The sequence below is a fragment of the Seriola dumerili genome, unplaced genomic scaffold, assembly GCF_002260705.1.
Source record: "Seriola dumerili isolate Sdu_G_001 unplaced genomic scaffold, Sdu_1.0 BDQW01000110.1, whole genome shotgun sequence".
NCBI lineage: Eukaryota > Metazoa > Chordata > Actinopteri > Carangiformes > Carangidae > Seriola > Seriola dumerili.
Window position 1 is genome coordinate 7,410,366 of NW_019174365.1, and position 72,089 is coordinate 7,482,454.

The 72,089-nt window shown below is 39.2% G+C and overlaps 4 protein-coding genes across 5 annotated transcripts in view; 3 read left to right on the forward strand and 1 right to left on the reverse strand.

Moving 5' to 3' along the window:
- Positions 1-2,993, forward strand: part of LOC111223485 (leucine-rich repeat and immunoglobulin-like domain-containing nogo receptor-interacting protein 1) — a 5,272-nt gene extending 2,279 nt beyond the window's left edge. For both annotated transcript variants that reach the window (XM_022747650.1, XM_022747649.1), the window contains 2 exons: positions 439-516; positions 698-2,993. In XM_022747650.1, coding sequence (XP_022603371.1) covers positions 710-2,539 — 1,830 coding nt within the window. In that variant the 5' untranslated portion in view covers positions 439-516; positions 698-709 and the 3' untranslated portion in view covers positions 2,540-2,993. The remainder of the gene's footprint in view (positions 1-438; positions 517-697) is intronic.
- Positions 2,994-3,874: 881 nt separating this feature from the next.
- Positions 3,875-9,090, forward strand: vps72 (vacuolar protein sorting 72 homolog). Its single transcript, XM_022747338.1, has 6 exons — positions 3,875-4,280; positions 6,059-6,211; positions 6,756-6,876; positions 7,103-7,279; positions 7,640-7,784; positions 8,173-9,090. Exons 1-6 carry the CDS (start codon positions 4,164-4,166, stop codon positions 8,561-8,563), a joined length of 1,104 nt encoding a protein of 367 aa, XP_022603059.1. The 5' UTR covers positions 3,875-4,163; the 3' UTR covers positions 8,564-9,090.
- Positions 9,091-15,767: 6,677 nt separating this feature from the next.
- LOC111223115 (ras/Rap GTPase-activating protein SynGAP-like) lies at positions 15,768-50,646 on the forward strand. Its single transcript, XM_022747142.1, has 21 exons — positions 15,768-16,416; positions 19,134-19,301; positions 26,654-26,742; positions 27,045-27,166; positions 31,128-31,281; positions 31,801-31,899; positions 32,081-32,320; positions 32,411-32,746; positions 32,941-33,085; positions 34,229-34,373; positions 34,880-35,116; positions 35,684-35,885; positions 36,792-36,982; positions 38,717-38,921; positions 40,066-40,644; positions 44,106-44,350; positions 44,426-44,630; positions 44,837-44,998; positions 46,431-46,642; positions 48,679-48,751; positions 50,608-50,646. Exons 2-21 carry the CDS (start codon positions 19,151-19,153, stop codon positions 50,644-50,646), a joined length of 3,831 nt encoding a protein of 1,276 aa, XP_022602863.1. The 5' UTR covers positions 15,768-16,416; positions 19,134-19,150.
- Positions 50,647-57,968: 7,322 nt separating this feature from the next.
- On the reverse strand, positions 57,969-59,180 carry LOC111222962 (relaxin-3 receptor 1-like). Its single transcript, XM_022746900.1, has one exon. The coding sequence runs from the start codon at positions 59,178-59,180 to the stop codon at positions 57,969-57,971; it is 1,212 nt and encodes a 403-aa protein (XP_022602621.1).
- Between the last annotated feature and the right edge of the window lie 12,909 nt (positions 59,181-72,089).

Here is a 72,089-nt window from a genome sequence, read left to right on the forward strand (position 1 = left end):
AGGTCAACAGTGGTTTAAAAGTGACGTTTTGAGGTTTATAGTGCTCAAATCAGAGCCAGCTTACTTAAGTCCTAAGAACTCTTGCGACACAGTCTCACAAACCAGCAACGAAACCAAACTCTCCACTGAAAACGTTGTAGCTCACTTACACTGCTTAAACTTGCCCCCTTCCTGCCTGCAAGTAGTTGGTTTGTTGAAATTTAGTCATGATGTTTGTACTATTGAGGTGCCAGCAACATTATTTTGTGCAATCATTGCAAAAAAAAAGAAAAAAAAGAATGAACCTGAGCATGGGGGTACCTCTGTAGGTTCTCATTGAGGATTACTGGAGCACTGAAATCAACATGAGTACAAACTGAATTCACAGACATTCAAAGTCTGACAAACATGAGCAACATTTGACGACTTCCTTTGCTTTCTGTCTTAATTTTTCTTCAGTATTTGTAAGTCTATGAAGACAGGACCCTCCATCAGCAGCTGTCTGGTTATGAAAAGATACTTCCTGTTAGCCAAGAGGTAAGAAATTCTTTTGTTTTTAAATTTAGACAATTATTTTAATTTTAAAAGAATGGATTAATGCAATAGGCCACATCTTAACACTGTCAGCTTTGTTGTATTTGTATGTTGCAGTTAGGTTATGTTCCCCCAGTTTCTCATTCTTCTCATGGCTTCCTCTCTCTCGCTCGCACACATGCAGGCAGGCCACCAGATGTTTGAGGGAATTGCCGTCCACAAACGGCTGTGCTGGGGAGTTTTCTACCTGCTGGCCACAGGAGTGGCATTAACATCTGAAACGCGCCAGCCGTGTCCACAGTCCTGCCGCTGTAACACCGAGCTGCTGGAGGTGAATTGCTCTTATGGCCAACTCAGCACAGTGCCCAACGATCTCTCACAAGATGCTAAACTGCTAAACTTAACTCATAACAACATAAAAACACTGGTGCATCAGCATTTCCAAACTTTAACACAACTTTTAGACTTGGATTTAAGTGACAACCTTCTGGCAGTGGTTGAACTGGAAGCCTTTCACGGCTTGCAAAGTCTGCTAACTCTGCGTCTTGCCCGCAATCACTTGAAGATTATTCCTGTGGGAGCATTTGCTGGATTACCGAACCTGCAGTTACTGGACATAAGCAGCAATGAGATCCTTGTTTTCCTAGATTTTACTTTCCATGACTTGGCAGCCCTGCAGTATATTAAAGCAGCAGATAATGACTTAGTTTTCATCTCTAATCAAGCTTTCACCGGACTAACCAGTCTACAGGAGCTGCACCTTGATGGCTGCAACCTCACTGCGGTGCCAACAGAGGCGCTCACACAGCTCAGCGTACTCAGAAGCCTTCATTTTCGCCGACTGGGCCTCACCACACTGCCAAACTATTCTTTCCATCATCTAGTGCGCCTCAAGGAACTTGTCATTTCTCATTGCTCCTGGCTGGAGACACTGTCGGGAAACAGCCTCTTTGGCCTAAATCTTACATCCCTCACCATTAGACACTGCAACCTCAGTGCTATCCCCTACATTCCTTTGCATCATCTTGTATATCTTGTATTCCTTGACCTTTCCTTCAATCCAATCACTTACATTCAGGGGAACCTGCTTGGAGACTTGCTCCGGCTCCAAGAGCTCCATCTGGTTGGGGGATCATTGTTACGCATTGGAATCGGGGCATTCAGGGGCTTAACACATTTCAAATTGCTGAATGTATCTAGAAACCTTCTCACCACACTCGAGGTGGGTGCTTTTCAGTCAGTTGACACCCTGAAAACTCTGGGACTTGATAGCAACCCACTGGCATGCGACTGCCGTTTGCTGTGGGTGGTGCGAAGACACCTGTACCTGGACTTTGGTGGAAAGTCACCGACTTGCACTACCTCAGTCCATCTGCAGGGCTGGAATTTTCTTGATTTCTCTGAAGTTGAGATACCAGGCCTGCTCACCTGTCACCAGCCTCGAATTCTGAACCGCAAACCTCAGGATGTGAAAGTAGATCAGGGACACACAGTAGTGTTTTACTGCAATGCAGAAGGTGACCCTCTGCCATCTGTAAGCTGGCTAAACCCACAGCTAAGACCTTTATCAGCTATTGGTAGAATACGGGCTCTCTCTAATGGCTCATTGGAAGTTCGTTATGCTCAGCCTCAAGATAGTGGCACTTATATCTGTGTGGCATCTAATGCAGCAGGAAATGACAGCCTGCCTGTCAGCCTTCATGTCCGGGCCTTTCCATCATCTTCTAAAAACCCGTTTCGTCTTAAAGGTTGGTTTGCCTTTCCGTCTGCCTCTCCAGGTGTAAATGGAAATCAGAAACTCCCATTTGATGTCAAGACGTTACTAATAGCAGCGACCATTGGGTTTCTTTCATTTTTCAGCTCTGTGAGCATATGTTTTATTTTCATGCTCTTTTGGAGTAAGAGCAAAGGGCAAATAAAACACACAGCTACGATTGCATATGTGCCACGAGGTGCCATGTCGAGTAGTAATGGAGGCACAGGCAACTATATGGAGACTAGCAGGTTCACCATGAAACTTATATGAGCCAATAAGTGAAATGTCTTTTTTCAAGTTAAACAAAACTGGTAAAACTACAGTTTTTAAGCTGTAAAATATGAAACCATCTGGCATTAAAACCCCTAATTTCTAGACAGAATTGAAAAATTACAATTAGAATTGAATTTTAGTGGCATGTTAACTTGTGCGTAGCAGACGCTGACAATTAATATGTTTATTTAAATGTGAGCATTTTGGCTAACATCTCTGTAGCAAACTCAAAAAGACATATATATATATGTATATAAGATATATAGAATGTCATTTCTATTCAAGTTAATTTGATATATTTATATTTTTTGCCAGTATTGTGATATTGTCACATTTACTGTACTGTTCTTTAATGGATGTGTGTTATGTAACTTTGTTGTTTTTGTTTTTTTATTCCCCAATAAATCACTTCATATGATTTCTTTCAAAAAGCAGCATAAAATAAAATGGTTGTGCTTTCAAAAATGTCATTTTGTAGATTTTGGTGTCCTTATTCAGTGACTCAGTGAGTCCAAAATTACACAAAAAAACATCAGCTGCAGAAAGCATTGTGTCTGCTTTGTGAATGTTTTCACAGAGCAGATTTTTAAAGTAATTTTTCACATGACACTAGAAAATCACATAACACTGAATTATACACTATAGCCAATGAAGAGCCACAAGGGGTAGAGAAATAGCTTTAGTTTTAATCTGTCCATGTCTAAACTACCATGTAGGCCTACCCTAATCTTTGCAGACACATTTGAATTACAAATCTTCAAATGAGCTGATACCTCCATCACATGAGTGGAGCCTTTTACTGTGTAAAGTTAACAATTACCATGAAATGATAGGTCTTGAAAAGCAATCCAATGCACTGAGCACACAAAGATCAGTTTGTACATTTGTGACGTAAATTTTCGTTGTACGGAGCCTCTGTAAGCTTCGCTGAGAAAAAAGATCTGAGCCTAGGGATGGTCGTTGAAATAAGACAATGAACAAAAAATCTAACGTTCATCAAAACTGCCAGAAGGAGGTTCAGCCAAATCATTCTGTTGCCATGGAAATACATTCGCTCTTAGTGTAAGGTACCAACTCTACCGGTTTCCATGACAACAGTATCGAACGATTCAGCAGTTAAGGTGTTAATGTTAAATGAAATAATATAATTATTTCTATAATTATTAATATAACTTGATGCAATATCAAGTTAAACAGCATGCAGAATTCTTCGCAGACTGTATGCTTTATCGAGTCAAATCCATAGACTGTATATAGAAAGGTCAAATCGTACAAATACTAAGTTAAGAGCAATATTATTTTGAACGTAGCTTTTTACCGTAACTCGGAAGTACATCATTTACCCCGGATGTGTTGGTTAGCTACAAAAAAGGCAGTGGCTACTATCGGCTAGCGTTAGTGGTGTACTTATCTCATGTTACAAAGAACTTTATTGGCATATTAGTGTGAATTTAAACCGTATTCACAACTTAAATAAAATATGGGTACAAGCATATAAATGAGTAAGCACAGCGAGTAACGGCGAAGTAAAAGAAGTCCGGTAGTCTATAGCTGTTAGCACAACACTAGCTTTCAGATAGATACCCAAACGTAAATTAGCGTTGTTTAGAAATTAACAGCCATGAGTCTGGCAGTCGGTCGGGAACCCAGAAAGACTGCGGGAAACCGCATGTCTAAACTCCTGGATGCTGAAGAAGAGGATGAGTTCTACAAGACCACTTATGGAGGCTTCAACGATGTGAGTGATGAAATTGATGGACATGGAGTCAGCTAGCATTAGCTCCCAGCTAGCTTGTAATAGTCGATTTTGCAGGCTTTTCATAATTTCGCGAACGGGTTGTTGTATTGGAAGATATTAGGCTGCCTGCAACTGAGTACAATAAATCCAGAATTATTATTATTTCTTTTTATCTTCTTATTAATCATTCAAAAAATTGAATGGCGTAACGTTCATTGACCAAAGCCCATCACAAGTTTTGAGAGGGTTAAGTGATGCCTGTCCCTAGTCTGACAACAAGCCAAAAAGCTCAAATTATTTTTATCTGACGAAGTAGAGAATAACCCAGTAGCAGAAGTAGTGAAGTGTTATCAAATATGGACGTATGGAATTGTTTTATGTAGGTAGACTAATCGATTATTAACAATAACAAGAAGAGACATTAAATTAGCCTTACAGGTCAGTACTGTATGTTTAATGCATAGGAAGTAAGAGGGTTATTTTAAACTAGGTTACGCACTTAATGCCCGGGGAGAGTGAGAGGTGCAAGGACTTGTTTTTGAATAGTTACTCTAAGTATTATTAACGTTCATGGCTCGGACAAAGTTTTAGAAACATCTCTCAGTATAACAAATTACATGAGTCTTTAGTGTAAGTTGATGTATGTCTCAAAGACATGACACTTTGACTGTTCATACCATAATTTCTGCAATTAATGTCACAGCTGATATTTCTGTGTCAGAAGAACAATTTTTGTTATGATTTTTCATTTTCAAAAAGTGCTTCTCAGACTGCAGGATTTTGACAGTGAGACAAATATCCATTAGCTTTGGTTTCTCTGGTCTGTGAGTACAGCTTTTCAAGTGTGTTCAAAGCCAAAGTAAGTGGAAATATATACAGTACATACAATGCCCATCTTTACAGCTAACAAATCTGTGAAGAGAGTGCCAGTCTTTTTAGCATCAGACCCTAAAAGAGTAGAAAGTCTACAGTGCAAAGGGTTCAATCTATATTGTTTGTCAGAACATTATGCTATTTTTTGATTTTCAAGCAACTTAATTTAAGGCTTGCATTTTAAGATGATCCACATTTTACAGTCTAGCTTATTTTCTTCAAACAGCTGCTGGGTCAAGGGTCATCTTGTGTAGGGGGATTTGGCAGAAGATCCTCTGGCAGTTCTGACGTTGTCTCAGCTGAGGTTGACAAGAGTAACTGGATGAAAAAAAAAAATCACAAACAAATCCTGAAATGCTTCAGTCATTTCTGCTGTCACTTTGATAAAACACTGTGACCATGCCTTTTCACATAGCACATTGAGCACTGTCAGTTGTCTCATGCTGATCTGAAAACTCATATACTAATCAATGCGAGGAGTCTCTTATAGCTGAAAACCGCTGCTAATTGGCTTTTGGCTTAAAAGGATCCAGGTTTGTGTTGTAGGTCTGGAAGTGAGTGAATGGGTGAGTGTGAGTAGCCTGAGTATCTGAATCAAAACTAAACCTGCTTGTTGTATGGGGAAGATTCTTCTTCCCCATATTCCTAGATTAACAGTCCCTTTCTCAGCAGACATGTACATTATACAACTTAACTTATCTACATTATACTAGTGTGATTTATTTAACTTGTATTAACTTGGTAAAAATGTCTGAATACAATATATATAAAACCTCAAGTGAAAGTTGGTTTTGTCAACTGACTGTAGGGTCTATTTTCAAGGTTGTTTCATTAGCAGGTAGTCTCCATTAATCATATTTCATAAATATTAGGCTTCATTAGTGTGCCTTTTTGTTTCCTTTCAGGAATCAGGAGATGATGAGTATCATGGTGAACATTCAGACACAGAAGACGAGGTGGACAGCGACTTTGACATCGATGAGGGAGACGAGCCAGACAGCGACCAGGAGGAGGATGCACCTCGGCGGAAAAGTCGAGTTGTCACTAAAGCTTATAAGGTAGCAACAGTCATTTCAGCAGCTGTCAGACTCTGAATCAGATCTCAGAATTAATAAGTGAATCATCTTCATGAGTCTGTATTCATACCCAAGAGACCTTTTTAAATGACATTGCAGCATAAAACGCTGTGACATGAGAGCATTTTTTTGTTTATTACATGAACATGAAAACTGTTTGTTTTTCCTCTAAAACCAAATTTACTTGCATTTAGCTTCCAGCTTATTTTTTCTCAGCGTCATCCTGTGAAATATTTTTCTCAGCATGTGTACTTTTCAGCCCTGCTATTCAGACACGCATGAACCTCGTGAAGCTGCTTTTTACTGTGGATGCTGTGTAGCCACTGCAGCTTGGTTGCCAAATGCAATTCTCTTAACAGTAGCAAAGGGAGCAGAAAGATAATTGATTTAGCTCTGCCTCCATATTATAGTATTAGATTGCATTATAGTCACAAGCAGTTCTGCAAGTTGCTGTTGGGAAAGTTTGGACATATTTTGCTCATATACATTTATGAAATAGATGGCTTTTGTCTTTATTGAATCCAAGGAACCCATAAAAGTGGCAAAACCCAAACCGAAAAGACCCTCTGAGGAACAGAAGAAGACTGAGAAAACTAAAGTGGAGCTCAAAAGGAGGATTCCACAAGAATTCCAAGATTTTAACGAGAGTAAGATTGCTACAACCCCTCCCACAAAAAACGCTCTGTTGTCAGATACTTCGACATAAATTATCTAGAAACACTTCACTTAAATTGGTTTAACACACAAACCGCCATGTAATAAGCACATTATGATAGAGGGTAAGTTTTTTAAATAAACATTTAGTTTCTGAACACCATTCTTCATCTTTGTTTGAGGGTTTGTCTGAGCTGGGTGCCTTAATCATTCTTTTAGCTCGGAAGTCTGTGCGACAGTCCACCAGTGAACATACCCGAAAGACCAATCTGCGCTTGCAAGAGCGTCAGGATGCCCCTCGGAGAAGGAGAGGTGCTCACCGTGACCGGCCCCTTACCCAGGAAGAACTGCTGGCTGAGGCCAAGATAACTGCTGAGATCAACATTCGGTCACTAGGTGAGAACATGTTGGTCAAATTACTCAATGGAAAGAGAGTTTTGGCACCAAAATTTTCTCCGTCTTCATGCCAAATACTTACTGCTCAAGCTTCTGTATTTAGGATGTTATAGTGATGACACATATGTGATCATATGTCTGACTTTTATCAGTACCATTTTTGTAGCCCATTTGTTTGGGCATACACAAAGTCCTTGTAGATATTGTATAATGATGAGTTTTACTAGTTATTGTTGTTAGTACATTAGTTACGAATATGAATTTACGACTATATTGTCTCAAGTTGTCTCTAGCTGTTTCACTTAATGACACTAAATATGAAATGTGGATGCACCTATTCATTTTACTTTCTGTGTGTAGAGAATTATGAACGTCTCGAGGCAGACAAGAAGAAACAAGTCCACAAGAAGCGGCGTTTTGAAGGACCAACTATCCGTTACCATTCAGTCCTGATGCCCCTTGTCTCTCACTCAGTCCTAAAAGAAGAAAATGTAGATGTTGAGGGGTACGTATGATCTCATGTTAGACTTGCTAGACTGGCTCATGCTAGGCAGGTAGATGACATACCTCTCTGAGCCAGTATATACTGTACAGATTTTGTGTTTATGTCAAGTAATCTGGGCTTGTGGAAAATAATATTTTGTTTTAAATCATCACCATGAGGTATTTAATCATTTAAGAGTGGCGTATACCCAAACATATGACCATGATTACTAGTTCTGTTTATCAGTTCTCCTGACCTTGACCTGTTATAACCACTAAAAAAAAAAAAAAAAAAAAATTAGGTAGAGAAAAAAATGAGTTACTTGCTAATTAATTGGTAATGATTATATAGATTATTAGCATATAATGTGGCACAAATGTAATGTTTGTCATTTTACCATTTTACAAAGGTTGGATCAGGACGTTCCTCAGACTGCACCGCAAAATCCCACCACACCTTCCCAGCAGCCTGCTGGAGGCTTGTGCTCCCGTACCTACATAACATTCAGTGATGATGAGGCGTTCGAGGCGGCCTTTCCACGCAGCGCACAGTCAAGTCCTCAGCTTCCCGTCCAGGAGGTTTGTCCCGTCACTCACAAGGCTGCACTGTACCGAGACCCAGTCACTGACATACCTTACGCTAACACACGAGCCTTCCGCATCATCCGGGAAGCGTACCGTAAATACGTGGCTGCTCATGGATTTCCAAACACTTCGGGAGGGGTGACGGGACATGACTCCTCGGCAACGAAGGGTGCTCGCCAGAAAATGGTTGTTAAACAAAGTGCGGTTTCAACATAGGCTAGTCTCATAAAAAATTTAGGATATAGGTATGTGTGTCTTTCTATATTTCTCAGTTGAGGCACAGTGACTTGATTGTGTGACACGTGGGAAAACCATAACCAATTGATCACCACCACCACCACAGGTACCATTTCTCCAAACAACTTGGCAACTGGCACCGGGAATTTGGAGAAAAAAGACATTTTGGGATTAAGCAGAAGCTGTTATAATTACGTTACAGGTGTTGAAGTGATGAAAGGTAATATTTTGCAAAAATGTTCAGTGTTCAGTAAAAAACTAACACGGACAAACCAGATTGGTTGGTACATTCCCTTAAACTGCAAAATAAGTCTCACTAGTGTTGTCTCTGTGTATGAGAGTTCGTTCTGTACATTAATACCCAGACAAATCCCGGGTGAGTGGATGAAAAACTACAACTTGGCTTTGCAATTCAAAATAGGTTTGATTCTGCACATTGGCAGCTTTGATTTTTTTTATTTGCTTTTTTTACTGTTAAGGTTTTTTGTTTCTACAATTGTACATACTTACATACTACAAAAAATAAATATTTGAAACTTATTCATATATTGTATTTCCATGAACTCTAACACACAAACATCAAACACTGAAACAACAGCTACACTGCAAGGACCTCTGTGGAACTGCACATTTAAAATGCCCCTCATGACATAAAATCCACTCTGAATCTACCCATACAGTGGAAGTTTTCGGTGTCATCAAAACTAGCTAAATGTTTTTTCACCCTTCATTCCAACCCTACTGAAATATAAATACTCTTTGCTATTGCTCATTGTTAATTTTCAACAGAACACCAAGCATTGAAATATGACAGACCTTAGTTGGTATTTGACAGCAAACCTATATTTCCTCCACTTTTAATGTCCTTATTTTATCTTTATTAACATTGAGTCTGATTTTAATTCAGATTTCTACTAACTGCCAGACACCAGGTGAGATAAGACATTGAATAATACCAGTCGATTTACTGTAGCTCAATAAACCAGACAGTCGATTTATAAACGTTTGAATATGTTTCAGCGTGTTGTGAAGCTATTATAAAAGGTGCTTTTTTTCTTTTACTGTCAATAGCAGAAAATTGTTTGAGCTCCACTCTCAATTGTCACAGCGAACAATACTGTTGTGTTGATCCTTCTAGGCCTTAAATGAGGTTTTCTATATTTATTCTGTCAGGGTACAATCACAGAGCAACAAAGTCACCCTGATCCCCGCTGAGTACTTGACTAGCGTTGCACCTTTGACCCTCATGCAATGAACACGACTCCCCTTCTCAGCGTCTTGTAGCTTTTGACCATCTCAGCCTGTCACTGTTATATAAAAGCCTGATGGGGAACAAATACAATGTGAATGTCTAGTCAGACAGCTTTCAGTGCCTAAAATAATCAAGAGTAAAAATCCCACTTTTGAAATACAGTAAGTACCTTTCACAACATGACTATAATCAGAAAAAAAGGGTTTGTTTTTCAGCTGATGATCATACTTCATCTGTGCACATGATCGATGGTGATGATGGCGTCATGGCTGACTGGTGAAGCTGACGTTGAATTTCGTTTGGAGTTTCAGGTACAAATCCTGCTGTGTCTGCATTCATGTCAGCTGAGCCCCCAGCAGATGGTTCAGGCAGAGTTTTTTACCTTTTGCAGGAAGGCTCCCAAAATTCAGATTTGACATGTCTGCCAAAAGGATCGCATTGCATTCAAGCAGATTTTCTCCTGCTGTTCCTGTATTGTCCTGATGATGTTCATGATCTCACTAAGGAGGCAACCACATCTTTATTCTGAGACAAGTAATCAGGCTTTTGATGCATAGCTTCATTAGCTCTTTTTGTCTGCTCTGATTGCTAAGCTACTAAGGAAAAAACTACTGTACATGCTTCATATATTCTGTAAACCCAGTCTGTTTTGTGGAATAATGGAAAAAATAGAAAATGGCAAGGTTTATTTTTTATAATTTAAAACAACCTAATTTCAAGATGAATGTCTTTGATGTTAGATGTGTTCTAGGTTCATACTACATACTAAATCTAAGCTTTTGAATATAAAGTGTGTTCACAATAGAAAAGTGACTAAGCATTGATGACAAAAATGCAGTTCTCAAAAGAAGCAGGAGATGATGTTGATGGCTGGACCAAAAGAAAATGTTGTTATAATAGTTCCAGAAAAACCTCAGAAAACAAAAATAGCTAGGACCACTTATTTTGTCTTTAGAATGACAGTTAAAATGCCCATTTATAATTTCATTATATAATTTCAAGGAGATATTTTCAGGTGACTTTGTTTGGTTTGACCAACAGTCCAAAATGTAATGATATTCAGTTTATCATCATATATGACAAAGAAAAGCCTCACGTTTGAGAAGCTAGAAACATTACATTTTGCTTAAAGAATTACTTAAATGGTTATTTGATTCAAAATAGTTGCTGATTAATTTTCTGTTAATCTTCTAATGAATTAATTGACAATCACTGAAGCTCAGAAAAAATATATAATATAATAATATAAGTAATAATAATATAATATTAAACTGTCTCTGCTTGATGTCATTTATATAACATTTAACATTTTAAAGTCACAGTTTGATGGCAAGTATCAACGATTTCCTTTTAGTATAAAACAGTTAAGTATGTTGATTTCTCGTACACAAACAGCCAAACCAGCATACAGTTAAGATAAGCATATAGTAGGGGGTGATGCCAAGATCAAATCTCCTCTACTGTTGAGGCAGTCTGATGGTCTCTGTCATGATGCAAACAATGCTGGTGATGTGAGCAGCAGAGGTGGACCAGCCATCTGGAAGTTGTCCTGGTGGGCCGTCCGACAACCGACCTTCTCTTGCTCTGTATTTGTCATTTGCTGACTTGACAGACAGACTGATTGTACTTTGCATTAATCGTGACAATCTGCCCAACAAACGAACGCTGAACGACAGAGGACCAGACAAAGAAAAATCCCCTCAGACTGACGTGATCAAACACAGTTGATTCATTCTTTATTTTTGGTAGCAGAATTACTTATTCTAACAGCAGCATTCTGTGTTACTGTGGAGTTAAACAAGCAGTTTTGAGAAAACAAAATGAGTCCAGACTAGGATGAACAGCCCTTGAAACGATGGCTAAAAAAAGGAATGGTGGGTGTCGCATAGACTCATTGTTTAAACCCAAAATATAATTTAGCACAGACTGTACACACAATTTGTGCAATGTCATCTACTCATTGTCACATTATTTCACAGTAATGCCCCAAGTCAAACGCTGATGTCTTCACTTTCTGTGGATACAGATTTCAAAGACCATGTTGCAAAAAACCACGTAAAAAGGCTCTGAGTTGTTATGGTGTTGCCTTACATTCACACCAGGAACAGCAGGGACCACATTGGGAAAAATAATTTATTTGATTCTATCATGCCTTTTCAATTCAATCAAACTCAGTAGTTGTTCTTTGAAAGCGACTGCTGCCCACACACTGTGCAACACATTAATTCAAAAAATAACAAGTTATCCCTTAAAGCGATGATGATGAATTCAGTGTCAGGCTAAACCGACGTCTCTGGTGGATAGATAGATGGATGAGGCATATATGCTGTAAAAATATTTCGCCAGAAGTGTTTGAGAAGCGTCGCAGTTTAATGCTTAAACACTTCTCATATCATCTGCAACAGCAGAATACTGAAAGCTTTGTCTCCCACATAGTGCACAGTGCATATGGTAGCAATTGAACAGTTTTCAGAATAGGAAGAGAGGGAACTGCATTATCACTCGTTCTAATGTGGTAGTTGCCATGGAGACGAGTGTAGGTGGTGTACTGTGCTGTACTCTGTGCTGTACTCCTTCCCTTGTCCTCTCCCCTCTGCCGTTGCCCACCCTCTCTGTTCTGCTATCTGCAACATCCACGTAACTTTCATTCCTTCATATTTACTCAAATCTTTCTGCTTGATGTGTATTCTGCCGGTTTTGCTTTGTTGCATCGGGCAGTTTTTCAGTTCTCAATCATATCAAAAATATATCCTGTAATTTAAACAGAAAAACAACAACAAACTAATAGAAAGATAAATTGCATTGAGAACATACTAAAGGCCACTGTTTGTAGAACCAAAGGATTTAAATGTGTAGCGTTTTCTTCATGTTTTTTTATTTTATAGCCAGGTTAATATTCTATGACCGGTGTTGGATACATCAAATCCTCCTCGATTTTTCTTTATTCCATAAATTTGCTTCTTGCCGACCGTCTAAGTTCTTATATATGCTTTGTCAATCTCTTCTTTTTGCAGACCAGCTATTCTTTTATCAGTTTCCATGGAGATGTGTGTGTGTGTGTGTGTGTGTGTGTGTGTGTGTGCGTGCGTGTGTGTGTGTGCATGTGAGTGATTGAGTGAGGGTTGAGAGTGAAAGAGTGGGGATGTGTCATTTCCAGTTTATATTTTTGGTGTATTTTTGAAGACTGCCTGTGCTGTCCAGTGTCCCAAGTTAGTTTTTTGTGAAACTGTAACATCACTGATTTTTGCTTATCCCCATCCGGTTTTGTCAAGTCTTCTCCTGCTTTCTAGATGTATGTATGTGCTTGTTTAATACCAGGAAGATAAATGACAATGCAAATAGAAAAATATTTTAAGTGACTCTAGTGTAACCAACACTTTACAAGTGCAAAGTGCAGCCATGTCACAGTCTATAAACACGACTCTGAAAACAAGCAAATGTTAAATCTGTTTTCTCTTTTAATGCGGTAGGTTTATCCTCTCTGAACCTTTTAATGATTTATTCAGATGACTGTTCCCATTTAGGAAAAATGTTGTCATTACTCACATCTCCGTTTTTGAACCATTTTATATCCACAATTCACCAATAGCGTCATGTTTGTGATCTAGAGGGAAAAAAAAACCCTAACTGGGTTACACCTTCTTTACTGGGGATTTATGTAAGACCTTCTTCATATATTTGCCCACGAAATGATCTATGACACATTCAGGTTTTAACAATTAGCAATATATTTATGTAACATGTTTACATAGCATATCAAAATAAAAATCCTTTGAACTACAACAATTGCTCTTGCCTCCACACTTCCCCACCTATATGGACACTTTTGTTCAGTGACCAGAATAAAACAGATTACAGGCTATTAAAATCCAAATGAGACACCCACAGACTTTAATTTCTCCTGTGTATGGGCTATTGGGTTTATTTTAAACACAAAAAAACATCACTGAGCACCTTTTAAAGGGCAGGCGTTACATTTTTTCAAGCGTGTCTTAGACAATACTTATATTACACTGAAATAGATGCTGGTCTTCTATTATTAATCTTCCTCCCTTCGTAGCAGGTCTCCAACGTAAGAAATCAGGGACAAAATCCAAGAGCTGCAGAAGCTAACATGAGGGTAAACAATCTGAATTAGTCAAATCAAGTGTGTATCTTCAAAAGTTACACTTTTTGCCTTTTTGTATGACTATACCTCCACTGCATCTCAGCAAGGAAACACTTCACACACAAAGAGGCAATTTCATGCTAAAAAGAAGAAAAGACAGTATATTTGGAAAATACTCTCCTCATTTGGCTAACTCCAACTGCTGACCACTCATATTAGTTTCAGCTGAAAGGGGAACTCCACTTATTTACATGAGTTATTTGTCATTCAGAGTACCACTCAACCTGTGGAAATAGTTGTATCCTTTTGTCTGTCTCTGTGGGGGGCCTGGGAAAATAACCCCGATGATGTCATAGTGATGTAATCACGGTTATCTCATTTTCTACTTGAAGACTATAAAATTTGTAACAGAAAACCAGTGATACAAACTGACATGGAATTTGAAAGTTGTGGGCATTTAGCAGGCAGGGCAAGTCTATCTAAAGGTGCATTGTGCATTGTGGGAAATGTAGGATCAGGTGTTTTTGGACCTTAATGTATATTGGGAACTAAAGCTGCCCTCAGACCGACTCAAGCTCTGTGTGGGTCCAGCAGTGCAGCAATTGTGCCAAGGCAGGGGGCTCCAATAAAAAAAATGCATGGTTGTCTGGCAGAAAAGTCAAACCTGGCCAAAGTTCCAAAGTAAAGTTAAAATGAAGTTACCTTAAAACATCATTCCTACACAGTGAACCTGGGGCTTTTGGGGGCCCTGGGGATCTTGTTATAAGGAATCTGTTGTGCCAGTCAACATCTATTTCCCCATTTGTCACCACTAGGCTACACCTTGCAGCTGCTGAGAGCACTGTCTAATTAAAATGTTGTTTACATGAAAATGTATTAAGTGTATGTTCTGACAGATCCCAGATCTATGAAAAGCATCGCTTTCCCACCTACTGTTGGCTAAAATTAAGTTTATGGAAATTTTTCAGGTGTACAAACTTCAGCCTTATTAAAAGCAGCATCCCTACTTTAACCCAAGAGACATTTTGCCCACTCTCCATATTGAAGAAGTAACTTAAATGAACTTTGTTATACTCCCAAGCCTCATCTCCATCGTAATTATTCGGCGCAGTGGGCGGCCGGCCGTCATCACTTCGTTTTATTTTCGGGTGTTACAAACTCCAGAGATGGAACAGCGCAGGGCGGACTCGCCTGCCTTTGGAGGCGTTGGTTTCTGTTTCTGTCTATCTCACGCATTATCTCCGCCCTCCAGGGAGAGACTTCTCGGTTTACCGAGCACCTTTTTTCACGCACTGCCGTTAAATCAAAATTAGGTGTGACGGACCGCGAGAGCGCAAAGGACACAGCGTCAATTTGGCACCGGATTCACCCTCTCGTAACGAATTTTTGGATTATGGGGACGTCGTTATGCCACGCAGGGTGAACTACAGACGCTTTCCAAGATTGAATCAGTCGAGCTAGAAACAAGGAGCACGTCAACAAAAAATGTACATGAATCAGATATTGTTCAGGTGCTGCTGCACATCATCGGGATTTCGCCTGTATATACCCCTGGGATGTTTATTTTGATGCTTCTGTGGTTTTAGTGCGCGCAGTGTGCAGTAGGTTTGTGTGATGCTCAGAGTTGGCATAGCTCACAGGCATCACCTTCAATATTATCCTTATTTCAATATCTGTAATCGGCATGATTAATGTGCAGTGTGCTGCAGTTGTAATCGTACAGAATCCGTGCAGTGTCGTTGATCTCTGTAGAGTGTTTTAAATGTAAATGTAAGTGATAAGTGATGAACTAATTGGCTCTGTGGATCGTTAGACCAAAAGCACAAACAGGAGTTCGTATTATTGCCAGATAATAAAGCGACGCAGCGGCTGTTTGAAGTCACATGTGCCCAGAACAAACAATTAAGATGACAAAACCTGTCCTCAGGAGAGATTCTCTTTATTACAGAAGAAGCTGCATTGGGATCACATCTCAGTTCCTGGATTGCAATAGAGTTGGAGGACAGGGAGCAGAGGAAGAAGAGAGGGAGGATAAGCAGAGGAGAGCTGCTGAGCTGCACAACAGAGCCACTGCTGATGGACAAGCTTTGGCTTCAGTGATGGACTGAACTGAAGGCAGTGGGATCCCTGTGACAGCCAGCTTCACGTTTTCCTCAGAAGCCTTCACACCTGACAAAGGCATGTATGGACACACTGCAGCATAGGTGAGAAACAAGAGCTGCCCACTTTGAACACACAAATTGGCCTAATGATTGAAATACAACCATCTCTCAAAGAGGACAACACTGGCCTTTTATTTGGAAACCGTCTCTCAGGTCTGCACAAACTGATTCTACCTTTGTCCCAAAAAGCAAGTAAACCTGGAACCTCAGCCCCTTCCCAAGTGCCCTGGAAACCCACGGGATTCAGTCTGCAACCACAGATGTAACTAAGCTGTCAAGATTTCGTCACCAGGAAGTCCTGAGTTTTTGGGTAAGTGTTGTACACAGGTGTGGACAGAGGGGGAAGTGGCTTACACCAAAACTTGCCATATTTTATATATCCCGCCCACGTCACAGTGAAGTGTCAGAGACAGCTGGACATGCCAGCTAGGTGTTAAAGCTGGTTGTCCACCTTACAGCCTGAATATGAGTCTACAGCTCAGGCAGCAGGGACTATAGCAAGTGTTGATACAGCTGTGACGGTCACTCATGCTGCTCAGGTGTCCAGCACACCTGCACACAGAGGACAGGTGTTCAGGTACAGTGTGTTGCTAAACCTGAACCTGTTTTAAGGTGATCCATTGCAGGCTGCGTGACTTCTGATAATGCTTTAGAATTTTATATTAATACCTAGTGCACACATCTTTCATGTGTTTTCTTAGTAGATTTTTTTTAGGAATAGTTTAATAGATTATTTTAGAGACATTCTCCTAAAAATGTGTAGGCTGTTTAGGTTATTTGGCATAAAACCAAAATTTTCAACCGTAAGGATTTCCTGGCTGTAAAAATGGGCTGAGACAGTTAAGATAAGACAGTTTGTGGATGGTTTCCACATAGGAACCTCTGATTATGCACCACGTTCTTGACAGGATATAACATAAAATGCATTTTGTGCATTATGTTAAAATAAATTTTTTTATGAATGCAATTTTGTGGCATCCAAAAGATTGATAGTTCATTGTATCCCAACTGTTGCCCTCATGGTGCATCTTTCACATAGAATAACATGATATCAAATTACTTACTTATAAATCATGGCACACTGAGTAGGATATAATTAATTCATATAAGTTATTTTATTCAAGAGAATTTTAAATGTAATGTCTGTACAAACCTGCCGCTCTCCTCAGGTGAAGTCAGTGCAAAGGCCTTGGTTGACTGGCAGTGAGCAGCTCTAGACTCAGCCAGACTTTCTTGCCATTTTGCATTGATTTCACTGATACCTGCAGTTTGCTAATGAGCTATCCCTGGGTGTTGCACAGTGAACACCTGCGCAGACTACATGGGGCTTTTCTGGGAGCTCAGATATGCATAATGATATCTTAAGAGATGATTCTCTAATTTCACTTAAATTAGAGCAAAGTAAAAGATAACTCAGGGTTCCCAGGGTTGCTTTAGCAATGGAAAAAAAGAGGTTTGCTGATGATAAATGTTTTTTTTTTTTTTTTTTTCTTGCTGTGACAGTTTTCCTACACCTCAACCCGCAGGAACAGATGTAGTTGATGTTAGGATATTTTATAACAGTGATGATATGATTCCTGTCCACCATCCTCATGGTCCACTGTATTGCACACTTAAATGACTGTGGACTCTTGCATACAGTTCCCCACCTTAAAAAAAAAAAAACATAATGCAGTGGTGAGAGAAGAGCTCCAGTTAATGAAATGTCTGAGGCTGCACACTAGATAGAACAAGATAAGTCCAGCTCACTCTGACTCATTCCCCCTCGCAGGATTTCCTTGTCTTCCTCCATATAAAATGTGCATCTATGTAGGATTAGAACTATATCAACTATCTCTTAATGGAATTATTTTGTTAGTTTAGCTGAAATAGAAAATTGTAAGTCATGGACGTCTATTAATCTTTCTGGTGAACTGGTGAGAATCTGGTCTTCTTGCCACTCTGCCACAGTTGTCAGCCGGGAGCCTGACAGCCGGCAAAGAGCTGACTCTTCTCCAACACCAAGTTTCCGTCATAATTCTGCTGCTTTTCAGCCATCTTCAGTGCAATGCACAGAGGGGGCTTTCTCTTGCTGCCAAGGACAGAAAGGCTTTGTCAGTCTGTTCGAATGTTCTCTAAAAAAAATAGAAATAGTAGGGAAGTCTGTCAGCGAGCTCCTGTCCTGCAATCTTCTCAAATTGTTCTGTTTTGCCTCAGGCCATGAATTCTTTTCCCATCCTTATAATTTTGAGAGTAAACCAACAGAGAAAACACAAGTTATTTTTATCTTTCTGGTAATTTTTTTCCCATGCTGAGCCTCTGTTCTCACTTAACACAATTTAACAATCTTCTACCACATAATACTGTTATGTTTACTCTTGCAGAACTACCCAACAAACCTTTCCTCATATCCTCATCCTCTTACTCTGTAACTTGAGTTAGCCACCTCAGACGTCTCATTTACGTTGGCAGCCTTACTAGTTAGCATCTCATGCAGCTGTAACCAACAGCTGTTTTTAAGAAAAATGGATGTTATGATTTGGACAGTCTCTACAGAAGCCGGCATCGGAGAATAATTAAATATCTTGAATGTTTTCCAAATGTCCCTGTTTGTTTGGATGAGACTTAAAATATGCATATGCATCCAACCTTTCTTTCTGAAATTCCAGTTAGGGAACAAGGAATAGAAAACATGGGAATTAAATACTGATGTGTCTGTAGGAATGCTTATCAATTAATCATAGTAACAGCTTGTGGTTAAGCAGCATAATGACATTTTGCCTATAAGTCTATAAAGGGCAGCTATGATCAGTTGAGTGTGACTTGTAATACAAATTTATAATTTACTGTGTCCTGCAGCTTTTCAGTTTTCTTTTCTGTGGTGTGTGAAATTAAGGTGTGACTGTATTACCAACGCCAAACCAAAATTGAAGCTGCAAGTTACAATTCTCCTTGTGTTATTTGTGCAACATGAGCTAAAATGATTTTTCAAATACGATAACATGTTTATATTTTTCTTGTATTCTTTTTTTTGTCATTGCTGTATAGTGACTGTTGGACCAACAATGTCAAAAGCTAAAAAGAAAAACAAACTTGTGTCTGTGCCATATAGCTGCATGGACACATCTTCAAAGACGTGGCTGCCGCATCAGAGTCAGTTTGGGTTGGTTGGTCAAGCGGAGGTTTGCTGTGGCGGATCTGGAGTTTTAACCCCAAGTGAGTCAGTTTAGCCCCAAACTGGTCAACTTCTCTCCACTGTCAGCTGTCCCTACTGCAGTTTCTCAGCCTCTTCTCTAGTCTGTTGTGGTCCAATAAGATTTTTCTCTGTTATATATGTTTTTATATGTTCCCTTGCAATCCACTGGTTTCTCTGACACACATAGCCAACGCTGCTGCCAATGGTTAATGAAAGGTTTGACATACACTTAAGCCTCAGCTGTGCCGCTCTGGCTCTTTTTCCTCTGCTGTGGCTTTCCGGTCCTTTTTAGCACTATGAAGCTTTACAAAAGTACCTCAATATATTGAGGATTTTTTACCACTCAATCCTACACTGGAGCATCACTCACTCTCTGAGCCCTGCTTTGTCACACAGTTTTATTTTGACATCCTCTAGGTTTGATAGCACCATTTACCTTTTACTCCAGCTTTGACATACTCTGAGTCTTCCTCCTCTCTAAACTCTTTACTTCCCCAGATGAAAGCAGCCATTTCTGCTCCCACCAAGGGACAGGAAGACTTATTTGTCTTTTTGTTAGTTAGTGCAGCATGTAAAGCTGTTTTTTCATTTCAAACATTAAGTCCGCCGGTTTTGGTTTGAGTAGAAACAAACAAGAGGCAGATTATACTGTTGGGGAAGTCCTGGTAGAAAATCACCTCAACGTGAACTGTAATGTGGTGATATAATACAGAAGTACCTCAGTACAGTCAGTGTTAAGAGCTTCAAACCGCTGCTTAATTGGTAGAATTTCATTTTCACTGTTTTCAGCTCTTTAATTTGGGTCTGCTCATTTACAAGCACCACAATAATGTTTCTAAATACATTAGTGAAAATGAAGGTAGTGTTGATGGAGAGCAGCGCACAAGCTACAAACATGTTCCTATGGTAACTAGGCCACATTCCCCTTGGCTGGCTCACACACAGGCAGAGGGACAGGCAGGAGAGAGATGGGAATGCTGGAAAACACGCGTGATGGAGAGTAACTTCAGATTGTTTTTTTAGGTTACTGTTCTTATGCCTTCCTCCGCTCAGAGAGCATTTACATTTTAAAAAATCCAGTCTCTTGGCCCTAAGAAATCGTGGTTACATTGCAGGATGTTAGAAGTCACTTTCTTTCTGTTCCTCCAAAAATATCTGTCAGTTTTCAAGCCGATCGCAGGTTCTTTCCCGTGGCTCCCTCGCGCCCACACTGCCCCTGATTCCTCAACCCTTCCACCCACCTCTGCTTTCAAATCCTGCTGCTCTACCTCTTCTGTGCATTTTATATTTACTTGATTACAGTGCTGTATCTAAACATAGCACCAGAGTGGCTCTGAACATAGTCAGAAGTGTCACTGGTCCTTATTTTATCTCCATTTGTTTTTTTCTCCATTTAAACATATTGCAATTAAAGCACTATTAAGTTTTTAATGCCTTAAACCTTTGAGTGTATGTAGGCTATGTACTGTATTATGTAGGGTGCGTAATTGAGGTGCTTTGAATATATGAATTCCTCCAAGTTTGTTGTCAGAAGGCAGTTTAACTGTATAAACAATAGCCCTCATGTTTATTCACCTTTCATTTGAAATCACCAGGCATAGCAAGACAAGAGTTTATTCCATCAAGCAGGTGATTCTTTAAATGCCAACAGTGTATGTCTCTGTGTCCTAGGCTTCTCCAATGTAATTCTGTGTTTTGTAAATCCCTGCTAACACTTGAACCGTGTCAAACCTCCTGGGGTGATGCTGCTGGCTTGTCAAAGAGCCACAAGGTTGATGTAGCAAGGTTTTGCTCCTGTCAGTCATGCAGGCTGATTGTTTGGACAGCTCACTGTTAATGAATGGCCTTAACTTTCTGTACACACTCTGTAGTTTTTCAACAGCTGTGACGCTAATGAATTAATTATAAGCAAATAAGCCACCTTTGACCCACTGTAATTTATCAATCTGCATTTATTTTCTTAAACAAGCATTTCTTGAGTCTGTAAAGATTCTCAGTCATCCAGGTCATTGTATTTCGAAGTGCTATATGAAGGACTTCCTTGAGGTTTTCTTGAAGACCTTTCACCTCTCACCTTGCTTTCGATAAAAGTGTCTGCCAAATGACAAGAAGACGGGCGCAGTCTGCCCAGTGAGTAAATCCGAAAGACTTCTTCAGCTCTGACTGGCGGGGAGTCCCAGGCATTTAACCTCTTGTGAGGTTGTTAAAACCTTGAGAGTTGGTGATGGTCAAATGTGTTTCGTTGACCTCCCCAGCCATCATATGAGTCGTTATGGTCTAGGGATGCCATGTAAGGCTACTAACTTTATATTAATAACATGTCGGCAAAATGTTCATGTCCTGAAATGTTACCGTTATTGTTTGAAAATGGGACAGCTGGCATCTGCACTCCACACGCAATATACACAAAGACTAACGTCCTCTTGGTTAAGCCAACATCATGACGTGAGCTGGGTGCTCACATTACTAGGCTACTGTCATTACCGTTCAGTCTGTCAAAACATAACATTGACTTTTCACGCCTCTGGGCCTGGCTGTCGCTGGCGTGGAGGCATGAAAAGTAAATGTTATATTTTTATGTTTTTGGATTGCCCACCCATCCGTGAATGCGGCATCCCAGTCATGCCTTGAGAGAACTTCTTCAAATTTGGCACAAACATTCATTAGGACTCAAAGATGTACTGATTAGAGTCTAGTGGTCAAAGGTCAAGGTCACGGTGACCTTACAAAATATGGTTTTTGCCTGTGAAAATAGTATCTCGGGAACTCTTCAAGGGAATAGCTTCACATTTGTCCGTCCATCTGTCCACCCTGTTCTTGTGAACGCGATATCTCAGTAACGCCAATGCCAAATTTGGCACAAACATTCACTTGGACTCAAGGATGAACTGATTAGATTTTGGTGGTCAAAGGTCAATAGGATAAATGTGATGTGATAAAAGTGGTGACATTTTATATCCAGATAGTCAAAGGTCAACTTAACCGTGACATCATAATGTTCTGCAAAACACTTCTGGCCATTATTCAATGCTGTAACTCAGGAAGGGGAGATTGTGACAATATTTCCTGCACCTTGGCTGCTTGGCGGAGGCAGACAACTGTGAGGTGGTAATTCTAGTTTTAAATTAGCTAACTGTGTCATCAAATGCTTTCTGTTTTAAGTCTGATGCTTTTGAATAGATACATACACTAGAAACTATGACTGTCAGAAAGCAGATCAGTTACAGAGTTAAAAAGTCTAAAGTAAATGAAAGTTAAGCCTTTGGCTGAACATCAATGTCCTGGTTAAAGAAACCGTGTTAAATTGATGCCATATTGATTTATAATATGGGCATACTGGAGTTGTTGGAAAAATGGCAAATTCCCAGCCATAATTTCCAGTTGATTGTAAGTTGGTTGTTTGCAATTACATAGACTTCTATATGACATGAATGTGACATCTGCACCAGTGGGCCTGTCTGTGAGTCACCGGAGGCTCCTTGTGGTCAGATTCTCCAGACCAGACATAACAGGATCACGTGTGTGTGATCTGTTTCTGGAAACACTGTCACTCCAAGACAAACTGGGCAGTTACAATAAAATCAAACACATTCACTTTTCTCAAAGGGGTCAGCTCCCGACCTCAGTGCGATGAATCATGAGATGTAAATTGTGTCATTTGTAGCTCTCATTACACTGGAGAGGCCTCAAACATGTGGCATCAAACCGTATTAATATTAGAGTTGCGAAAGAACACATTGCGACATCAAGTAGCATAAAGAGTGCAGATTCTCATGAGTGAACGTGCAACTGATAATCAGATTCCTCATCCTAGTGTTTACTTTGGGATGATTTTATGTAGTGACTTGATTTTATTTGTTTAAATATTACATTGCATAAAACAAGTTATAGAGTCTCTGCATTATGATCACATTCAGCTGTAGAGGTTTGTTGATTCAAACCTTTTGGAACATTCACCGTACTATATAGACAAACTTACCACCCTGAAACCATATATCATCCCAGCTGTATTCTCTGGGGGAATTTTGGCCATGCTATTATTTCTTTAGTCATAGCTGTGTCCTCCAGATGACACAGGCATCACTTGAGATGACACAGTCAAACTGTAAAATAACTTAAATAACTGTGTGGGGCTGTTAACTGCTTTTTAATAAGTGTGAAAACTTGTTCACATAGAATCTTGAGCCTTTTCTTTAAAAAAAAAAAGAAAAAGAAAAAAGTGCATCTGCAAGCCAACAAACAGGCAGTATTTAGGATTGTATTGTAGTTAGCGATGCACCAATCCAACTTTTCTCTTCTGATACTGATCCTGATACTTTAGCTCATGGTATTTGTTGATACATACTACTGACCAGTAGCAATGCTCTCCCATTCCCAAATTTAAAGTCGTTGGTCAGTCCACCACTTTGATCCATAAACAGGTATTAGATAGATTGCCATGAAATTTGATGCAATATGCATGGTGACCAGAGACCTCCTGACTTTGATGATCCCCTGACCAATGTTTTTGTTTTATGACCAAATACCTTCAAAACTAATAGCAATTACTTAATTTCGCTATTTAATGAAACGTGTTTAATGAAAATTTGTTAGAGCTGCGTATGTCATGATCACTTACTTGAGAGATGGCACATTGTATCCTTATACTGCATCTATTTTTTGTCTATACCCAAAAAAATCCTTCCTGTGAAAACGGTTATGATTCTGTTCTGTTTATTAACAAAGTTTCCAAATATGTATCAGTAAAGAGATATACGGTAAAGGTTGAGTATATTTCTCCAACACCTACTCACAGTCTTCCTCTTTCTGTCTTTCTCTCCCTCTGTATCTCAGTTAGCTAGAGGCTGTTGCCACCCACACACTCTGTCCTGACAGCAATTTACATTCAGAATAGCCCATGTGAACACATCCATGTGTTCTAATATGTCACGTTTACTTAGAGCACCACATGTTGCAGGTGACTGGTTTTGTAGCAGCGGTGTTAGACTCGGAAATATGCTAAATGTTCCTCCGCAGGGTCATTCAATCAAACCAATGTTCGTCAGAATTCAGCCCCACATGAGACACAAAGGAAGCTGAAACGTTTCCTCCAGCTGAGGAAGATTTCCCCTCGTGGGCAGCTGATAGGTCTGATCAGTTCACTCGTGTGTTCACAGAAACACTGTGTTGTGCGGCATGTTACTTTTTCATCATCTTTATTGTGCAGTTGTGTGCCAATATCTTCCACAGTTCAAGTAGAAGCCCTCGGAGTTGTTTCCATGGATACCAAACAATTAGCTGGGATTCAGAATAGAACCTGGAGAGTAGCCTATTTACAGGCTTTGGGAGCAGGGAAATCATAGGATGACAGAGTGTTTTGATTTTCTGTAGCAAAAGGGAAAAAAAAAAAACAGCTCCTTTGGGTAATGGGTAATTTCTGAAAAAAAAGAAAGAAAAATTACCCCAACAGATCAATCGGGGACAAAAATAGAAGACCAGAGTGAATATCAACATGAAACCTGATCACATTTTTAGCATTAAGAGACCAGCCTATGGATGAATCAGTGACATTCTCAACAATGCTTCAAAGTATCAAATGTATGATGGTGGGTTTGATTATGCAACAAGCTAAAAAAAAAAGAAAAAAAGCTAATAAAATCTTAACAATAGCCATTGTGAATAAAAATTAGAACGTGGCTCTCTTGTACAACCAGGGCTGAAAAATCATCTTCGGCCTCAAGTAAGGACCACACTTTACCTTCATTCTCCCTTGTATTGCTGTCATCACAAACGCTGATCTGTGTGTAGCTTCACTTTTTTTTGACTGACATCGTGTTCCTTTTATCTGATTTCTTAAAGCGAAGGGAGGATATTTTGAAATGTTTTGTCCTTATCTTTAATTGATGTATCTGTCCCATTAATGTAATTTTAAGTTGACACGGAAACTGCGGTGGTGGTTGCATAGAGCAGTTAATGTGTTTTTCACACTGATCAAAGGCATATGTCATTTTAAGTTGTTATTTCTCTAACTCAGCTTACAACAACTTGTACAGCAGTGTCAATCTCATCAAAGCTTGCCACCATTTTTCTGTCACCATTTTTAATGAATGTACTACATAGCTATGTAAGCTATGTGGGAAGATGGCATCCCCATTCTTTGTCCCACCTAGTAAGCCCTGATTGGTCAGCTTTTCCTGTAACGGGTAAATCGCTTCAATGGGGTAAAGCCAGACAGGTTGGAATCAAACAAATCAGACATGTGGGTAGTGATTCACCGGTCTGAAACCAGAGTATGAAATAGGACGATTAGGAATGAAAGAGGGAGGAAATTTACACTGTGCTCCAAAACCCACGTTCATTCTGCTGTTTATGAAACCCCTCTTGCATTCCTGTTGTTGTTTGTATGGCAAGATAAAGAGTAATATATGGAGTATTCACGATTCTCCTACTCCTGGGCATTGGCCCTATCTTTCTTCAGTCAGCACACAGTCATATAGAGGACGCATCAGATCGGATTCCCTAAAGATAGAAGCTCATGCTTTTATAGATCCATCTCCATGCTCCAGAGTTTGCAGAGGCCTAAAGTCAGACAAAGACTGCGAGGTTCAAGATGACTCATAAGAGTGTGTTTCCTCCTCGGATTATATAGATGTCCAATATAGTTCTCACATCAGGATTCACCCCATTTTCTATTGGCCTCAGATACAAAAGGTATTCCAGTGGAAGGGAGAAAAATAGCTGCTTTACAAGTGTCTTTCAGATTGTCATAATGTTGTTCTTTGTAGTTCTTTGGAAGCTGTAGCTGTCTGTCCTTGTTGGTGAGCTTCACTTACACCTACTATTCTGCATTGTTGATGTGCTAGTAGCTTGCTTGTGATTATTGTGTGTTCTGTCATGATTTCTGATGCTGTTTCCCTTATATATGTTACCAAAGCAGTTCCAGGGTAATGAAGCTATGAATAAGACAATGTTATAATTTGTCTAAATATACAAAAATGTTGGTTATGACCTCATAAAGGGTGCAACATATCGTACTTTTATTTTTTTAATGTAACAAGGACATCAGGAATTATCCCATGACATACAATAAGAAGTAAATGAAAGTCCATGTTACATTCTGATTCAACATTATAATTACATGATCTGTTTAACTGTTATACTCTTTATGAAGCAATCATACAATACTGGACTAATGTGTTCTAGCATTTATGATCATAATTACTCATTTGTTACTGTTTTTGGAACTGGATGCAGATAAAAATTCAAATACAAATCAGTTTATATTATATATATAATTTATATTATCTAGAATAACCCTATGTATTTCATATTTATTGATCACCTTTTTTCTTGTTTTTTTTTTTTTCATCTTTTTTGCACTCCTTCCTCATAGACCAATCTCGCAGGGCAAGTTTTGCCTCTGCAAGACAGTCAAGCATGGAAACCCCTCCCAATACCACCCCACAGCCCTTCAGACAGCCGGTGAGTACAGCAAAGCCTGTTATATCTTACAGTGCCATCTCACATAGAAAATAAATACAGATTGGCTTTTTTAGGTCCAGTCTGATATTGTAAATTACTAATTTTCCCTTGGGAAGCAAAGCCAATTTGATGCTTGAATGAGAGTTTACACTTTCATAGATAAGAATCAAATCTGTAAAATTCTCATACATACAGTTTTGGGTCTAAGCGTGCTAGTAAATGATGGATATTTTTATTGATTTATGCAGTACTCTACTCTTCTGAACTGTCTTTTTTTCTATTTTCCCTTGATGAATCTTCAGAGTTTTCTCAATCGAAGGTTGAAGGGTTCCATCAAGAGGGCCAAAAGTCAGCCCAAACTGGACCGTACCAGCAGCTTCAGACAAATGATTTTGCCCCGGTTTCGTAGTGCCGACCAAGAGAGGTAATTAACTTTTATTGTATAAAGCCCTCCTATAATTTCAGGTAGTACCGGTCATCCAGCCTCTACTTGCATATTCTGAGTCTCATGGGGGGTTGGAGCCTGTCCCACAATGTTTTGGGCAAAAGCCAAGCCAAACACTGTGGACAGGTTGCCAGTTTATCACAGGTCTAACAAACATATTCCTACATAGGAGTGAGTTAGTGTTCACAGTTCATGCAGGACACATGTAATGAAAAGACCGCAGAGGCCATGGTTTCAATCCACCACATTTTCCCTTGTGATTTATATTGGCTTTGTTTTCCTATAGTTACAAAAATAATTATTCATCAAATCTAAGCTACTGAAACTGTCTTGTCATACTTAATAAAGTAAAATCAGCCAAATTTCTGATGCTGTAAACATGTATCATCACAATCTCAATACCTGTTATGTTACAGTTTGTGTTGTGTCAAGATCACTAAGATCAATAAGACAAACAACAACAACCATAAACAAACTCATACAAACCCAGGGAGAATATGCAACTCCATGCAGAAAGAGATAGACCATGAACTTTCTTTTAGATTATTCCTTTAATTGATAGTTTAATTGACAGTGCAGAGCCTCACAGTTCTGCCCCACAGTCATCACAAAGTTGAAACATACAGTAAATGTAACTTAAATAAGCCTATTTATGCACTCACATTGTGAGCAGCTTTGAGCTTCTGACACTACTCATCCATAAACAATGAAATCTGTTCTTGCTTGGATGGCTGACGTGCTGCTTTGTGTACGGAGTTATTTTAGTGGGTTAGCCGTGACTACCCAACGCTAGAATTCCTCTGCACGGAAACCTCTCACCTTTGCTGCTGAGGGCTACCTTCCCTTTTTTTTTGCTGCTGTTAGAACATTGCTAACCTCAATACTTAGCTTCAAGTTTACCTCTTATTATAGGACCAGCTGATTACATATTGTAATGACAGTGTATAGCATAGTTAGGATGATTATAGTGTTCGGTGTTAAAGCAGAATGTTGCAATTGTTACTGAGGATACTGATAATATTTATGACAACTGTTAGATTCTTATTTTAAGTGTAAATTGCCCTGTTTGTATCATGGTGTTTTAGCCTCTCATGTGGCTCTATTGAAGACAATGTCACGGCAGCCTACTGAAATATCTCAACAACTATTTAAAGGGAGACTACATCATTTCTGAAAGCAATATTATCACATTATTCCTGTTAGACATAAAAGTTGAATTCATGAGACATTTAACATACCTTTGCTCATTTCAATAAGCTGGGGGGATTTTCTGTTAAAGCCTTGCTTGGTCTGGTATGACCAATGGCTAATGTTAGCTTAGATAGATAAAAAGATATATAAAAACCAATGTGCCTGTACTGTTGCTTGTGGCCACAGTTTTCACCACATAGTCTTGCATTGTATTGTACTTGAATTATTATTATTATTAATTAATTTATGTGGGCATTTTATGTGTTAATCTGATTGAGGCAGAAGAGACAGACAGGAAATGCAGGGAAAGAAAAGTTTTTTTTTGTTTTTTTTTAATAGATATGTAGTTGTATAAATGTGTGGTCTTATCATCAACATGCAACAGGACAACTAACAAAAAGCCTAATTTTGGTAAAAGATATTAACTTCACAAGTCTGTTGGACATTCTGGAGGATCTGCTAGATTTACATTATGCTCACGTTCATCTTGTCAGTGTGATTTCTATCATCCGATCATGTCAGGATGCACTAGCTCTCAGCTCTAGAGGCTCTCGTGACAGCTTTTTCTTGTTTTGTATTCTGACGTGAGGTCACATCCCTGAGGAATCTCACTTGCATTGTGATCAAAATTTTATGCAGTCCTCACACAATCCAGTCACGACGCACATATGGGAAATGTAACAATCTAGAGAAGGAGAGGCAGAAAGTAAAAATGTTACACTGACAGTACACTTTCCTCCCGCCACAGGAGATGCATAATAGACGGTTTTAGGGCAGGTGAGGATGTCCGATGCAGAGAGATGTGGAATATGTCGTTTAGCAAAGGATGTAAAAATTCTGTGTTCTAAAATGCAGACGATAAAACAAATTATATGTTAACCCAAGGGTTTCTGTGGAGGCAGCACTGAAAGACGTAGGGGCATGCTTAATGTTGTAGGGGTTAAAGTGACTTTCTACCTCAATCAGTGCGCTTTCCCCTGTAACCACAGCCATTCACCCGCTCCCACCGCTGCTTCAGACAGCTGCCTTCACAGCCTGCTTTGAGTTCTGCCCACACACGCTTAATTCACTCTCAGTACTGTTAAGTTGACTTTGCTATAAACCCTCTGCGTCCAACTTCACACTCTAGCTTTCCAACGCAGCTGCTCCACCTCTGCTGCCAAGTCGGTTTACCAAAGCATTTCTCATGTACTGCACTGTCAGCTTCTTAAAGTAGATGATTTTCCTTGAATATGGCCTTAAATTAGTGCTTAACATTTGTAGCTATCAGGTGTTTTACCAGTTTGCTTTTTACCAGTTTCTCCACTATTCTCCTTTCCCCTTTTTTCTCTCTTATGCTCAAAGCTAATGTTCACGATCAGTGCAGATAAACTCATTTTTCAAAACCAGTTTCAGAAGATATTAAAGGAATTACCCTAGTTCATTTTCTTACTGAGAGTTAGATGAGAAGATTGATACCACTCTCTTATTTGTTTAATAAATATGAAACCGTTGCCAGGCACAGGTTAGCTTAGCTTAGCATAAAGACTGTTAACATGGGGGCTGCAGGAAGTTACTGTTCCTGCTGAAGAAATAATTCAGCACAACCCCCTGTAAAATGGTGAATTGTTTTCATACTTTGGTGTGAATTAAACAAATGAGATATAATATGTTAATTAATGAGCTTTAGGTGGGCTGGTGTGTAGATTTCCTTTGGACAGATCCAGGCTAGCTCTTCCCCCTACCTCTAGAATTTATGCCAAGATAAGCTAACCAGCTGCTGGCTCTAGCTTCACATTTAGAGTACAGACGTGAGATACATTTCAATATTCTCAACTCTAGCCGAGAAAAAGCAAAGCTTATTTCCCAAAATGTTGGACTATCCCTTTAAATCTAAAATATCAAATCAAAAATGACCAGCTTGAACTCTGTATTTTTGCCTGCAGAACTGGAACTCTCCCTCTGTATCTTAGAGCTCTGTCAGCCAGCAAATCAATTTACTAGCTCACATTCACTGTCTATTTGCTCCACCTTAGCCTGAAAAGCTACAGCTGGACCTAAAGGGCAGGCACCCAGTTACTGGCTGAGATGGTAACACACACATACTGAAGTTGTACCTATAATGGATTTAATTTGGTCCACTTCCTTTATCCCATAACTCTTCAGAAAAAATGATTTCCTTGCTACATTTTTTTCAATTGGCCTACTGACCTTGCAGCGCCTGAGAGACAGCATTGACTCACCTTCCTGCTTCTACTTCCACCAACTCTTTCCTTGATAGAGCTGCCCTGTTCTAAAGGTTACCCCATGATTAGGTCTAATCCTCTGTGCTTTTTTATACCTGCACTCCAATATTCCTGCAGACTGTGACTGCTAAATTGTTTCTCTTTTACAATTTTGCCCCATTTACACAGAAGGCAACACAAGCATTACTTTTACATTAGCATTTTTAAATTCTTGTATAGTTGTTAAAGAATTGCATTTCCAGACATCACCACAATCTGAGACACTGTGGGCCATTTTCTGAAATACAGTATGAGTCACATGAGGCAAGTCAACAGACCAAATTACAAACACCTGAACTGAAAATCTGGTGGTCTTAACTTTACTATAAACTCATTATAAAAGGATCAGATCTCACAAATCATACCCAAATCGCAGGAGTGACTCACACGGATTTCTCGGCTGTGGTGACTTATTTTGAATTATATGAAAACACTGATATAAATTTGGGTTGTAAATTGATCTCTTGTTCATCTTCTCTTACCAGGACTCGCTTGATGCAAAGCTTCAAAGAATCCCACTCCCATGAGTCCCTACTTTCTCCTAGCAGTGCTGCGGAGGCTTTGGACCTAGTTTTGGATGAAGAGGCCATAATCAAACCTGTCCACTCTAGCATTTTAGGACAAGAGTACTGCTTTGAGGTGTGTTGAGTTGTGTAACCTTTCTCCCATTCTCTGTAGTTACTCCCACCTACTACAGATTTATTTATTTTTATCTCACTATATTTAAACTAACTGACCAATATAATTTTATTTGTGAGAGTGTTTTAAATATGTTAAGTTAGCTATTCGGGTTTCACTACAAAGCCACTTCACGCCTCTCTGGAAAATCAGGGAAATGAGGTGACCTAGTGGTTTAGGGAATTTGTGCTGAAACAATTAAGTTGATTAATCAATTCAAGTGTTTTCATGAAACTAAAATGCAAAAACATTCACTTGTTCTAGTTTCTCAAATTTGCTGTTTTTCTGTGTTTTATATAACTGAATTGAAAAACCAAGGGTTTTAAGATGTAAGCTTTTGCTACTGGAAATGAATTGTGTTTGTCATTTGTCAATTTATAAACTACAGATGAATTTATTAATTTGAAAAACAATTAGTTGCAGCCATATAAGGTATATTCCATGATTATAAATCTACTCATATGTATGTTTTGATTGAAGGTAACCACCAGTTCAGGGACAAAATGTTTTGCCTGTCGCTCAGCTTCAGAGAGAGACAAGTGGATTGAGAATCTGCAACGAGCTGTCAAACCTAACAAGGTAGATACAATAGATTTTTTGTCTTCTGTTTTAAACTCCAGTAATTACAGAACATGTTTACCCAAACCTCCCACAACTGGCCACCTTTTATTTTATTACAAGATCCAGGGTGTAACATTAAGGACAGATGTAAATAAGGACTGTTATAATCCAGTAACAGAATTCGTCGTTTCACTTTAAGGACAACAGCAGACGGGTGGACAATGTGCTCAAGTTGTGGATCATTGAAGCTCGAGACCTTCCAGCTAAGAAACGCTACTATTGTGAGCTGTGTCTGGATGACATGCTGTACGCACGCACCACCAGCAAACCCCGGACCGACACCGTCTTCTGGGGCGAGCATTTTGAATTTAACAATTTGCCTACCATTCGTAGCCTTCGCTTGCACCTCTACAAGGAAACGGACAAAAAAAGACGCAAGGTAAAGAGAGTGTGCCAGTAAAACAAGCATTTAAAAATATTGATTGAATAAAACGAATAAATCAATATATTGTTTTGTTTGGTAATCTAGGAAAAAAGCACATACCTTGGCCTTGTCAGCATCCCCATCTCCAGCATCACGGGCCGGCAGTTTGTGGAGCAGTGGTACCCGGTGATACAATCCAGTGTTTTGGCCAAAAGTGGTGGTGTTGGAAGTGCCAAAGTCATCAACGCCTCACTGCGTGTTAAGTCTCGCTACCAGACAATGAACATCCTCCCCATGGAGCTGTACAAGGAATTTGCTGAATACATTACCAACAACTACCGAACACTGTGTGCAGTTCTGGAGCCGCTGTTGAGTGTGAAAAGCAAAGAGGAGGTGGCGTTTGCTCTGGTGCACATTCTTCAAAGCACAGGGAAAACAAAGGTAAATTAGAGGTCACAAGTTAGCTTGACTAGATATATTTTTCCACCAATCAACGTTCGAGTCTGAGTTCTCTATATGACCAGTTGTTTTATTTCTTTGAAGTAGCTTTATAGGAAAATGGTCTGTCCTTTGAAAAACACCTTCCCTCCTTTCCCTGTATGCTCCATTGAACTTCAAATAAAATCTGTTCGCAGGAGTTCCTCTCCGACATGGCGATGTGTGAGGTGGATCGATTCATGGACCGTGAGCACTTGATCTTTCGGGAGAATACGCTCGCTACTAAGGCTGTGGAAGAGTACCTCAAACTGATAGGTCACAGATACCTCAAGGATGCTATAGGTAAAACTGCACATCACTGCTGACTGACTGAAGCTCAAAGTAAATCTAATATTTTGATGAACCGTGTCACACTCTATGGCATTGTTTAGTATCGAGATAGTTCCACATCTACATTTGTGATATATTTGTGACATTTTTCCAAATTCCACTGTTTTATCATGGAGGCGACATTTTAGAAATACTTGAGTTAAAGAAGAAAAGTGTAAATGTTACATCAACAAATATGAATTATGCTTTGATAAAATTTTGCAACAATAAATAGAAATTTAATTGTCTATTCTTTTATTTAAATGTAGAGCTGTATTAGTAGATTTTAGATCTTTTAAATGTAAGATAAAATGTTCTTTTGGCCATTAAGTATAAATATGCTTTATAATTATATTTTAGTTTTTAGATTGATTTTATACCATCTAATCAGCCATTCTTTAACACTGTCCACTTACATTTTTATCTCATTCTAGCATTTTATTTCAAAGCTAGGATATTACATCACAGGGGAAGGTGGGTAATAACATGTTTCCCCTTGTCCCTTGTAATGACTGTTGTTTGCTCTGGATGGCATTTTAGCCACCAGCAAATTACAGAAGCTTGTTCTATAATAGAAATTATATTAGGGGTGAACAAGTGACCTTGATCACCGGTGGACTTAGTATTATTTTTAGCTTTAGTAATACTTACTGGTAATTATTTCTCTGTAATTATTAACACAGACAGTTGTAAACTATACTTACATGTCTCCTTCTGAATATCAATCATGCTATGCTTTTACAGGGACTGATATATGCAAAGTGTTTCAAGTTTTCTAGCGCTGCACATATCTTGTTCCACACTTAAATTTAGTTCAGCCCTACAAAGTTTGACCAACAAAAATAGAATCACCTGTAACATGACATTTGACAGCCCTAACTGGGTCTGTCTGTAATATTTAAAGCACTCCACTTCCCCCCCGGAGAAATAAATCCCATCCGATTGCTGCTTTAGTCACATCATTTTCTTACTTGATTCTTTTCGCTCTTTCTAAATAAGAGGTTCACAATTTGTTCCTGTGCCCTGATCCAGCTGTAAAATAAATTTAGAGCTGAACTTTATGTATAATGATGCATTTTTGGAAACATAATGACGAGTTTGATCTACAACTTTCAGGTGACTTCATTCGAGCCTTATATGAGTCTGAGGAGAACTGTGAGGTGGACCCCATGCGCGTCCCGCCATCAGTCCTCGCTGACCACCAAGCCAACCTTCGTATGTGCTGCGAGCTGTTACTCTGCAAGATTATCAACTCTCTCTGGTGAGTTGTGTGCAGTCACTCACACACCCCCTTCCCTGTTGATGCCACCCCTCCACGCCAACAGAAGGACAGTTCAATTCCAAAAGTTAATCAAAAATTACATTTGAATTGAAAAAATGTTCATACCTCATGTTTGTTTCAACATTTATAAATACTTTACCTTTCAGTTTCAAATGTTACTTTTTCATTTGTCCCCATATTAACACCAATATAAAAGTTTCCTTTTTCCAAACTGATATTTAAACAGAAATAAGTAAATTACAACATTATCATTTACTATTTACGTGCTTTTTTTCAAGTGATATAATCAGTTAAATCATCAACATCATGTTAATTTTTCTAAAAACGTTCTTCTTCTTCTTCTTTTGCATCCTGAGCATCGTACATCCAGGACTTTTCCATACATCTTAGTCTCTTGACCTTGCTGAATTCCTTTGGATGAGCTGCTGTATTATATCTTGCTCTTCGCCTTGACAGTGGGTAATAAAATCATGTTCTTGTTTCAGCATATTTCCTCGGGAGCTGAAGGAAGTTTTTGCCTCATGGAGAGCCAGATGTGCTGAGCGTGGAAGAGAGGATCTCGCTGACAGCCTCATCAGCTCCTCCCTGTTCCTTCGCTTCATGTGCCCAGCCATCATGTCCCCCTCCCTGTTCAACCTAATGCAGGAGTACCCTGCTGAACGCACGTCCCGCACACTCACACTCATAGCCAAGGTCATGCAGAACCTGGCCAGCTTCAGCAAGTGAGTCTCTTGTCATCACCTGTCCTCTTACCCCTTCTCCAATGTCACATTCATTTGACACAGTTCATTTTTAGAATTGAAGACTGTGAGCCTTTCAGCTGTGACACATTTGTTCCTACCTTCACTCTGTTCTCTTTGCTGACATTCTTTTTCAATATTAAAACAATTCTTGCTGACTTAAATAGGCAGCTGTGATTAAGATATCAAAAGTTTGGTTATTTAATAGACTCTTTATTTCAGGAACATAAAATAATCTAATACTTTTTGTTTCCTGAGGTATTATAGTGTATGTTGTCGGATGCCTATTAACTGAAGGCGACTTTTAAGGTGAACCAGGGAGAGTGAACCAGAGCATGAAAGTTAAGGTCCGGAAAGATGCTAAACCACTCTGTAGAGCTGAGAGGAACTGAGTTAGTTCATTACTGTGGGTTTGTTGTGATATTGATTAATGCAGCTTTAAGGATTCTAATCAGAACTCCAGCACATGTTAACTGTAATAACATGAGATCCGTCCACTAACCTCCTGTTTCCACTCTCTTCTTTCTCTTCATGTGTCCTGTCACACAGATTTGGACCCAAGGAGGAATACATGTATTTCATGAATGAGTTCCTGGAGATGGAGTGGGGCTCCATGCAGCAATTTCTTTATGAGATTTCCAACATGGACACCGGAGGAAACGCTGGAGGGTTTGAGGGCTACATTGACCTCGGCAGAGAACTGTCCATGCTCCATAGCTTACTGTGGGAAGTCATGGGCCAGCTTAGCAAGGTAGGTGGAATAACGTGATAAATTACTAGCAAATTTAAATTAAACATTTAATATAATTTCTTTCTCACTCTGAAGAGTGCTGAGAATGGAGGGCTGGAAAATGAGGTTCTATAATTTTCTGTCTAACACAATTAATATTATTTGAACTGTGAAAACAGAGGTGGAATTAGTACTTTAATATTTCACTCTACTGCTTGCACTGTTAACTTAATGAATTTTCACTGCAGTTGTAACATAATGAAAGTTAGAAATCTTTTATGGTCAGCCCAGAATTGTCTCAAAGGTTAACAAATGTGTAATTTTATGTGTTTTCATCATTTTTTCTCTCTGTTGCATGTTTCTGGATGACATTTGAATTTCATGAATAATGAAGTGATGTGGAAAATTTATTGTATTTATAGTGAAGCACATGGGATCAGCAGCTCTTTACTATTTTACTGATTCAATGGTATATGACTGGAAGCTGAAACTTATAATGACATTAATGAACAATAAAGGATTCAGTGTAGATCAGTGACATCTGCTTGATAAGGCAAGTATGTGCTAATACCAATGAGGTGGATCCTTATTTATTATCATAATAATATAAAAAATAATGATTTAGAATTATAGGCTATCACAAGGTATTTGCACTGTACTTACCTTAAAGTCTGTCTGTGCTGCATTTTTCCTTATTACTGAACCTGATCCAAAGGTCTGATGTCAAGTGTTTATTTTCACTCTGGTTTTATTTCATTATCAGTTGGACCTTGAATTTGACCTCTATTCTGGCCCAAAATAAAAGTGGCCAATAAAACAGTCTGTGGTGGCCCAAAAGGTCGAGTACCCCGGGCACATGGCATGTGAGCGTAGGAAAGTCAGGAGTCCTTTATTTTAAAAATGTTTCCGTGTTGCTCTTTGATATAGGATGCTATTCTCAAACTGGGACCGCTACCACGGCTGCTGAATGACATCAGTGTCGCCTTGAGGAACCCACAGCTTCACATGCCTACAAATCACCAGCCAGACCGACCGAAGGACAGACTCTTCTCGCGACCATCGTTCAATCGTCTAATGTCCTCCGACTTCCAAAGCCTTATGATGCGTGACTTAAACAGGTATCTCCTCATGCTTTCTTTTGTTTTATATATCTCTGTTCTCCTCAATTTACACATGAAATTGGAATTGCATGTCCCCAAAGAGTGTGCTCTTCTGGGCACCAAGATGGGTGATACACAGTTTTACATTTGAACAGAGGATTAATCCCTGCTGTGGCTTTATCAAGACAAGGGTAATGGTCATGATTGCAAATATTCACCACAGTTTCACATGGGTGTAATCAACAGTAAAGCATAAAAAGATCAAGAATACACAATAAGTGAGAATTCAATTGCTCTAAAACAAATGAGAGTCTAAGAGCACATAATGCTAATGCTAATGCAGCTCTTCAGGCTTTTTAAGTATTCTATCAATCCATAACTGCCAGCACCATCTGTTCCCAGACTCTCTTACCTAAACCTCTTTCCTCTGTGTTTTAATTAACTTTCAGCACTCTGCTATTGTCAAGAGACAGATGACAGCAGCATACAGCTTGTTTAAATAAGAACTCTTTAAGTAAGAGTAATAACAGAGGTAATATCAAAGGATTCCACAGCAGCTATTTCGTGTTTACTATTACAAGCCCCTCCTACCAAGCAGTTGTCTGCTGGGAACAAAATCTGCAGGAATAAATACGTAATTGAGCGAGTATGACTTAACTGTGCTGCAGGCAGGTGTGAAAGGACAGAGATCAAACATATGGAAATTCTAACTGACAAAGAATGACACACCTGCCATTCCTCGTAACTCTAATCCCAGAGGTATCAGGCTATGAGTGACTGATGAGACGGAGTGATGCCTTCTCCTCATTGGGTTTCCACGTTTCATTATGCAACCCTTATATAATAAGACATGTATTTCTTGAATACAATTAGATCTTATAGACATGCATAGGATCAATCCTGCACACTGCTGATCATGTGTGCTCAATTTATTTAGGGCTGCAATCAGCAGTTATTTTCATTATCAATTAATCTGTTGATTATTTTTTTTAAATATAAAAGAATATAGAGCTCAAGGTCATTTTTTAATCCATAAAAGCTACTACAGTGTCAAACAATTAACAAGCTTCAACAAGTTTCTTTAACTTCAATCTCTGATCATATAATTTGGTAAAATACATACACAATGGTTCCCAACCTGAGGGTCCGGAGCCCTACAAGGGATTTGGAGATGAATGTAGTGGGTAGGTAGATCAATTGTCCCAATTAGAATTAAGAAAAAAAAACACATTTTAATCAACAAAACTTTATTTTTCTACCCATTCAGACATCTAGAAATTATTTTAAAATGTCACTCTATGATTAAACCGTGCAGGCAGCCATGCAAGCAGTAATGAGGAATTGCCGAGGGCTATTCACTCATATTAAGGGGTCACAAGCAAAAACCGTTGGGAACCACTGGCCTAGAAGTTTAAAGCACTGAACATGTGACCATGATGTCCACTGTTCAGTTCCAGCCAGGGACCTTATTTGCATAACGTTCCTCATCTTTCTCATCCATCTTTTCCTGCCTCTCTCTACTGACCTCTGTCTGATTAAGACATAAAATACCCCAAAATACTGTAGAAACATAGAACAGTAGGCAAAATTTACCATTTGCGACCACCTATTCTGTGCCTCCACTTTTGTTGCAATACACAGGGCCCATGTACATTATTTGAAATCAAATGGGTAGATACAAAATAGGAATCAGTATAAAAGATCTGTAAGCTAGTGGTAATTTTAATGTCTCTTTCTATTGTGTTTCTGCAGTTCAATAGACATCTCTCGCCTGCCGTCCCCTACGACGGGAGTATCAGCTGTAGAATCCCTGTCATCGAATCTGAACATGAGGCGTCAGGCAGAACGAGACCTTCGCTCGTCGAGGGAAGTTTTCTATGTCACGCGTCCGCCGCTGGCTCGATCCAGCCCCGCGTACTGCACAAGCAGCTCGGATATTACTGAGCCTGATCCAAAGGTAAGGTGTGAAGTAGTCATGTTTATTTTCCCTATGGCATATCATAATTCTGAAGCCTTTAAAGCCGTCTCTACAATGTTGGGAAGACCTCGGGGCAAATGCATACATTTTAGAATTATTTCATAAACAACCAGCTAACATATTTACATTAGCGAGCGATGATTAGAATGATACATAAAGTCTGATATGACTTTGCTGTCACAGTATTATTGGCTTGAGTTGAGCTCTTGTGCTGCACTCTGTTTTTGATTTACTTGGAGTACTTCATTTAACAGATTATATGATAGAAATTTGGGGGTTTAACTAAATTATGTAAAAGCATTTGCTGAATAATATTGACCATATTAATACATATTATTTCAGATATGTGTTTGAAAAGAAGAAATCTCATGTTACAGGGCTTCAGGAATGTGGCTTGTGATTTATGAGTGTTATCTAAAGAGGGAAAGAGAAGGAGGGGGAAACATTAGTTTGTGTGTGTGTGTGTGTGTGTGTGTGTGTGTGTGTGTGTGTGTGTGTGTGTGTGTGTGTGTGTGTGTGTGTGTGTGTGTGTAAAAAATTCAGTCTCTGGTGATGAGTACATTTGATTTTAATGTTATTTTCCCCGGGGAAGCAACAGTTAAATATCAGTCAGAGATGATGTTTTATAGTTATAGAATGAGCTTCCTTTGGAGATTTTGGTCATGTACCCCCATTTTGCCTTGTGACAATTTAGTTGATCCTCTGGAGCTGGCCATTTATCACTCTGATGTTTAAAAAGCTGGGCTGTGTTTTGAAAGAAGGATCTCCTTCCTGCCCTCCTGCAATTAAATTATCCCCAGACACGAAACAGACCTTTTGGGTCCATAAACTCTGAATTTCCTTATCGTGAATTCTTTTAATAGCTTGTGACTGATGCCAGGCCAGTGATGTCTGCTACATTTTATAACTGTATATGACTGTATATGATGCTGTACATTCAAACCAAATTTAAAACTGTAAACACACACTTACTGCACATGTAAAACTGAGTAAAATAAATATATTTTCAGGTAAAGCAGGATCTAGAATTTTCAGTGTTTCATCAAATTTTCTTTGTCATGAACAATGTTTTTGTAAATATGGTGAATATGAAACTACAATAAATGTTCTTCTTCTGTCTCAGGTCCACAGTGTGAATAAAAGTGTGTCTATGATGGACCTTCAGGACTCCCGTATGAACAGCATATCCAACCTGAACTCTGTGGGAGACATGCTCACCTCCTCTCAAGCCTCCATCGCCGGCCTCGGCCACAGCTTCGGGAACCTCGGCGGCCCTCTTCGTATGGGAGGGCATATGCCGACGGGCTCAGCAGGCTCTGGTTTGAGGCTGAGCCAGATGGGCCACATTGGGGGGCCCACCGAATCCATCTCTCAACAGCAACAGCAAGCGGCAGCGGCCATGCACTACCCTCTGTCTTTCCAGAACCCACTATTCCATCTGGCTGCCCAGAACTCCCCAGCTCAGTCTCAGCAGCCTCCCCCTCCTCTCCTCCTCGCCCCTGAGCCTGAGAATGGCCACCATGACTATCAACCCGCCTTTGGCAACAGTGCTTTCTCCCGCAGCGAGGACTTGTCCGCCCTGCGGTCACAGAGCAGTCTGGTGCAGCCCAGCATTGTCCACTCACACAGTTACAGTGATGATTTCACCCGGCAGAATCAGAGCAACGACTACGCCTGGCACCAGCTGTCGCTGCAGGTGCAGGTAGGAACCTCTCACTTACCCTCACACATACAGGAAGACAATCTCATGTTTATAACGATGTGCAACAGTATTTTTCTCTTTCAGAACCTTTGGTTTGCTTAACAGGTTTATCTTCTGATTTATAAAAACACAAAAGCAAAATGTCACATATGTAATCAACATAGGGAACAAGATATTTGCAGTATAGGTTTACTATTGTATCTATTATATACAGGAGTCAACCAAAATATAAAGGAACTTCAACCGTAAAGTGTATACAGTTGTACTCATAGACACAACTAAACTTCTTATGTTACGACTGGTAGACCATGCAGTCCAATGAGGCAACAGCATCTCACTGACACAGTCATCTTAGATAGTAAACCACAATTTGTAAAAACAAAAAAATGACAAATAAAGGAAAAACCAACATAAAATTTCGTCACACTCTATTCTGGATAAACAACATTCCCTCTTCATGTGTTTGGATGAAGGTGGTGGAGAGCAGCATCTCACCCTACTGCCAGACAACAATGTCAATATTATATTCTCCAAGCATGGATCACTGGATTGTATGTTTAGTGGCAATGCAATTTTTTTTCCAACCAATGTGATTGCTTATAAATGCCAGTGTTTACAAGCAATCCCGTAACCATGGAAAGACCATGGCTACAGGAAAAAAGGTAAATGTGAATTCCAGCTCTGTGATGGGACATGAACTCAGACATGGCATATGCCCATTCACCACTCTGACTTCTACACCCTTACTTTCCGCCTCACTACCTAAAGGGCACACCCCTCTCCGTGTTGGCACAGACTGTTGGCTCAGGACATAAACCATGAGGTGCAGAATTGTCCAATATGGATGCAGTTCCAAGGGATACTGAGCTGGTCTAACATGTCTCCCATAGGTGTTCAGTTAGGGTGAGATGTGGTGACTGGTTAGGCCATATGATTCATAATATTTACATACACATCAAACCATTCAGCGACCCTTCATGTGTGGAGGCGACAACATAACATTTATGTTTCTCGACTTATTTATTCAGGTTTTTCCTTTAATTTGTCACCTGGATGTTGTACTGTTGAAATGATAGAGCTGAAATTACAAGCTTCATATAGTAAACAATGATCAGTAATTAACATGACATTTTATTTGACTTTATATTGAATAGCAGTTACTGGCTTTGCCCAGTTGGTTATGCAGCCTCGCTAAACATGAAACGTAATTTACGTATGTGTGCCTGTCATACATTCTCTGTGTGCCTGTCATTCCCTCTTCTGAGACTAAAGTCATTTACAGTACAGGCCTAAACAGGTTGCTTTTGGTTCTCTTGAGTCTTCTTGTTTATCTAAACTAAATGATTCCTTTAACTAGATGTGAGAAATGAATGCTAATTCATGAAACTGCTTGTTTATTATTAACCAAACCCCTTAAAATTTGAGTGGACCAGTAAGGTTAAGAGAGTGGCATCACTTGCTTTCAGTAAAATCCATCAAATAGGAGTAAAAACTCAAAAAACAAATAGTTACGAAGTCAAAACAAAAGCTTGCAAGTTAAAATAGGCCTCTGTTCTTTTATGGAATAACAAACAGTATTATCAGTTCTGGATTTCCAAATGTTGTGATGAGGACTGTCACATCCAATAATTCATTTTCTCAGTTAAAAAGACCTGTAGACCCTTTTTTTTTTTTTTTTTTTTAAATCCCAAGCTAAATTGCACAACATACTAATAGGCTCGTCATTTATTCTTAGTGTGATTTTAAGATCTCAATTTTGCAACAAAAATGTCTGCATTTCTTGCTGCATTCAGATTAACCCTTTCAGTTCATTAGACCCAGCTTGCGCTTCTGTTTTCAGACTGATTTTGTGGTTGCAGAACAGAGATCCAAACAAAATGGGAAATGTTTACAAAAGATGTACCTCTCCTGAGCAGTAGAATATGCAAATCTAACAGCAATGTAATGGCACTTTTGAGAGACACTTGTGGTGGTACAGACAACACACTGAAGCCTGATCATTCACTCACCTCCTCTGCTGAACTGTGTAGGGTGCTTGACTATCATACTGTGCGTCCTTGTTTCAACAGAGCTGGAAACAAGCCGTCGGTCAATAGGGCAGAAAAAAAGTGTCGTAACTGCTGATATATCATTATATTACTTCGTCTTTAAACTGTCAGTGTGCTGCAGATCAGACTTAGATCTCCTGGATAGAGATGTTTAACTGTTTTACAGTCTACTCTTACAAACAAAGTTGAATTTTCAGTTAAAGCTTATAAACTTGAATTAAACTCATTCCTTTTATGGAACAGCTTTTAATGAAACAGAAATCTAAACTCATCTTTTTTTAGTGTTGACTTGATTGTGTAGTCATGGGCTGCTGATCTGATAAGTTTACTACAGCATGTCTGTGTAAAATTACAGCGTTTAATGATACTGTCATGTAGTCTTAAGCTATTTCTGTCCTGTTGCGTGGGCCTTAATGGAACAAACATCACAAGAGCCTCCTGTTTTATTAATACAGATGGTGTTATCATCAGGACAGTTATGCATTAATTATGTACTATCTACCTATCAGTCCATCTGTCCGTCCAGTCAGTTTAGTCAGTCCTAACAGTAAGTTTACGTTGGTGTAAATCTACTCAAATTAAAGCTGATATTTGGCACTTTATGTAATATGCATTATTTTATTTCAAATTTAATGTACTGAAGCACAAAGATGTGTAAATGTCCAAATACTCCATACTGTACATCATCTGTCTTTCTATCTATCTAGACATCAAACTAAACATTTATCCATACTGGTCTGGCACTGTCGTCAGAGTCGAACCAAGACATCAGCATTCAGTTTTTCTGCACCACAACCCATTTCTGGAACAAACCAGAAAAACTTGGTCTGCTTAAACTCCAAAAACTTTTATTAAATCAAATTTGGAACTGTACCACTGCGGTTTAGTTGTGCTGCAACATTTTTCTCTTATTCACTTTTGCACTTTTACAATTTTAGCATTGTTTTTTAATTTTATTTCTTGTCTTAATGTCTTAACCTTATTGTTTAAAGGTGCCATACATATATAAACTTGCCTTGCTGATCATCCACCCCCCCATCTGTCTGTCCATCCATGTCACTATGTGAGTGACATATTTTGTGGTTAGAGTGTCTTCTAAATCATTGAGAGGGCGTATGGGTTGCATTTGTAGAAAAATTTGGTAAAAAAAACCAAACAAATAGTGCAGGGAATTTGTTTAACCCTTCAATCATTTTGGCGTCCCTGGCCCAGGCCATGTGCCTTTGTGTCTTACTGGAATTTAACACTGGGGGCCATCAAAGTTGGATATTTTCAATTCTACTAATAGTGGTTTTCAGTACATTCAATTAAAGAAGTAATTAGGAAAGTACTTTCAGTAAATGGTAAATGAAATTAGGCTTTCTTAATTTTCTTGACAATTTCTTTTTCTTTTATCTTATTCTTTCCTCTCAGGAGTCTCTCCAGCAGCAGCACCTAATGGGAGTCACATCTCAAACAGCCACTGGGACGGGCACCCCCGCCTCTTTGGCTACACCTCCCACTACAGTTCATCCTGTCCGCCAGTCATCCATTGCCCCACCGCAACACCTCAAGTCCCAGAGGTCCATTAACACTCCAGCTACTGCCACGCCTCCAAAGGTCCGCCCGCAGAGCAGGAACCTCCTCCTCGACTCTTCTGACACAAATTTCAGTGGCAGTCAGCCAAAACCACGCCAAACTCAGCAGCCGCCACAACAACAACAGCAGCAGCAGCAGCAACAGCAGACACAGCAGCAACAACAGGAGACACAGCTGTCGGTGACAGACAGTCCAGCACCCGGACTCCCGTACCAGACGAGCTCCGCCAAAGACAACCAGGGCCCGCCAGCAGCTGCAGAGGAGTCAACAGACACTCCGACAAAAAGCACCAAGAAGCCTCAACAGTCCCAGCTGCAGCCTCCACAGCAGCATTTACTCAAGCCAGTTGTCAATAAACAGGCGAGTCTAACTTCAAAACTTCGACTTAAAGAGATGCTCCAAAACTGCGCAGCGACGATTCTTTCGTGCCTCAGTTCGTACTTGACATGAAATGAGAGAAAAGACGTTGAAATAATATTTGTATTTGCACTCTCACTTCATTTTTAGGACATTCCTAATATTCAGACATTAATTAAAGTCACGACTGACCTGTTGTGTTGTTCCAGGGTTCTCAGTCAACCTTGAGCACCCCGGCCCTCAACGAGCGGACAGTCGCCTGGGTGTCCAACATGCCACATCTCTCTGCTGACATCGAGAGCCTGCGGCCGGACCGTGAGGGTCAGCTGAAAGAGTACTCCAAGAGCATGGATGAGTCACGGTTAGAGAGGGTTAGTACATGTATTTTTTTTTCCACCCTTTTTTTTTTTTTTTTTTTAAGTACACTCACCTGCTTCCTGTGATAGTAGGCTAAAAAAGGCAACAGTATTTCGAGGGTGTGTGTGGATGTTTTTGAGATTTCTCTAAAATATACATGACACTATTTAAAGTGAAAGCTGAGATACAAAAGGAGACTCAGAGAAACATTATCGTGACGGCCCCTTTAGGGACCTGAAGTGTAGTCATGAAATATCTGCTTTCCTGATTAGTACACTTTTCTTAAAATATGATACACGCACTCTGGTGCAGAATGTAAAAATCTAATTTAGTATGCTGGCAGCTCCAAACAACAGCAAGAGTCAACTGTTTGGATAGAAATCATGGATCGATAACATGCGCAGAAGATTCATGTGTACCTAACCAGACAGTCTCATGTTGGTGTTTTGTGCTCGAGTGTCCTGGACCGTGGTATTTAGGATAAAGATCTTTTATTGACCCAAACCCAACGGCAAAATTTAATTTGGTAAATTAAAAAACTATTAGGTGTTTCCAAAGGATAGACTTTTGTTCATGGGAGCCTGACTTCTACATTTAGTGTAAAAAAAGTATATTGTATTTAATATGATATAAATTTGTATTAAAGATCTTAAATTGGCACAATATACCTTTAGTTTTAGGTTGTTTGGACAACGATAGCAGGTTCGAACTGCTCCATCAGAATTTTTACCACAAGTCTTGTGTTACTGATTTTCATGTTTTTCCTGTTGCAAAATAGTATTTTCATGTTGCAAACCAGATCAACTTGTATGGTGAACACACATTGAATAAATACTGTCCAGGAGGTTGCTGGTCATGATCCTAGGTTAAGAAAAAACAAAGCACACATGATGTGTTAAAACCACTGAAATATCCTGGCTGATGAAGTGGCAAAGCATAATATTACTGTCTATATTCCAAATATATCTATATTTCAATCATCATATTATGTAAATCCCATCAAATAAGCAGACACGCGTTTAAAACCACCTGTATACCAAACACTTCAAAAATATCTTTAGCCATCAACAGTTGATGGCTACAGGTACAGTATATGACCTGGATTGAAGTGACAGCTTTTCAACTGATTCTGCATCATATCGGAGCTTTGACAGAATCATACATGAGTTTGATTGTGATGGCTGTTGTTGTGCATTTTCTATGATGAATAACTCCCACACTCTCGTCTATATTAGAAATGGATTCCTACTGTGTGTGGTGCTTATTGCATTGAAACTTCAAGGCCGGCACAATTCCACTGCAGCTTTGTCTGCACTTGCTGCTCAGCATAAAGAGATCTGTACCATCTGTGGTGTCTGTGCCGATACAAATCACTCATCATTCAGGAACACTGCAGAATACAAGACACAAATAACTCTAAGTCACTTTATTTCCTTCATCTTTCAGGTAAGAGAATACGAAGAAGAGATACATTCCTTGAAAGAACGGCTGAAGATGTCTCATCGCAAGCTTGAAGAGTATGAGCAGAGACTTCTGACGCAGGAACAGCAGACAAACAAGATCCTGCAGCAGTATCAGAACCGCCTGGAGGACAGCGAGCGCCGCCTGAAGCAGCAGCAACTGGAGAAGGACTCTCAAATCAAAGGCATCATCAGCAGGTGATTAGTGTAAAGGTTGAAATAGAGCTGGCAGAAATGAGGCTGTATTTTTTATATGAAATTATGCCCTATATCATGAATATATCCGGCTATATACCTGAGAGTGATGAAACTGAAGTGGTGCATTTACCACAGAGACACTCATCAGTCTGTTACTGCTTCTCACGTTCATGTGACCTGGTCCGACAGTAACAGCACACGGTATAACAACAATCTTTGCTGTTGCTTCAAAGGATAGCAGCTCATGGACTACAGCTGTAACTGCACGCGTTTGAGTGCTACAAGGAAACAATCCATAGAGGTAGTTAAACACAGCTACAGGGAGAATGAATGCAAATGAAAGGTGGTTAAAAGTGGTGACCAGCTTTACTATTTTTGCATTAAAAGAAATGTTTCGGTCTGCTGTATAAGAACTCAACAGAAAGGTTTTCCACTGAAATACAACTTGTATGGTGTCATATGAATCTCATTTTAAAGAGATAGTTCAATCATTTGGGCAATATGCTTATTTGCTTTCTTGCTGAGAGAAAATAGATATCACTCTCATATGTGCTGGAGCCAGGAGCCAGTTAGCATAGCACAGCATAAAGCCTGAAAGCAGGGGGAAACGGCAAGATTAGCTTTGTCCTAATTTAAAAAAGAACTCCCTCTGAAACCACAAATTACTGGTTTTACATTTCTATTTTTGTATGGATTAGATAAATGAAAACATGTTAATTAATGGGCTTTAGAGGTGCTGATAGTCTTTATGCTAAGCTATGCTAATCACCTCCTGGCTTTAGCTCCATGCTTAAAAATACCCCGTGGGAAACGAAATATCATTAAAAAGTTTTTACTAAAAAGGTTGGTGTGTTAATATAAAAGCATAATAATGTGCAGTGGAATAAAAATCATGAAACACATGAAGCATGTGACTTAAGTGTCAGTCAAGCTTCTGCTCCACTGAAGAGACTGAAAGAAAATATGAATGAAATGTAAATGCCATATTTTCATTTACATTTTCTTTTTCTACATTTTCAACAATCTGAGGTTTGGTGCTCTTTTAATTACATCATCTTGTTGCAACCTCATGTCCCGTGATGGTTCAGTGGCACCTTGCTGGCAAATTAGTGCCACCAGATGTTTATCCAAATACTTGCATAATGATAGTGGATGGAAATGAACAAAAACTGCATTTTGTTTTGCAGATTTTCTGGAAATTCAGTTCAGATTTTGCTATATTTGGATGGAAACATGGCTATTGTGCCCATGCTTGTAGAACACGAAACGGAAACCAACAAAGAACCCACTCATCAATACATTGCTCCATACCATAGCGCCACTAGGACTCCACAGGATACCATTAACACACAGACATAAGCAAATAAGCATATTATTTCCCAAAATGTTGGATTATTCCTTTTAAAGGTAGCTCATTTAAGTGTCATGACTAAAACCAAAAAGCATACCCAGTAGGTTCAAACCTGATATGAAACACTTTTTTATTTTTTTATTTTTTTACACACATTTTTATTTCAGTAACTTTATTATGTGGACAGAGGAAACCAAGCCAGCCTAATTCTGATTGTAGCTACACGTACTTAAAGGAGATATTTCTTGGAATAAAGCACAACTCCTACTCAATGAAATGTTTATTGCCCCATATCAAGTTTTCTGAAAGCCAAGTTTTTGTATAACTGCAGCATTACAGAGCTCACATCTCATCTCATTTGGTAGAAAGCCTCCTTTAGTTAACGTATGCTCCCATACTCTATTTCCTCTAAATTCAGATATGGCAGATGGGTACACACCTCACTCTCCTGCGCACACTCGCTAGTTTTCACAAGTTGTCTATCTGAACAGCTGAATTTGAGCTGTCTTAACTGTTCTAAAGGAAGTTCAGATTCAGCTTCAGGGCGCTCAGAGGATAGCAGGATCACGTCAAGACCTTAATATCATCATATGGCCACATAATCCTACAGTAACTTTGGAGAACACCGGCTTCATAGTTCTATTTTTGTCAACCGGTATGTTTGTTTCTATTTCCCTGTTGTCAGACTCATGGCTGTGGAAGATGAGCTGAGAGGGGGTGCCATTCCTGATATTAAGCCTCGAATCCTCACAGACCAGGTTTGTGCCTGTGTCTACATCTTTTATCATCCCTATTCGCTAAACCAGTCATGTCCTAAAACAGTTTGCATCATTCTTACATCATATCCAGAGCTTTTGCCAAAGCCAGTGCAGGGGAAAAAGCTTGCCGCTTTCATGCACTTCACCTGTTCCCATCTTTTCAAAAGTACGTTTATGTCACACCTGAAATAACATTTCACCATTTTACTGCACACGTCTGAGGGCAGAGTGGAAAACACAGTGCTGATCCTAAAATTCAAGAGCTGGATGGAGCTTAAATTTATGTACAGAGGTTAATCTAGGTTGATTCTGTGAAGGAATAGCAAGTCTTCAGCACTGAAACTGAAGTATAAGCCAAAGCCACACAAAAAGATTATTATTATTATACCACAGAACACATTCGTCATTAAAAAAAAACCTTGACTGTGAGTCATCAGCAGCATCACAGTTAATTCTTCAGGGCTCAGCTTCATGAATGCACCATGTGGGCTGGATTGTGACGCAGGTGAAGAGGCTGTGTTTGTGTGTGTGTGTGTGTGTGTGTGTGTGTACATGTCTTTCTATGGTTGTGTGGACAAATTCTGGTTTAAACTATAATTGAGAGGACATTTTGGTCAGTCCTCACAACTGCAAAAGGCTGTTTGAGGGTTAAGACTTGGTTGTAGGGTTAGGGTTTGGCATTTAGTTGTGATGGTTAAGGTTAGGGTAAGGGGTTCGGGAATCATTATGCCAATCTCACAGCTAATATTAGACGTGTGAGTGTGCGTGACGTTTAAGCCGAAATAACTCTGAAGAAACATGCTATCCCTGAAATTAACTCTCGCCTTCTTTTCAGCCCTCAGTATCAAGGGCAAATAGACAAAATTGCCTCTTGAAAACAATCAGTCCCATTTATAGAAATGTTTTCCACCGGGTCTGATAATTGTTTTACTCCAGACTTCTTAAACAAATGAGTGCGTGATAAAGATAGATCCAAACTCTGCAACTAAAATTTTAGTCTAGTAAAGGAGTTTGATGTTGTCAAAGGAGGATTAGTTTGTAAGCTGTCCTCTCTGGCTCAAAGTCACAGCTATGAGATAAACACACACTCTCGTCATATTGAATGTTGCAGTGCTTGGAGCCCAAGAGGAATAAAATCAAGTGTTGAGAAATGCTATTCCTTCAGAGTGGGAGAGTCCTGTTAATTACTCTGCGAGCATGAACAGTTCTTTCCCAACGACAGAAACCAGAGAATTATGATTCTGAAGAATACGTCAAAATTTTGGGAAATTTATTTATTCACTTTCTTGAGCAAAGAGTTAGATCAGAATATTAATACCACTCTCATGTGTGTTCTGTAAATATAAAGCTGCAGTCAGCAGCCACTAGCTTATAGCGCAAAGACTGGAAATAGAGATAACAAAATCTGCCTAACAGCACTTCTGAAGCTCATTAATTTAATGTTATATCTGGCTTGTTTAATCTGTACAAAAACCGAGGTGTGAAAATGACAATTCAATGTTTGTAGGGGGGCTTATGTGCTGGACTATTATTGGCCAAAAGCAATGACTTCCTGGAGTCTCTGCTGGTTGCTGGGCAATGGCTCTCAGCCAAGAAATATCACAAAACCCCCCTTAAATTGTAAATTCCCTTCAGACAGAGCCAGGCTAGCTGTTTCCAGTCTTTGTGCTAAGCTAATTGCCTGCTGGCTCTCTATCCCACAGACATGAGAGTGGTATCCATCTCTCCTTCTAGCTCTCTGCAAGAAAATGAATACACATTTAACCCAAACTGTTGAACTTTTCCTTTAAACTTGCGCCCTCATGAAGCTATAAATGGAGATAAGAAGTAATTTCACCTGTTTTCTCTCCCTTCAGTCTATCAGCCAGGGCTATGGTGGCCACCCAGGATCCTGACTGCCAGTTCCAAAGTGACCAGAGTTCATGATGGTCATTCGAGTGTAAGAAGACTGATTCACATTCTCTACAAAAACCCCATGAAAACAAAGCTCTGCAGTGGATCCGGCAGGACTACTGGAGGCTTCATCTCACAAAATTCTTAAAAAAAACAAAAAAAAAAACTTTGCACATATTCAAACTTTGCCTGTACCAGAACTTGACAATCAGTTTAGCGTGAGGACCAACATGTGCGGCGAACCTTCTGCACATGTTGACTGAAATATAAGCCAATGCCACAATAACGGCAATACTGAACCTAATGAGTTTCTTTATTTAATCGGAAGACATGAGAAGATATGTGTAAAACACTGAGGATGAAGATGGATTCATGATTTCCCTGCTACAAGCAGCACACTCGCTTCTCACGGTAGTGGCTGCAGACAAAATGTATAGAAAAGGCTTTTACAAGCACAATATCCCCCCAAGGTGACGCCTGTGACAAGCAACAAGCATGTTGTTAAATCATTTGCCATCTATGATCCTCAGATGCAGGGCCCAAGCAAAGACCTACTGTATATTACTATTTGATTCTGATGAAATCATTTAGTAACATATTCTCACTGCAAAAATATTCTCACTCACAGAGGTGGTTATCGTTATGATTTGTGCATCTTTTTGCATCCGTTTTAGTACAGCCATCCTACCTAAATAGATGCCAAACAAGTCCTACAATCAACTTACATTATTACAACTGCTTTAAACACAATCTGAATCCTCTCGTTGGTTACATTTTCCTTCGGCAGACAGTGTAAAGCTAGAACTACAATCTCTTGAATTTCAGTGTATAGACAAAGTATTTCTTAGAGCTATTGAAAATTTTTAATAATGAAAATATTTTACAAAAATAATCTGAGATTAAAACGTGTTTTGTTCACTTTGTAACAATAATAATAGTGATATGTATATATATAACATTTCAAAATGGTGATACAAAGTGCTTCATAAACATTATAGACAGAGAAAAATAATGTGTAAATGTTCCTAAATATAGATAAAAGGGGGCACTCCACCAATTTTTACACAGTAAGGTCGCTCTTCTCGTCATCAGGAGAACTACTCAGCCTGTGGAAAAAGTAGTAAAATGTCTTCCGTGGCCGCGGCGGAGCGTTGTCAAGTCAGGCTTGGGCTTGGAGACGACAAAAATGTAGGAAACGAAAGGCTGCGTTAGAAAGTGTGGGTGCAGAGTCTGTAAAACAAGGGCATTTTCCAAACAGTAAAGGTCGAATGAAAAGGCGATAGTGGTTGCATTATGGGAAACGTAGGACCCAGCATTTTGGAGCTTGACCCATGCCTATTTACATCTGGTCTTAATAGGTGATGTGTATCTGGAACCATTATTTGGATTCAGTATCATCCAATCCACAGGCCTTTGCATTTATACCAGGTATTAATAAGTGTCATCTTTATCATGAGTCTGATCTCAATCTGCAAATTAGTGAGACAGCGCTTAAAGAGGGAAGCAATGTCATTGACGGCCGTCAGTCATTTCTAAATCACTTTTTGCAGGCGAAGACTTCCCAGCTGCTACCTCCACGTGTATCTTTTGCTAAGCTTGCTTAAGATATCAGGAAGAGCAATGCGAGCCAGGACACCTCCAGATGTGGTTTGGCTGATCGAATTGATCCTGCTCGCTCCTGCTTTGATTTGAACCAACTTTCTCGGGGGGTGGGGGTGGAAAAAATCGTGGTAACCTGAAAAGTGATAAAATCAAGGCCTTTCGACTCTCAGCCCTTCACGCCTGGTATTTTCTTTTCTTCATGATAATTTTGTTGCAGAGCACTTTGTAACATTGATTTGAAAAGTGCTATATGGATACATTTTAATAACTATGATTATAAACATGATGTGCAACTGGAAACAAATCATATTATCGCGAGTAGTGAATTACTCATCTGTTGTGTTTAATGTTTCTGAAGCATAGATGTGCAACAGTTCTGCATGTGCTTTTTAAATGCGAGGACGAGTAAGTCGGTTTGCTGTCAGATATTATTCTAATGTACAAAAAAAACTTTGACATGGCTTTCTTATCGGAAGGCATCTTTTTTTATCCAACCTGCTGACTCTTCCGTTTTTTCAGAAGAGGGTGGCATTCAGCCTTTTGCATTATACAACATGAAAGTTCTGAGAGGATTGGACACAAATCGCAGACGAACACAAAGAGGAGAGACGGTGAGAACAACAGAACAATAAAGAGTTTCCACGCAGGGATATGTAGTATATGTGCATAGGATTTGACTGCCTTACAGTCTGTGCCACAGGGCCCAAAATAACAATGCCAATACAAAAGAACTTGTAAACTTTGTATATTAAATGTCCTTTTTTTTGTAGTCAGGTGATGAATTAATAAGCAGTGTGTTGGTGAACTCTGAACCATTTATATTATGAATTTCATGGTTGATATAATTTATCTTAACCTCTTGCCTTTAAAAAGACATTTTCTTTCAAGATAAATATCAATGATACAAAATTATATGTTTATGTTACCAGAAATGTATAAAATAGCTTAATGTATATCTATTCTTATATGTAAAATGTATTCAAATCAAGGGTAGGCCTTCAGGCATGCTGAACGTGTGGTAAACACTGATTCTTATATATTATAACTCTTAATGCTGCAATCCAGAAACTATAGTGCTATGATATGACTGTGTTCATGGGATGAGAGCTGAATAATTTCCCAGCATAGCACACTTCTGTTAAAGATGAAATAATACGACAAATTCTTAAAATATCTCGCCTATGTTGTGTAACCAAAATAGCAGTGGTGCTTTCAAGAATACTGGATTGCGGTTTTAAGTAATCTTCTTTTGAAATATGCGTTTGTTTATTTGGCCTGCATTGCAATACAGTATTTTGAAACGTTAAAATGCACATCTGTTTTCATTTAACGTGAAGCTGCAATCCATGAATTGAGAAAAATGATTTTAAAGACATTAAATATATATATGTTATGCCCATTTATTATTGAAACTTTCTCTGTATTAGCTGCAGTGGTACAGTGTGCTACCTCTGAAATCGTGCCCTCTCACCTCCCTTCTCTGCTGGAATTAGGGATCCTTATTCTGCTTTATACCACATCCTGAGAGGATACTTTATTCCATTTGGCAAGAAAAACTTATTTATTTAAGAGACAATGCTAAGAAAAAGTTATAATTTTGTTCATAACCTGATGCAAAGTCAGGTTTGAGTTTTGGTTGCTTGTTCATTGCTATTTTAAGATTTCCTATATAAACCTTTTGCCATCACAGGGCCATTTCTAAAGTTTGTCCTGTTTATTATTGTATTTAAGTGCCATTACCATTACATTCATACAATTCTCCTTTTAATTATGGGATGAGATTGATTGTGTTCCAGGTATTCGTCAGACTCTCAGGTGTTAGAAGGAACACAGAGACATCTTTTAATATCTTTGATGCCAAAACATTGAAACACAATCTTTGGCAAATGTTAAGCTGGATAAATTTCAAAAAAGCACATGAAATGAGGGGTCTATGCTAAGGCAACTACTGTGCTTTCATTTTGGTTGGTTCGTGATCCTCATCTCATCTTATAAATAGTTTAATTTACACCTCTTTGTTTTGTATTATTTGTTGCATAAAAAAAAAGGAACAAGAGTTTTGTTTCTTGGTCCAAATGAAAAATGTGACAAATATTCCACTGTAATAAAACTTGGTAAGAAATATTATTGAAGTTACTATTGCAGAGGTGCTGTATGTTTACAGAATCATGACATTTTAGAGGATGTATGAACCTTTATTGACCCGACGGAAAAGAGTAACTGCCGCTTTGCTGCAGCTAAAGCAGGAGCTAATAAATGAAATGAGATATCCTGTATATTTTGAAAAAGGGTAGATAACATCAATCAACATATTTATGTTTCTAAAATGGATGTATAGCATTTAGGAATGAAACAAAGTATTTTTCTTGGCAGCTATTATTCTGCACAATTGATCTACTGTGTCACAAATATATAGTTGGTGGGGTTTCTGACTTGAATTAGGCCTACTGGATGTAATACCTTAATTTACTTGACATTTCTTTTGAAATAAGCCATGCCCCATGGATAAGCCATACCCTCCAGTTCCCCCTGATGTTGTATGGTGGATGTTTAATGTTGGTAGTTTTATTTACAATGGTAGTTATTGTAGGTATGATTGCGCTTGTAATGATTATTATTAGTGTAAGTATACTTGATTGATATGATTTGTTTTGTTTGAACAAAGGGAATGTATTCATTTTTCAGGTGATTTTTCCGAGTGATTTAAATAAATTAATAAATCCCTAATTGAAGATCTTTTATTTTAAGTACCAAAGTGAGCTACTTTAGCTGCTTTTTAAATCTGACTGTATATTGGGTTATATATAGGCTCTTATTTGCACAAGCTTTCATTTGAATTCTTTGAAGATAGAAAGAAAAGTAATATCTCAAGTAAAGCGTTGTTTGGATTGAAGATTGATTGAAGAAATTCAATTAGAAAAGATGGAAATATGGCTGTGGGAGTGCAATGGGAATTTTTATTACTTAATTTTAAGACAGCCTGGAGTTCATTTTCGAGTGTTGCTGTGCAACAAAGCACTTTAGTGGATTACAAATCGAGGGGTGGAGTCTGAACTTCATTTGGATTGGGTTGAAAAACATTAAAGCAGCACTTATTGATTTTTTTATATTAACATGTTAAATATATAATGTGACCATTGTCGTGCGTAGTGAAAAACTCACAGAAAATTGTCACACGATTTTAGCTCACTGAGAATTAACTTTACTGTTTTAGTCTCACCAGTTTCATCAGCCTTGTTTTTAGCTGCACCAGGCAGCTGTCTGAAGCAAAAAGCTCAGATAAACCCACTTCACTCTGCCTGCGCTCAGCAGCAAATGGCAAACAGAAACATTAAGAGTCTGGTGGCATTTAGCAGCTAAGCAGCCAGATATTTCTCTTAGGACACTAAAAACTGAGCAAAGTTAAGTGGCAGGAAACACACACTCCTAATTAATGCTAATGTTGCTCCATAACTGCTGGATGTGTAAATATAAGCAATTGTTTGTCAACATGTTTGCCATATCTACTTTGTGAGATGTTAAAATGCCAGATGTTTTGTTTTCAGCTTGTTCTGCTGCCCCCAAATGGTCCAACATAAAAGCTCTGGCGCAAGACTGCTGCTGCCCCAGTGTCTGTCTGCTACATATCGATAACAACATCTGCAGTGACAGCAGAGCTCTCCGCAGTATACCAACAGCACGGTCTGTTCATCTTAACACCCTCTACGTGATGAGCGACCTCTGCAAGCCTCCACAGCTCCTTCTACCACAAGTAATGTAGAAAATCTAATAAAAATACACCACGGTGCTTCAACTCTGTCACAAGTTACCAATCATACTCCATCCTCTTGTCACTCATCACAGCCTGGCCTAGATTTCCCTCATGTCATGTGAATGGCTGAGCAGGTAGTGCTCCTAAAGAGATGATGCAAGAGGACCGCAGAAAACCACCTGCTTGATACACTGCCCTACTCAAGAAAGGCTTCACTTTCTTCTCAGTCACTATCACACCTTTTATGTAAGGCGAGTCATGCATGCTTGTAATGTATTTATGCATAGTCAACTGTTATATATCTGCAGTGCAGATCGTCTGCTATGCATGTTGGAGTCGGCTACATTTTCCCCAATGCAGTCTATGTTAAAGGAGTAGTTCAACATTTTCCGTCAGGTGACAGAGTGGCATTGATATTCATTCATTCATATTCATATAAAAGTCTGAGGTGTTTTTAAACTGTGCTGAACTGATAAGAGTATTACAGTATGTGTGTGGTATCAGCTCAGGCCTCAAACAGTTTTAAAAAATTGAACAACAGCACCGTGTTGTGGCCAAATGGGAGAACAGAAGGCAAGAATGATCAGTAGAGGGTGGACACAATTTTGATTTGCAATACATTTAAATAGAGAGTCATATTCCTGCAGTAAAATACAACACTTTTTGCATTTTTTCAGCCACAAAGTCTGTTTATAGTTGTTGCAACACCAATACATTCTTAGTTTATCAAAACAGAAGTGAAACCCTTTAAACAAACTACATAAAGAGGTTTGATATACAATAGGATTTGAATAGCCTGCCCACCAATGTGAATCCTCCGAACAACAATTGTTGTGTGGTGCTTTAAGAAAAGACAAGGAAAGCTACCATGCTACTCAGATGTCATGTTTAAGGGTGTTATGTTTTAAGGATCTGACTAAGGACATTTATATTTTAAATTTGGAGCTGTGTAGTATCTAGTATTAACCTTCTGGCCATTCATTTATTCAGAACTCCCCTTTGTTATTCTACAAAATTTAATTAAGCTCTGTTTATCACTGTTGTTTTTGTGACATTATGAACTGACATTTTAATTAAGTTTTGATAGCCATTATATTGCATATTAAGTCTGTTTCTGTTTCTTGAACTGATGATCTTTGAGTGAGTCAAAGTGTCCCACATCTTTTATCCAATATAACTGACACACTAATCCATTTCAAGTTTTGAAATTCATTTAAGTTTCCACAAGCACACTGCAGTTACACTCCTAGGAATATAAACAGTTGACCTGTTAATCACACATACAGTACTACAAACAAAGCATCACAGATAGGCCTAAAAGGTGTAAATGATTAAGTTTTTTTTAGCAATTTACTGTTCTTTTACTGCAAATTACATGGTGCAAACTGACCGAGTGAAGAACAAATAAACACAGCAAAAACGTATAAAGTGAACGTGAACAGTTTTATTTAACATCTATTCAAACAAATGACAAAAATGTTTTCACACATGACAATCTAAAACCAAGACAATCACAATCCAGACCTACAGTGCGGCAATGTTAATTATTCCAAACTGTAGTAGTAAATATTTGCACATTAGTTTTATACAATAGTAAACTATTGTGTAGTATTTTATGTCAATACTACTAACAATAAGAAGGAGATGAAAGGAGGAGGAGGAGGCCTCAGGCAGAACCCAAGGACATCTTAGTTAAATGTCTAGTGAATTAGTGGATGCACTTTCCCATGTTTAAATCTTTATGATGGCATGAATAAGGCCCAAATCTTCATTCAGCCCATTCAGACAGCTAAAACTGTAAATCACGAGACCCACAAAAGCTTAGGTGCAGCCTCTTTACAACAGAGCTAAACTATACATCCTGTACATCCTTAGAGGAAAACATTGGTCTTTCTGAAGTACGTGATGAAAACTCATTCTTACATTACATTAAAGTATTGGTGTAAAGAATTTGATCAATCTGTTGCAGCTTTACAGAGTGGACACTACAGTTGGAAGTGTTGACAGTGGTGCATATCTCCTTGTGTCAGATTGGGTTATCTGGCTGTACACGTTACTGAGAGGAATAGACAGTTGCCCGCCTTGTGCTGATCCCTCCTCAGAATTAATGCCGTAGGGCATCTTAGACATAATAGCCATACTTAATTTGAAGAGCACATTATGGAGAGCCACGCGGTATTCTTTCCTAACCAGGCAGTAGATGACAGGGTTTAAGCAGCTGCTGGTGAAAGCCAAGCAGTTAGCCAGAGGGAAAAAGTATGTTTGAGCCAAATAAAATGAGGGGCTGATTTCAACAATGTCAAGTTGGATCAGGACGCCCCAAAGTGTGAGGACATTGTACGGGAACCAGCAGGCGCAGAATGAAAGTACCACCACTGCCACCGACTTTGAAATATCTGCCTTTCTCCAAGAGTTGCTGCCTTTCATATTATGGCGACAGAGAAAGCGCAGCAGAAGCAGGTAGGAAAGGATGATGGTGGCATAGGGCAGCAGAAATCCCAGCACCACACGCATGAGCTGGTTTATTCCAAGCCAGGCCGTGCCATCTGGGAAACGGAGCAGGCATGCTGTGTCATTGCCACTGCCCACAAGGCTCAGGTCTGCAAACACCGCTCGGGGTGCCGCTGCTATGAGCGCTCCAGCCCAGATAAAAGCTGTGGCCACCGGAGAAGTGCAAGATCTACTGCACAGGGAGGCACTGGGTTTGAGAGCGGTTGCCACATAGCAATACCGGGTCAAACTCATAGCCGTCAGGAAAAAGCAGCTGGCAAAGACATTCAGGCCAGTGAGTAAGGATACAGCCTTGCATGTGGTCGAGCTAAAAGGCCAGCTGTAGTCCAGCGCAATGTCCACGGCCCAAAACGGCAAGGCCAGGGAGAACAGCAGGTGGGCCAAAGCTAAGTTGAACACAAAGAAATTGATGGTGCCTGTGGTGATGGTGTGAGTAGAATAAAGCAGGAACATCACTAACAAGTTCCCCAACACTCCCGCTGTAGCCAAAACAAAGTACACCACGGAGATGACTATTCGTAGCCAGGGGGACCCATCATCAAGAATCTCCAGCCCATTGACAATACTGGTGTTGAGGAAAATAAGGTGGGAGTTATTACAGGATGGGCTTACACCGCAACCTCTCAGGGTGTTGTTGAAGAGCTCAAGTCTCTTGAAGTCAATATTTGACATTTTGGCGACCCCCGAAGGCAAGCTGTTGATGGTTAAGGCTGTCCAGTTATTATCTGAGATGTTTCTGCTCGTCCTCTTTGTGCCAATGATGAATCAAAAATGTAAGTTCTGGTTGTCTGTTTATTAGCTGACAGTCATCTATCCCTGCAAGGAAAGAGGAAATTATTACATAATAGACGCTGCAGTTCATGAGTAAATAAGTAGATTAGCCTTGTCAGATAAACAAATTACACTAAAGTGTTACCCACAGAGTTAGATAATCCAATTGAGATCTCAAAGAAACAAACTTCTCTGGCAGGAAATATGAATAAACATATGAAGTGATTAAACTAAATTCAGCCTTTGAAGGGGAAAAGCCTGTCAAGAGTCCTCCCAAATCACTTTTTTCCCATCGTGCAATAATATCTACATAACATAATCTACATCTAAGGCACAGATATCATTTTGTTGAGTCCTCATTTTTGCAGGAGCTTTTTTTAATCCCTTCATTTATTTAATTTCTTAATGGAATCTTAATGTGGTCTTGACATATTTTAAGAAAGGAATGCCATTTAATTGTGTGCTTACATTTATTATGTTTGTTATTTGCAAGAAAATTACCAGTAAAATGACTATAAAAGTCTACTGGGTTTAAAATATGTTTATTTAAACACTGATGCATGACTTGCTTGATTAATTCTCACATACTGTATTAATGCCTGTGTAGAAATCACTTGAAAAGCAAACACAACAATGATTCTGAAGGAAAATACTTAGTGGTGCTTAAATAATCCAAGCTACCATATATTTCTAATGTTGCGACTGTGTAATAAACAGCCGCACCTAAACTTTTTACATTTTATTTTAAACTTACAGATAGATCCTTCAGGCTGTGGTTTGCGTTGGAACAAGCTCACAGACATAAAATAATAATATTAATATACTGAATATGTTCATATTTAGGCTCTGATTGGGCTGTTGATATGTAGAAAAAAAATCTTACCTGAATGTATAATAAAGGAGGTAAAGCTTCAGTATTTCAACAGTTGTTCTTGTAGCCACCAGCTCTGCTGCACAACACAGAATTGTCTCGAAGGCGGTCAACAACAAGAACAACAATATGGTTGTCACCCACCCTGAATTCATGCTCCACCCTGCCATCATTTTCACTCTGCATATTCAGACTAGAAATCACCTGCTCATCACCCAGCTCTACTGGAACACTAGAAAAACTAAAATTAGACCATTGGCTGAGTAAAGTGTATTTTAGTTTGTTAGTTTTTAGTGAAGATATTTAAGTTGCTCCAAATTTGGTAACTTTGTGTTATTCTTTTGTCTTTTGATATTCCTCACACTTTTCCTGTAACTAGCGGACATTAACTGTCAGAACTCTTGAAGGCATCATGCAATCAAAACTACATTTACACATGTGCTCGAAGCAATCACGCAGAATTTTATGGCATTTTCACCTTTCACCAACACTACAGCAACAGCATCAATTTAAACAGCCACATCACAGTTGTCACGAGTCTGACTCACCTGAAGTCTTTTGTACAAAGCCCTGAAATTAAAAGTATGCGCTCAGGGTCTAACAGTGTTTATTACTGCAACCTTCCTCTCTTGTCCTTTTCTGTAACTGTGACCTGATGTTTTATGGGGCTGAATAGTTGTTTTTACTGTAGTTTGATTTTAGCTGGTTGTAAAGCACTTTGTAATTTTGGAAAGTGCCACATGTATAAATGTCATTTCTGGCACAATTAGAGGCATTGTCAACATTTCCACATTTATTGCTTAGTCTTGACTTATCCCTGAATTCAATGGAGCATAGACTGTACAGTATGCTACAGTTAACTTTAAACCCCTATAAGACAGTTCATTAAAGTCTTAATAAGTCTCTCTGGTCTTTGCATAGAAGCTGCAGATCACAACATATTGATGGTGGTGTTAAAGGCACTTGGACCTCACATACAGGTGAAAAAATGACTCCACTTCAACAGAAAATAAAAGTGTAGTGAAGGAGCTTTTTGCTGTTTGGAGGAAAAAACGCTCACCCCCCCACGGGGTATGTGCAGTGTTCAAAATACTCAAAAGACCAGTGAATGTCCACACCAAAGAATTTAGTTAAATTTGTTTAGTAATTCTTTTCAGCAAGCAATGAACAAATACAGAATTCTGGATCAGATGTGTATTTCCCTAACCAATAACAAGTGTTGGTCAGTCCACAGTCTGATAACCTAACTTTCCCTGATCCAGTGTATTTATACAGATACAAACAAAGAAATGTGCATGGGCGTTTTGTCGTCTTCTGATTGGCTCTGCTGGCTTCCTCCTTCCCATCTGACTCCGACCCTAAGTGAAACCTAAAACTCAGCGCGCCAAAAAGAAGACAGTTAGTGTTTACACATAAATTACCACTTCTCTACCTCTGTTACCTCCGGCTGCCCCCTACACATGCCCATAGAGTGGTCCTTATCAGTGGTTGTAAATAGTTTCCTTGAGGCAGATGTTTAAACCACAACTCACCCTTAGCACCTAAATATCCACTAGTATAAATTATTAAACAGTTTTAGGTTTAATAGCCTGAAATACTCCAACAGTAGCAAAGGCAATTTGGTTTTTTTTGTTTTTTTTCTATTTATATCTTCGGTGTTGGTTCGAGATTAGATTGAGCAGCAGAGATGACTCTTCATTATAAATCGTTGATAGTGGAAAGAACATCAGCAGTGAATGACTAAATGAGATTAGCTTGGAATAGGCGGAAGAGAGGAGAGGTTGATTAATGCTGCTCTATCTATACTGAGCCATCTTTATAAACTAGCTGGACAAACCATGCAGCTCCCTGAGTCCTCATGTTTTCATCGCTACAGAAACAACATCGCTACAGAAACAACCTCTGTGCCACTAAAGAAAGGATCCTGCACACTGACTGAAGCTTTCAACTTTCATCATTTGATCTATAAACAGACAATGTTTTGATCAGATAAGGATCTTCCTCAGGTGTGCAAATTATTGCCTGATATTAACATGCAAAGCTGCAGATCTGTTGAATTTACTTTTTTTGGTATCAATCCATCCAGTTAAAAAAAAAAAACTTATCACGTGTAAAACTCAGTAATTAAAATGTTATATCTCCTTTTTTAAATCGGCACAAAACCCAAAGTGTAAAAATGACATGTTGTGGTTTCACAGGGGGTTAAGTACCAGACTATTATTAAAGCTTTAGGTGCTGTCAGATTACAGCTCAGCCAGAGACAGGCTAGCTGTTTCCCCCTGTTTCCAGTCATTATGATAAGCTAACAATCTCCTGGCTGTAGTTCCATATTTAGTACACAGATCTACTCATCCAAGTCTCAGCAAGAAGGTCAATATTTTCCAAAATATCAAACAAATCCTTTAATTGGAATCCTTATCAATACCTGGCCAGTTGTTTTTATCAACCCAGTTCCTGATTCCTCAACCTTCGGGATGACTTTATTCTGTATTCTCCCCCTGTCCTTAAAAATGGTCCACCCTTGCCACAGCCCTCTGATGAGTTCATCCTAAATTATTTAATAATTTTTTTTTTTTTAACTCTGGTGAAATGAGACCAAAAGGCAATCTTTGTACCAGTCTTGTTACAATGGAAAGGACGCCCAAGAAAAGTCACATTTTGAAGGTATTTTAATGGAATGTGCTCATTTCAACCCACATTTAGTGTCCTGAATTTTGGTTTTACTTTTTACAAAACACAAATCAGCTCTTCAGGCAAATCTTTTGGGTTCCACTTTTATAAAGGATTGTATACACTGGGGTCCACCATGCACGATGTTTGCATTTCTAAGCATGCCAGCTGAGTTGTGCCATGGGGTCTGTGAGGACAGTGAATAGCGACTATAGCGATGTGTCTTTGTCGCCCCCCTTTGTAAGAATGAGAATACAACACTTCACTGTGTCGAGGAGAGGAGGAGGCCTCCAGCGAGCTTCCTTCAGCGCTTGCTTAAAGTGAGCCCTCTGGTGACAAATGCCTGACCTAACAACAAAACAGCCTGAGCTCATTTGCTCTGTGATGGAGGGGGGTGTTGCTCAAGGAGGGAATACATCATACATACAAAGAGAACAAACACAGAGCCTTCCTTTGTAAAGTAAAATTGTTTGAACACATTGTTAAACCCTGCACACAACTGTACATTTTGTAAATTTCAATGGCGGCGGTGATTTTGTTGCTGTTAGTTTATCATAGCTATAAATCTTGTTGTAGGACCTTGTAAAACAAATAATCCTAATCCTGATGACAGCAACACATTTTCAAATGTCAAAACCATACCAAACGAAATCCAGTTACAAACTGAATTTGAGCTATTGCCATGATTTAAAATTGACATGTAGCCTAATCCACTGACTTAACACATAAGTGGGAGGTGTTGATTTGCTGAGTTGGAAATCAATGCAGACTTAGACTGACAATGCAATTAGTAGCAGCTCAAATAGATGAAATCACTGTTTCTGTTGTTCAACCACAAACTGAGCAGCACAACATTACAGAAATACACTGCAAATTCTATACTCATTTACCGTTTTATCAGGAACAGTATGTGTAGCTAAATATCATGCAGACTAATGCAACAGCATTGAAATAAATCCTACATTTTTTGATTTGTATTGCATTGTAATGAGAGGTGTAATGACAATTCACATGAATCAACACCTTTCCAAAACAGTGAAAGGATAGGTTCACACTTTTTCTAGTCTGACACAATAGGCAGGTGCCCAGTCCTCTGCGGAAATCCTCTGAGATAACCCAGGAATCAGGAGTTTGCTAGCCTGTGAGTCAACCATAGTGACGTCTTTCAGCAGTTAATATTAGCTTGAAGCCTCAGTGCCAGCAGCAAAAGACCAGAAGCTCGTTCAAATACTGACTGACAGCTGTGAGCTCTTCTATCATTGGTTGGAAGGGCAAGGCTCGCTGTGATGTGGGAAGCATTTCTTTTCAGTATCTTGAATCAAGCAGTTCATTAAAAAGATTTGTTCAAAAGATTTGTTCACAGAATCGTTTAGTACTGAATCGTTAGTGCTGTCACTTACCAAACTCCATTTATAATTCTTGATATTTTAAAAGTTTCCTCACTCAATATTAGAGGTGAATGCTGGTTTCAATAACCTTTAAAGTCTTTTTAACTGATCTACAGTTCGGCATTACTCTTGAACTCGTTGGGCCTGATTCCAGCAGTTCGAGCCACTGACTATCACTCAGGACTCACGTTCATTGTGTAGTACATTCAGTGAATAAATCAGTGAGTGAGTGTATCCCTGCACGTTCGCTCACAACTGACTGAGGGCTCAACTGAACTGAGAAATGAACGAATCATTTCAGGAAATCTAGCTTGCTCAGAAACTCTAAGAGGGAATATCTCTGCACTGCTGCCTGGCTGTTCAAAGGCTCTGGTTCATAGCAGCACTACTCTACATTAAAATATGTTTTGGAGCATATTTCAACTAAGCAAATTATTAGGAAAAAAGTTACATACTGTAGCTTTAATAACAAATGGAAGTTTAATTGAACTCTGTTTCTTTGATTAAGTGTTGAGTGTCCAATGCAGACCACCAGAAAGGCCTTCTGGGTTGCTTGCTTTTACCATCTATTCTTGACATTTTATATTGTTTAACCATTTTATCCCTCTGTGTTTTATGAGCCCCATGTTTGTTTTAATTTGTATTTGTTTTATCTGTTGTTTTTTTCCTTCACTTCTGTAAAGCACTTCATAACTTTGTTAAGAAAACTACTATATAACTAGAGTTATTTATTTATTTAATCATTATAATGGGCTATCATTTCAAAGACAATTGGGACAACCCCAAAGAGACAAAAAACCACCAGGGTCCGATATAGGAGGTGTGGGGGGCCTTTTATCTATCCCCAGGGTCCCATTTTCTCACAGTCCGCCCTTGTGTTTAGGATACTACTTGATCCCGACTAAATTAACGTTAATCAAAGACAAATGTTCCGCGCGCGCCCACCGGTTACCTCTCCACTCAGTTGCGGTGAATGGGGCAGAGCCGCGCGCACGCAGAGATCACTCGCGCTGGCTTGCTATTAACGTTAATAACGTTATCTCTCGCGTCACTCATGTCCCCAACAACGACGGCTGCTGCTGCTGCCTGCCGAGGAGGAGGAGGAGTAGGAGGACGGGACTGCGGTTCAGGTGCACCGCTGTGATTGAGAGACAGTGAAGTTTCAACGCTGCGGAGAAGAGAGAGATGAACCCACGGCTGAAACACAGCGCCCCGATTTGTCGACAAGTGTTTATCTGTTGAACCGCCATTGTTTTATCGGTGATGGGATTCCTTCAGGAGCGACCTGCCGCCTAACCCCTCTAAGGTAAGGAGGAGTGAAGCTAAACGACGGTTAACTAACAAAAGATAGTGAGTCAAACATGGGGTAGGATGCTGTAGTGGCCCAGGCAGTCTGTACAAGTGAGGGCTGCTCTGTTTTGGGAGTTTGTGTGGGCGAAAGTTAACTGCAACATCCCGTCGGTGAGTCAGTAATATGGATGTCAGTTATAGTAAAATACTCGGCCAAGTCGTGTGTCCTCCGAGTCTCGTGTTGGAGCGGGATGCTACTAAGCGACTTGACCTCACATTATCACCACCGTTATTAGGCTATTACAATTATCTTTACTGCGGTTTGGCACAGCTGTGAATCGGCCCTCAGTGAACATTGTCAACGCACGCAAACTTGTGGTAAGTGAGTGCAAACGGGACAGACAACAAGGCTGCCATTGTACCGGATCAGCGGCGGATTAACGGAATTCCTTTTCTCTGCACCGTCTGAATGGCCTTCAGTCTCTCTCTCTGCCTGCCTGCCTGCCTGCCTGTCTCTGTGGGTATAACATCTCGGTTTCCAGCTCATTCAACCTCTTGCACTTGTTAGATGTTTTAGTTTACTCTTTCTAACAGTCAGAAGCCACCAACCCAGAGATGTCCAACTGAGCTGTAGTGAACATGTGGATGGGACAGTGCTGGCCAGCAGACTGTTGTAGGTATTGTTGTCAGTGCATGTGGCTTAAAGGCTGGTGATTAGTAAACAGTTGGGCTGTAACTAAGAATCTTTTTTAATTATCGATTCTCCATTAAGACTATATCAGAAAATTGTGAAAAGTACCTTTCACAATTTCCCACACCCAAAAGTGACATCTTTAAATTGCTTGTTTTGTCTGACCAGCAGTATGAAATCAAAATACATTTGATTTACAATGATAAGCTGCAAACAAAGAATGTTTGGCATTTGTGCTTGATAATTGACTGCAATTACAAATCAATTATCAGAAGTGTTGGCAATTAAGTTTCTGTCATTTGAGTGATTAACTAATTGTTGCATGATTAGTAAACAACATTGCAAGGTGATGTCACTGGGGCTTTAAACTGAGGCTGTATAGAGTTAATAAGCACTAGAGGACAACTGTAGTCAGTATGTGTCACACAGGTCTCCAGCGTGTTGTTTGTCTGCCCTGCTGATAAAAGGCTGTTATCTTATGACTGATCATCACTGTTAAGGATAAAGACTGTTATGTAGGCTGCAAAAAGTCTAATTACATCCCATAGACAATCAGATCTGAAATTGGTTGAACCCCTTTTATGTTCTAGTACTCACAGACAATAAACAAACATAGGCCCACATTTTCTATTTTATCCCCCCCACCCCTCCCATCCTCCTTCCATACACTTGCACATCATGCACAACATGCACTATCCCCGGTTCTCTCCCCCACCTCCCCCCCAGTATGTGGTCAACCAACATGTGGGGAGGTAATCCCAGCTATTAGGGTAATCTCCTCAGCATGACGATCAATAGGGGAGGGTGTGCGACAACTACCAGACAAGAGTAGCGGGGGGACAAAATTTGTGCTAAAGAAAAATGATTTAATCATCTAGATTAGGTCAGGAGACTGGGGTCTGGACAGGGGCTTGTTGCTGGAAGGGGGGAGGGGTACAGACAGAGCAGACAGGAAGATGTGAGGGGTAAGGCCATCTCCACTTTGGGCAGCTCCCTTGTGTGACAAAGGGCTGATACATTTAGTCGTTTCTTAATCTCAACTAAATGAAAATAAAAATACAGCTACACATCTGGAGCAAAAATCAAATGGGCAGTGCCACAATCAATATGGACCTGCTACAAGAATGTATGTGTCATGAGTAAGGAAGTAAAAAATGGATGTAACCACAATCAATAAGTAGTGAGGAATTTCTTGTTTTTCATGATATCCAACTACAACAACATTTCTTGTGCAAGATAAAATAGAGTAGAATTAACATAAAATCAATATCAAAAACTGTTTTGTTTTTCCTAATATCATTTCAAGGGAACACTTTAATCCCACAATAGTAGCTACAATCTGTTGAGGAAATGAATGAGCCCATGACATGAAAATTAAGCTTTGAAGTCTACAGATTCCTGAGATGTACGCCGATTCTCAAGGGAGAATAACCCAACGAGGAGTAGGTGATCAAAACAGGTCAAAACCATTATGCTGCAGTGCCTGTGTTAAATAGTAAAAACTCAGCATGTGCTCAGGGACAGACTTAGAGAGAAAATCATACGCTTCAATGCTGCTGTTGATGACATCCAACAAACTTCGGTTAGTACATGTGAGTGTGATCATCAGTTAAAAAAGTCACATACATGCCAGTAAGTTCAGCAGTTACGACGACAACATTTTTTGCCACATTATGACTTGCTATCTTATCAAATACTTATAATCACTTGCTGCCAATACCCCCAAAAATCTTTAAAACCCCCCTCAACTTGTATGTAATTATGAAACTTTTAACTGTTAAATATCTTGTTATTACTGACAGTGCCTCTTCAGGTGAAACTTGCACAGCACCCAGGCAGATATGTTTTACATGGCTCCATGTCACGGTGCAGTTGACTATCCTGAAATACTATACTACTATCCTGTATCCTGAGCTTAAAATATGAACATATGCACAATTTTCACACTGCCAAAAGTCTGCAAAATATCTGCTTCTGAAATAGTGTGTGCGCATACATGTGCACATTTTGCTGAGTGTGCATCCTCTCTTTTGATGTTATTACCTAACAACAGAGCATACAGATGGACCACATACTGGATTCTGTCTCACGTTAACATATGCTAGCTGTCTCTCCCATGTTGTCTTTCTCTGTATGGGGTGTGTTATTCAAGGTACCTGGACTTTAAGGCCCAAAATATTAAATAATTTAAAGTGACTACATGTGAAGAGATGGGAATAGAAGCTCTCCTGAAATGTATCTTTTGAAAAACAAAAAAACATACAAAAAGAAAGATTCACATAGTTGCTGTATTATATCATAGAAAATGATGATAATTTAGTTAGCAGAAGTGCTGAAGCAATTAATCAATCTGTCAGTTAGCATATGGACAGGAATTACAATGGCGAAATAGAACTGAACAGTGCATAACTCAGATATGTTTTGAAAATAGGGGAGAATAGCACTTAGTGTAGTAACTACTTCAACATCCCTGCCATTGCAAATAGTATTTGCTTTTATGAAGGTTAGTGTAGTCTCATTTAAGTACTGACATAATGAAATGCAGCATTCCTCTCTGTCCAGGAAGCAGTTTTTACCCTTTAGTAACCCTAACCTTAACCAAAACAAAATATTAGTGTGAGTGAGTACTGAATGGACAGAAAATGTTCTGACTTGGTGATGAATGAGAAAAAAAGAGAACTTGCCCTTTAAGTCTCCAGTGGAGGAACTGGAGTGCAAACACTGGCAAAATGTCCAGATGGAAGATGGGAGGGATGAGTAAGGCGTTCACAGATCCCTTCTGTTTGGCCCCATTGAGGCACAGATAGACGAGATTGGATCGGTCTGAGGGAGTCAGGTTACTATCGGCCCATTCTACTCCAAAGACGCGGTGGTGTAAAAGATGCAATACCCCTAAGGAAACCTAATCCAGACCCTGCTGCCAGCTGTCATTCTTTTGCTGCAGGGTAAAATCGCTAAGCAGGTATCACCTTACCCTTCTTCAATCCTTACCTTAATCATAGCAGGAAATCGGAAATTACACACATGTTGTTTGGTATGACAAATCTACATCTACCATGTAACTTGAGAATTTTGATCTTACACACTGATAAATATCTACATTACATATCACAAAAACAACAAACCCATTGCATAGGTCAGCTTCAAAACTACTTAGATGTACTGGTTGTATAGCCACATGGTTTTGCTGTAGGTTTATTTAAAATTGATTTTTTATTTATTTTTTTTTAACATCAAGTACCAAGTTTGCCATTTGGCTATCATCAATACAGATTCTTTTCTAAATCACAGAGGAATTGTAAACACAACAGTCTTTATCTGAAACTCTGTGGGAGGATGTAATACTAGATTATTTTTGACCCCAAATATAAGATAATAGGTTGAGACCCCAGTCAGTTAAATCTACTATTAAGTTAAAGTAACTTTATCACAATAGATAAAGATAAAAGGAGAGTAAAATTTAGCAAATTCTTCTATGTTGTTTCTGTGATGTTCAATAGTGCAAGGCTCAAGGTCCAATTCAAACTGAAGTTTGACTCAAACTAAAGGGGACGTTGGGGTATTAATCCTAAAATTGTTTCACTGAACATGAATGAGGTATCACTGTAAGAGCATGCTAAGTCTCATTTTCCAGGTCAGTCCAACACAATGAGTAAGATTTAGAGCTGAAAGAACTAGTCGATTAACTGAATTGTTGATCAGCAGAAAAAGAACTTGTAACAAGTTTTATAAACTGTAAATAACTTAAGCAATTTGCCAAGCAAAATATTCCCTATTTACAGCTTCTCAACTGTGACAACTTTCTGCTCGCCGATTATCTTTAGATTTTGGAGTGTTAGTCTGACAAATCAAACAATGTAAATTTTGGCATCAATTTGAGCTCACTACCAAATAATGAATCAAGTGATCTAGAAAATAATGAGCAGATGGGTCCATAATGAAAATCATAAATTGTAGCCCTAGTGAGATGGTCTACTATAATTCAACAAACAGTGCTCGTATTCTATGTACACATTACATTTGAAAAGAGTAAAAAGTATCTGTCCTATGGTAGAAATGTTCTTCTGTGATAGAAATCAGTGGCTAGAGTAACATGAATATTGCTTACTCTGTTCTTTAACATGCTGTTTATTTAATCTTTGTTAATCTGTTAGGTTTTCTGTTGATTGCATTGGCAGTTTGATCCATTGAAATCAAAGACACCGTTTAAATGTTCACCTGTCAGAGGTAGTAGAGAGAACACGTGATGACAAAAAACTGATAGACTGAAGGACAGAAAGCAGAGTGATAGAGAGACATAAAGGGAGACAGTCAGAGCGAGTCTGAGCTGACCTTGCCATGATAATCTAATCCCTGTCGAGAGTGCTTTTTTTAGAGAGCAAGTTAATGCCAGCAGATTATACTCCAGTGTCTCCCACACTAGCCAATCCACACTGAAAAGAGAGTGGGTCCATAGTGGATCCTCAGACCTACCACAGCAGATAACCTCAATACCAGAAGGCAAAATTACCAGAGTCACTTGAAAATATATCTACAAAATCACATCTTCATCTTTGCCTTTCTACTTTCAGTGGGATTGTTCAGTTAAGTTTCTGATGTCTGCATTTGGCCTTGCATGAGACATATTGTGTGTTTTAGAGAGTAACTGCAGGTAAAACCTCTGCCAAGAATCTCTCTTGTCTTCTCTTTGTCAATCTCCCTTCCCTGCGTTTGCTTTATTGCACTAAGGGGCATGCATGATAAAAGACCACTCATTGAGCAGCTCATCTCATGCTATGAAGAGTAATCCCTGTATATGTTGTGTAACCGAGTGGAGAGTTGGACAAGGAGGGGGATGGGATCCAATGTGCGCAAGTTTGTCCGTGCTTGTGACTGTTGAGCTCATGGCTGTCTAATCTCTTAGGTATATTAGGCTGTGCGCCCACAGTAGTGTGCAGCTTCACTGTTTTTCATGCAATTAAGTCATTCGAGGAACCCGGCTGACATTGAATACTTAAGTTGTGCCCAAATTCTGAATAACCCAGGCTGTGCTGAGGTATATTAGTATGTGTCAGTGATGCACAAGTCATTCTGTGCTCATTATACTGTCAACATACAGGGCCTTGATATTGCAGTCACCTATTCGAATGATGCTCAGGTTCATGGAATGGAGGCTTATTTTGCTCTATGCGAGGTGCATCAGACTTCACAATGTGTGAACAATGTGACAAAATGTTGAGTATACTAATGCCTCTTGGAAAGTCATTAAACTTGCCATGTCAAACAGGCACCTGCGAGAGTGTTTTGACTCCACTAAATCTGAGTCATTTTCAAGTGCCTCAGCAGTGAATCAGCAAAGAATGCATTTTCTGCTCACACTAAGGTGTTATGGAACAAGTTAGGAGATAAGAAACCTATTTCTCTACTTTGGTTGTGGGTAATTCTTTACAGGTGTTCAATATGGTCTACTGTGAACTCTTTGGCTTTTATGTCAAAAAGCGTGTTTCCTCTTGCAGTGGCAAACTAGGCATGTACTTTATGCATTGTGAGTTATTGGTGCGTAGAGGGTTACTTTTAGTTTAGCAAGCCTGAGCTAGATGTGTGTGTGTGCAAATGCGCCGTACAGTGAGTACAGGATAATAAGTTTTAAAAGGGAAAACATACAATAATTGGCATGAAATATATAGTGAATTCATTTCATATTGTCTACTGACTTTAACCAGCAACATGTTCCACTGGAATATTAGGAAACAGCAATAATCTCTTTACTTTTGTGGTGACTTTGCCTTCAATATGCCGTTAAATATTTTCTTTGGCTTCCAATAATTTGACTTTGCCATTTTTTATGACATATATACTTTATATTTTATGAAATTATGTAACAGCTGACACAATGTTTTTTTCAAAGCATTGATTTGATT

Coding starts and splice junctions, on each gene's coding strand:
- vps72 (XM_022747338.1), top strand. CDS start 4,164: ATGAGTCTGGCAGTCGGTCGGGAACCCAGAAAGACTGCGGGAAACCGC. Junction 6,212..6,755: donor TTGTCACTAAAGCTTATAAG/GTAGCAACAGTC, acceptor ATTGAATCCAAG/GAACCCATAAAAGTGGCAAA. Junction 7,785..8,172: donor GAAAATGTAGATGTTGAGGG/GTACGTATGATC, acceptor CATTTTACAAAG/GTTGGATCAGGACGTTCCTC.
- LOC111223115 (XM_022747142.1), top strand. CDS start 19,151: ATGTCAAAAGCTAAAAAGAAAAACAAACTTGTGTCTGTGCCATATAGC. Junction 32,321..32,410: donor CGGACAAAAAAAGACGCAAG/GTAAAGAGAGTG, acceptor TTGGTAATCTAG/GAAAAAAGCACATACCTTGG. Junction 40,645..44,105: donor AGCTGTCGCTGCAGGTGCAG/GTAGGAACCTCT, acceptor CTTTCCTCTCAG/GAGTCTCTCCAGCAGCAGCA.
- LOC111222962 (XM_022746900.1), bottom strand. CDS start 59,180: ATGTCAAATATTGACTTCAAGAGACTTGAGCTCTTCAACAACACCCTG.